Here is a 64,815-nt window from a genome sequence, read left to right on the forward strand (position 1 = left end):
CGGCAAAAATCTGGTGCAAAGGCCTGGCTTTTGCCTGCACTGTTAGCTAACAAAGTCAGGAATTTACCTCTGTCACCACCTGGGAATTGAATAATGTAAAACCCAGCTCCTCCATCCTACTAGTTACTGGGCTGAGTTCCATTAGCTTCTGAGGAGCTTTTTTGGAGCGCAGAGCCCTGACCTGCTCACAGCAAGCTAGTATTAGCTGAGACATGAATAAACAATAAAGGAGATAAAGGAAGGCTGGGTTAAAAGCAACAGCTGTTTCCTATGGACTCCTGAATAAATTCAGGCTGCTCTTGCTGAGGGAGACTGTGCTTTTGTCCTTCTGCAAAGGAATGAACTGCTCTGAGAACCTTGTTCTGATGCAACAGCAGGGTGATACTTGTTTATCATTAAACATGAAGGCTCGGCTTGAAAAGTTTAAAGAAGAAAAAAATGTCTATTTTTAAATGTAATTATTTCAGGTAGGTCCATTATTATTTCTTTTAGCTCTGTTATCTCACTTCGGCTGTGACTCAAGGAGCAGAATTACACGTGTAGAGCAAAGTCCTTGGCCTGAGATAGTCTTTTGCTGACTCCAGATGTGCTTCTGCCATAAACCGCTTCGGAGGTCCGATGATAGGGCATTACATAAGCCACCCAGTGGTTTTAACATCGATTTCAACAGAAGGAGCGGTCCTTTCTCTGTGTAACTAAGCAAAAGGTTTGGCTTGAGCCTGTTGCTATAACGAATTTCTAAAGCTGGGCTTGTGGGACTGTATTCTACCCCCAGGAGGGCACAGCAAGTCTCGGGGCTCCAGGCATCCACTCCTGATTTCCACCAGCCCAGCAGAGAGAAGAGCTTGGCCAGGAGAGGTGGATTTTCCTGGTACTTCTCTTGTGGAAGGTCTCTCCGTTTGTGTGGAAACCAAGTGGTTTTTCTTTTATAGGGAGATAGAGCCTTTGGTTATCTCAATGGTAGAGCAAGAGGAAATTCAAACATCATGAGCCGGGAACACGATAAATGCAATCTGTCTTAATGCAACACTGCTTTTCAGTTACTTCTACCAACTTCTTATATCTGAAAATCCTTTGCAAACTCTACTCACTCTGGTAATTTGCCGAGGGAGAGGGCTGGGTTTTTGTGGGTTTTACTTTCAGGGGGGAGTATTGTTTTGTGTTATGCTTAACAAATCTGCCTTGAGCTGATGAAACAAGGCCCCAGACGGTCCGCATGGCTTGGCTACTTTTTTGTTTACATGTGTGAAACCTGCAACAAATTTAGCTTCCAGATTAGCCGGTCCCTATCCTCCACCTCCCAGCTGCAAACTGCAGCCCTTTGCTCTGGGCAACACGGGCACTATCACTGCAGAGACCTTCGCCGCAAAAAAAAATAAAGAGTTTGGAGATTTTGTAGGGAGATAGTTTCAAATACCCCCACTTTTATTTTTCCTTTTTTTTTTTTTTTAAGCAGGAAATATAATCTATTTTAACACATGAATTAGTAGATCCTGCTGTAACTCCCCTGGTGTATCTACCATTCCAATATGAGGTGCTTGGCTCAAGTTTGTGGCTCTCAGGGGTGGTTATGGGGTACCTGGGCTGTGGGCAAACTGGACATCTTGGGAGAACAGATCACACCAGCCCCATCTCCTCAGTGAATGGCAAATGGGAGCTGTGATTGCATCTGCTACATTCAGATTTCCTCTATCTTCTTGTTTGGGTTATTTTTTTAGGGGGAGAAGGAGTAAAATCCCTGGAAAAGTAAAATCTAAGGGTAATCAAGCCTTAAAAATTTTGTTATTTGGGTATTTGAAATGAGTAATGCCTTGCCTTTGAGCAAACCTAAATGTATAGAAGTACGAACCTGCTGAATTTCTAATGCTGTTGTAGGAGAGGACGTCTTTGTTTTAAAGTTTAATATTAGCTAGAACTCAAATAGACCCCTTCAGCATTTCCTTTTTAGTTTCTCTTTTCTGTTTTTCACCAAGTCTTGCCCATCCCGACTGCTTTCCTGAGGCTCTTTTTTGTTTATCCTACACCATTTCCTTCCTTCCTTCAAGTCCAGACCCCCTTGCTCCCCTGGGGCTTCCTATGATAGCTAGGCACTAATCATGTACTTCTGCCCCAGAAGCACAGATAGAGGCTTCCTCCCCCTGCTTCCAGTCAAAGGAGGATGTAAGGCATAATGGTAATCTTAAACAACACTGCTATTCATTGTTTGGGAGATCTGGGAAATATCCTTGAATTCAGCTTGCTAAATTAGCTGCTTCTTGAGTAACCCACAGCTGCTGCGTATCTGGCCCATTACATTTTACAAAAATGCAGCAGTTCTCATTAGATACGATGTTCTCTCGACATATGGACCTGCCATTAGTTTGTGTAGCTCTGTTGCCATGAATGTATACACAGAAACATTTTCTTTTGTACTTAAAAACAACAACCAAAAAAAAACACCAACCCAACAATTCTTGCAAATAGATTAAAGACAGGCATTCGCAATTATTCAGATGGAGCAAAGATGTTGGAGCGCCTCAGACTCCAGCCTCTGTCAGGAGCCAACAGTTAGATGAAAATGTTGCTTCTGGCAGTAAAAGTGTAACTACTAGTGGTTTTAAGGCTTCATCCTGCCTGTTGTGCACATGAATATCCCCCTTAAAGTTGGCGGGCGCTGTCTGGTGCAGGCAGATATTGGAAGTCAGCTGGGCCATCGGTGTAAGGTGATGCTTAACCATCCCTCTGAGCCTCCTAAGGAGGCAGCGACGTGGGTTTTTTTTGGATTTGGGCTCGTGTGTTCGCTTCTCCATGGCGATTCACGGAGGAATTTTGTTTGAAAGAAGATAGATTCCTGGTATTAGTGGATTTACACTCCCTACCCTTCTAATAACTTCTCCGGTGTGAGTGGGGAACTTGAGCAAACCTTGGGGAGAAAAGGTTTTTATGCCTTTTCCCTCTTGTGTGCTTTTTTTAGGCTTTATCCCTCAAAGTGGAGCTGTCTCTTTGAGGTAAACCCAGACCTCCATCTTTGCTGTGCTCCCTGGTTCCAGTAGGGTGTAATCCTTGATGCAGCAAGTAATTTAAATAAAAATTCAGTGTTAGAGCAAGTAAGGATTTTCCTTAGAGCACAGTCCAACACCTCTCTTATCCCATCCAGACCTTATTTCATTGACTGTGGAAGGAGTCTGGCTGGGGGGGAGCACTGGCTCTGCTCTAAACCACAAAAAAGGGACACGCTTGCACACTGACTGTTGTCACTTTGCACAAACCAAGGGGTGGAGGACGGGGGAGCCAGGGGCAAACCATGTCCTCTAAAGGGCATCCTCAAGCTATGCTTCACTGCATGGTCACCTACAAGGGCCAGCAAATGTGTCTGTGACTGGTCAGTGTGTAACCATGGGTAGTGAGCCACTGGTATCCATCTCATTGCCTTCCTTCTTTCTTCCCACCTACCCTGCTCCTCTCTCTGTCTCTCTCCCATCCTGCTTGTTTTTCTTTTCTTGAGTTGCATTCTCCTTATTCAGTTTTTTGCCCTGCCATGAGCCAAGGACTTGACTCGCTACTGGAAGTTTGGGATGCTTTGGGATGTTGCCGTGCTTAATCCTGCCTTCTTCAGGGCTGCCAGTTTGGAGCTTCCAATTAACCGCACTGAAAATGAAAAATATGTCATTATATCCACTCTGAGTCTGCTTTGCATCTCCTTCCTCCTCTTGTAACTGAACTACAAGTGTGCAACCTCAAAAATACCCACCCAACTAGAGACATAGAGGTGCTGGAGCGGGTCCAGAGAAGGGCAACAAAGCTGGTGAGGGGTCTGGAGCACAAGTCTTATGAGGAGAGGCTGAGGGAGCTGGGGTTATTCAGCCTGGAGAAGAGGAGGCTGAGGGGAGACCTTATTGCTCTCTACAACTCCCTGAAAGGAGGGTGTAGAGAGGTGGGGGTTGGTCTCTTCTCTCAAGTCACAGTCGACAGGACAAGAGGAAATGGCCTCAAGTTACGCCAGGGGAGGTTCAGGCTGGATATTAGGAAAAATTTTTTCACTGAAAGGGTCATCAGCCATTGGAATGGGCTGCCCAGGGAGGTGGTTGAGGCACCATCCCTGGAGGTGTTCAAAAGACGGGTTGATGTAGTGCTGGGAGGTATGGTTTAGTGATGGTGATGCTTCTTGTTTGTTGTGTGGGTGTCTATTTTTGTCAGTTAGGTTGAGGGTTGGACAAGATGATCTTTAAGGTCCCTTCCAACCTAGAAGATTCTGTGATGCTGTGTATTCATGCCCGACACCTTCTTAGTGCTTCTGTGCCAAATGAAGGGAGGATCATTTCTCTGCCGCAGGAGCTACAGAGCCCTTGGAGACCCATATCTCCAGAAGGACGTGTCTCCTGCAGCCTGGGGAGGGGGCTGCAGGTGCTGGGGACTGTCAGGTACCCCGTTTCATGCTGGTGCACGTGTGAGGGTGTGTGAGCTGAACAGGAGCTGGTCAGCTGTGTGCAAGGAGCTGCCAAATCCTGGCAAATACCAGAGGCTGAGGACGCTGCTGCGGCCCCTTGATGCCGTACAGGTGCTCAATCCTGTGCTTCAAGGAGATGCCTCCTCCCTGGCAGGATGCACAAGCAGGAACTCTTTGCAGGAGAGGACCTTCTCATGAAACAGAGGAAGAGGATTTGGGTTTCCTTTCGGTGGCCCTTAAATCATTTGTCCAGAGCACCCAAGTGTCTCTTCCTGGAGGTACTTAGGTTCCTTTAGAAGTCATCTATGATTGTGTTAGTATCTATGCATAAATGAATATTAATGGTGAATGTGGTCTGCCTACTGGGCCCGTTTCCTCCCACAGCTGCTTTTTTAGTGCGAGACCTGATCCAAAAACATCTTGTGCCCACATCTTCCAGCCCGGCTCCACGGGAGAGCTTGATGGAGAACGCTGTTGTGGAGGGCCTGTTGTGGTTTCAACATGGAGGCAGCACATAGCTTCTCAGTGCTGTCAGGCTCTCAGCAGACCTGTGCTTGCCTCGCAGCAGACATGGAGATACCCAGGGAACGTGTGTTTTAACTGGAAAAAAAAAAAAAAAGCTGGTGTGCCAGAGGCCTGGCGTTGTAAGGGAGGTTGCAGCTGAGCAGAGGTTTGGAGAGGCTGTTCCAGCTGGCAAGGGAGGCCCACCCACAGCTTGGGTGGCGTTTAGGGCTCCAGATTTCAACCTGAGCAACCTGAAATCAAGTATTGGGAACACCTGCGTTATAGCACTTTTATTTTATTTGGATAGGGTTCTGCGCGTTTCTGCATTTATCTTGTTGTGGCTTTATCCCAAAAGAGATTGCTGGGACTGAGCCAGGGACTCCTGCAGGAAAAGACGGTCCCGGAGACAACAGGTTCTGAGAACAAATGCTCCCAACACCCTATTTTTTAATCATGAAATCAGCATATCCTTACAGATTTAGAGTTATTTAAGTAGGGAAAGGGATTTGGGGTGTGACTTGCAGATCCACACTAATTGCTATTCATATTTTTTTGGTGCAAAGCCCTCACGATTGCGTGGAAACAATCTGTGAAAGGGATGTGTGCTCTTGGAAACTCCTGAGTGAGTAATTTTGGATGCGGGCACTTGAAAAGGTTGTTTGCAGACGATGCACACGCATCACGCACGGGGCACTTCTGCTGAGAAGGGGCCTAATTCGGAGTCTACAGCAGGCAGCAAAAGGTTCCTGTTGCCCCAGATTTGTCACAAATAATTGTTTTAATCAAGTGGTCCAATTACAACTTAATCAATATAAGATAAATGTTTCCACCTTAGGTGGGCAAAGCTGCTCACAGCCTCACGCCTGGCCGTCGGGCTGCGTTTTGTGTCCCTGTTGCAGAAGGGAAAGGGGGTTGGGAGGAAGGATGGTTGGTGGAACGCTTGAAAACCCTTCTTTTGGCCCAAAGCGGGAGCGGAGCAGCCCACAGAGATACTGTCACAGATCCAAGCAGGCTGGGGTTAAACGGTTTCCTCAGCTTTTCTCCCTAAATCAATTTGAATATTCTTGGCAAGCTCTGTAACTGTGCATGGTGGGCAGCTGTGATTCAAGCAGGGATTTTTTTTTTTTTCCCCCCTCCTTTCTACTGTTCCAGTCTTCCTGTCTTGTGCAGATGTGATCCTTTCCCTCTGTCTGCCTAACAGCTAATTATTTTACCAGACGAGCCAACAGTCTGAAGAAAACAGACCACGCATATTCTTGAAAGCAACAACTGTGTTACAATATCAGGGGGGATGGGGAATTAAAAAAAAAAAAAAAAGAAAAAAGAAAAAAAAAAAGAGTCACTTCCTTCTGACCCACTCTGCTCCTTAAGAAAAACCTCCAAAAATAGCAAGTGTTCTGATTTATAAAGGACCAACCTACCTCCCAAGTTAGTACCCCCCCTCTTTAACAGCAGAAACTTGCACTGTGTGTTTGGGGAAAGAGGGGGAAAAGCCAGCTTGGATGTAAAAGGCATCCAGCCAACAGCTCTGTAATCTACAGCCCCCCCAAAAACCTACACACCCCTCTTACTGCAAGAACGTGGACAAAGGAGCGTCAGCAGCTCCCTGGAGGCTGCCCGGGTGTCACCGAGCTCGCTGCAATTTCATTCCCAGTCTCAATTATGCCTTTCTGATTAAAATCATTAGTGCCTGGGTCTGGAAAGAGCACAAATTCTGCCTTCTGGGTTTGGTGGTTGTGTCTGAGGGGGCTTTTCTGGTAGGGGGAGATATCTGAGGTACCTGGGCTTTGCAGCCAGCGCCAAAACTTAGAGCTGGAAACCACTGTGTGTCGCGTCCCAGGTGTGAGCTGCGAGCTACCAGGGAGCACTACAAGCAGGCGGTTGTGTTTTGTAGCTACAGGCTGCCTTTGTAGCTACAGGCTGTCTTTAGAGAATGCCTACAGCGTTGAGTGTCACGGGCAGGACAGGCGGAGGAACGCACCACTTCCAAATCCCACAGCAGCTCAGCACCTGCTGGAGCACAGCTGTGACACACGGAGAGGTGCATTGTCCTGCTGATCTCAGAATCATAGAATGGTTTGGGTTGGAAAGGACCTTAAAGATTATTAAGTTCCAACCCCCTGCCATAGCAAGGGACACCTCCCACCAGACCAGGTTGCTCCAAGCCCCCTCCAACCTGGCCTTGAACCCCTCCAGGGATGGGGCAGCCACAGCTTCTCTGGGCAACCTGGGCCAAGCTCTCACCACCCTCACAGCAAAGAAGTTCTTCCTGAGATCTCATCTCAATCTCCCCTCTTTCAGTTTAAAACCCTTCCCACTCATCCCATTGCTCCCCTCCCTGATCCAGAGTCCCTCCCCAGCTTTCCTGGAGCTCCTTTAGGGACTGGAAGGGTCTCTAAGTTCTCCCCGGAGCCTTCTCTTCTCCAGGCTGAACCTCCCAACTCTCTCAGCCTGTCCTCACAGCAGAGGGGCTCCAGCCCCACAACAGCAGGCCAGGGGTGTGCTCTCTGTTCTGAAAAGGCTCCACGTCCCTCCTCTTTGGGAAGCCCCAGTTCAAGCAGTGGAGGGTCTGGGTATTTTTGCCAGTGGGGCAATAGCGTACGGATGCTGAGAGGCAGGAATGAGGGCTTTGAAGGAAGGCACGTGCCTCAAGATGAGGTAGAAGCTGTCTGGTACTTTTTGGAAAGTAAAATTAGAGCCTAGGTTGCTAATTGTTGGTGGGTTCAGCACTCCTGGTAAGAGTTTTACAGAGGTCCTACTGCTGCTGGCAGACAAGCTGCAGGGTCTTTAATCATAGAGAAATGCTACCACATTTTTGACAGGCAGCTCTTTTCCTGGGGGATAACAGCGTGTCCTAAGAGGGGGTAAAACCAAGGCCTGTCCCCAGCACATGGCATCCACACCAAGGGTCCAAGCGCTCCAGGTATATTCTCTTTAACGTTCCTCAGCAGCAAATCCTTCCGTGTAAAATGTGACGGGTACTGCTCTAAAGGCCAGCGTGCTCCCTTCCTAAACCTGGGTGAGTGACTCCTCCTTCGGTTCCAAAGTTGAGTTGCTTTTGAGGAAGCCCTCTACTCTCCTGAAGGCAAGTTTCCTGCCTCAGAAACCCTCTGAGCATCGGGACAGGGATGTCCCTGTCCTTCCCCGACACCCTCGCTCACCTTTTGAGGACAGGATCGGAACCAAGAGCCAAAAGAGTGACTATTCCTCATTTCTTTGTTGCCATTTTAAAAGCAGATAACCAGTTAATGAGTTGCTCACCCTCCGGGGCTGTTAAGTTCTGGTGCAATTACCTAACGAGCAATTATCATTACCACGTTTTTGTTCTCACCTGCTGCTACGTGGATTCCGGCACTGACCGCCTTTCTAAGTGGGGACAATCCACCAGCCTGAGGGGTGCTAATAGATACCCCACCTCCTCTTGCTGGAGTTTGCAGTAGGGCTGAAACCTGCTGCAGCGGGATAAACCCTAAAATATTCCAAAGGGATTCCGTGGTTTGGGCGCTTCCCGAAATACTGCCTTTTGTGTCCTGAATGCCAGCCTTGCCCTTTCCTGCTCTGGCAGGGAAAAGCCGACAGCAGGGTTACACGGCGCGGTTTAGAAGGTGAATTTATTGGACAAGGGCAAAGGTTTAGATTTGGAGGAGCTCCCCAAAAGGGCTGCTGCCCTCAGGAAAGCGCCTGATGCCAGTCAGGACTTACGGGATGTACTTGTGTTGAGGTCAGCAACCGGCAATTAATTAATTCGTTAAAATAGCTGGAGAGATTTAAAATGGTGCGTACATGCGTGCAAGGGGAGGATCTTGAAACCACTTAAGCTGTAGGGCAAACAAAAACCAGATGGGAGATGGGCGCGGCGCTGAAAAGGTGTAGGCAGCGGGCCTGTATCTGTCATTATTCCTGCAGCTACAAGTTAATTACCATTCCTAGGCTTTGGGGAACAGAGGTGTTTTGGTTTATTTAAAAAAAAAAAAAAAAAGGTAGGGGAAGGAACACAAGTTCTGCACTTGGAAGATGCCCCTTAGCACCATCCCAAGTCTCTGCTAAGATTCTTAATGTGCTTTAGTCATCACTCAGAATAGAAACCGTTTCCCTCATCTTTAACGATGATTTTAGAGGGGGAAAAAAATTAAATAGAGAAGGAAATCCCCACGTTTCTTTTCCTCTCTGAATTCCTCCTGCTTCTTTCAGCAGCACCAGAGCAGAACTGGGCAATGAGGAAGCCCTTCCCCAGCCGGCTGGGTGAGAAGCAGATGTGCCACCATCCTGGTCGATGCAGTTGTCGGCGGTGACGAACAGGGCACAGAAAGGTAAGCTGTTTACCTGGAAAACATTACTTCAAGCTGATCTGAAGGTCGTAACGGGGTGAAGGCAAGAGGTAAAATTAGCAGCCAACTCTAAACGAAGATTATGGTGGGGTTTTTTTCCCCCTTAAGTCCTACAATGGCAAAGTTACAGTGACTTGTACCACCACCAGGACAACAAACCCACCTGTTAAAAACCTACACCTTTCTCCCAGTTGCTGGAACACAGGAAGAAATATATTTGGAACAAATACCAAAACCAAACAACAACAAAAAACACCCCTGATTTTTCACAGTATTGAAAGAGCTAATGAAGCTCGTTTGTGGAAAATAGATGAAGCGCCCACAGGGAGGAATCCGCTATTGAAAAAGTTGACTTGCAAACGTCGACTGAGCTGGATTTAGTCCTTTCCACACAAAAGCCACGGCAGGGGGAGCAAGCCAAAGGGGAGGAGTGGGGAACATGAATTATTACTGAGCAGAGGTAAAGCCTGAATTGCGTATTTTTTTTCCCAAGAATGCACAGCAATGGGATAAAAATTTGGGGTTTGGGGGCTTTTTCTTTTGCTATTAAAATCCTGTCTACCCATACCTAAGATGGCATCTTCTTGACCCAGCCACCCAGACTGTTGCACCCAGAGCCAAACTGCACATCCTGGTTCACTCCAAAGAAAACCAAAGCTGTTATCCTGCTGGGCCATGATCCTTGAGGAACACACACACACCAGCACCCACAACGTGCTGGGGTGAAGACGCTGGTTGAGCTCGTTTTAAAAGCCAGATAAATGGACTGTGATTAGTGGGTTGGCCAATAAACACCAAATCCACACAGCAAGGTGAGGAGGACAAAAATTCAGGTGGCAAGAGCTGCTTCAAACAAGTGCTTCTCTCTAAATGCCACCCGTTAACCGCTCCTCCAGTTCTTCTAGCAGTTGAAATGCAGGTGGTGCAGCACACAAGGTCACAATGCCAAGATTTTTCCTAAACACAGCATTATTAGGTGGCTTCTGGGCTTAGACAGGAATGTTGAAGTCAACAGAAGGTGAGGGGTCTTCCCACTGTAGAGTACTAAGCATAGAGCATGAACTAGAAAAGATTCCCCTCCAAGGATAAGGATTTGATTTTGAAAAGAAACTAAGATGGAGGGAGGGGAAGTCTTGGCTAGAGACTGGAGTAGGGCTGCTTTTCTCACTCCGTGACAGCGATCGATAGGGAAGGTGTTATTTTGCGGTGTCAGATTTCCTCAACGTAAGCAGCTCATGATACAGTTAGAGAAAAAACCAAAAAAAACCTGACAGAACTGTGATTTCCCAAAGGAAACAAAGCAAACATCATCTACTTCGAAAAAAATCTGATTTTATTTTTGTATTGAAAAGACCTGTCAATTTAAATAGCTGTTTATTTCCATTCATGGTCTCAACCAGTGTTGTGTGTTAACATAATTCATTACTGTATAAAAAGCCGTTTGTGTTACATCGGTTAACATCCTAGAACACTTGGAGGCAGGGGGGAAGGGAGGGGTTTGAAGCAGCTTAACATTAAAAATAGGATGTTCCCAAAAAACTTAACAACTGATGCGGCATCTTCTATTCTAATTTTATAGGAGCTGAAGCATATCGCAAATACAACTCAAGTTATTTGGTCTTTCCCCCCAAAAAAAAAAAAAACAAAACCACCCACCAAAAAAGAAAACCCAACCCACTTGAAAACCAGATTGCTTTCATGGCAATATCGAAGCTGTCAGCTGAGAGAACACACACACACACGCTCTGGTGTGTGCAAACACACGCGCGGTGAGCCACGCTGAGCACAACTGGAACACCCCAGTCAGTATTTGGATTACGCATGCGTTCTTCTGCATCCATGATTGCTGGAATTTAAAATGCTAGTTACCTTTCCTCTTTTATTTTTTTTTTTAAATATATACACGGTTTCCATGGAAACCCAAGCTTCTGCACAATCAACTGACATTTATTACTCATGGTGCTGTGAAGTTCTCTAGTGAAAGGGCCAAATTCCAAAAACCTTTACTCCAACGTGCACATACCTGACCAAGGCCAATGAATAAAGGGAGAAGACGGTTTAGAAAAGAGGTTGCAGGTTCAAGGGCTAGATTTGAAAAGAAAAAAAAACAACCCAAAAAATAATAAATCACATGACAGATTGTCATTTAAAAAAAAAAATATTTAAAAATCATTCTTTGGTTTATTTCCATGAGTCTCAATGCTGTCCGAAAAGCCCAGAGACAGTCCCATGAGAAACCCTAGCCCTAAAAGCAAGCTCACAGCAGTTTTAAAATCTTGTGTATTAAATGCTCCGAAGACTACAGGAATTCAGAGTACCCCTTACATTCACGTCTCCCCAAAAATGTAGTAACTGCTTAAGTGCATGCACTGAGGCACGACCGGCATGCCTGTAAATTCATATTTTTCAAGTTAAGAGTAAATATAGCTGCAAAAAACCCCACCCACCTATAATTAAACGGTCATTACTAGCAATACTATAGTGACTGTCTTGTTATTAAAGAAATGCAGACGTGGATTCTGCCTGTTTTGGCGCTCCCAGCCAAAAGGAAGCTGTCGGCTCCATTTAGAAAAGCAAAGCAAATTTTAAGAGTCCAAGGGAGTTGAATATTTCCGTGTTCCTGGGGTCAATTGTTACTGGAAAGATGCAGACAAATGGCAAGTACACGAAAGCATCTCTCGTACATTCCAGGGTTTGCAAGTCAAAAAACCAGAACTTCACTTCCTTACGCTTAAATGTTACGGTAGGCTCGGAAAACCAGGAAGAAGTGATAGAATATTTCCACGAAAAGCAAAGTAGAACTAAGTCTAACTGCCATTCGTACACAAGGAGGTTTGGTTTGTTTGTTTGTTTTTTTGCTATGCTTTATATAAGGCAGATTTTATTGCAAAGATAGTTACCAAGTCCGCTAGTAGGAAGAAAAATAGAGGCAACTATACTCTGAGAAGATGGCTGATAATTACTAGTGACAACTTCCATTTTTCAGAATAACTCAGCTTTAATGTACTTTCTGGAAACAGCATTTTAATCACTGGTTTTCACTTCCTTCCCCATCACACGTTAAGCATCAAAAAAATCAAGAGTGGACAAAATGAATTGTGGATATTTACCAACCAACAACATCTCAGATTCCAATGTTATTTTTAACTGGAACAAATATAGGTCATTCTTTATAACCTACTGCCAGTGGTTGTTTATAAATATCTGCTTGCTGCAATAAACACTGGTCACCAAAATATTCATTTGCAATAACTACTTGGCACTAGGTTAATATACTTGTAAAGTTTAATGGAAGTGCTTCTGATGTACATATAAGCACTTAAAACATCCAACTTTTAAAACTTGGTTGGGGGGGGGGGTTGAGTATCTATAGTTACAATTTTCACAAGCATTTCTGAAAGTATTCAATCTCTTCAGAAGTTTAGAGGCTCCTGTCTCAGCACATCTAAGTTTCTCCACAATTACAGAACGGCTAATTTAACATTCTCGCTCCCTATGCTGAGACAACACGGTACCAAAAATTGAGCTATAAAAAGAGGCATTTTTTTTTGGTCAGACTGACCCCCCAGCTGTCCCTTAACAAAAAAGCAACACAGCTCCAACCTGTCTCCTCCCTCCAGAAAAAAAAAAAAGACACCTAAGGCCACAATTTTACATTTGCCAGAGTATACCAGGTGTTTCTCCCTTTGTGGCAACTTCCAGAACTACTACCACCACCTTTAAGGATAAACCACCTCAGAAGCCAGTTCAGGCAGCAGCGCGGACGGAACCACGTTACATGGAAACAGCGTGTTAAAGCCATTCCAGCTAGTTCAACTAGTTTCTAAAAAAAAATAAAAATGTTTAATCGACATTTCCTAATTGCAGGAAAGAAAAAACCAAAATAAAATCTTAATGTAGAGAGAGGCAAAAAGATGCAAAGATAACCACCACGATGATCCAATAGCAAAAGCTTCTCTTTAAAAGTTGTTTTTGTTTTTTCTTATGCTAAAAAAAGGCACACAACCCATTGTGAACTAGAGACAAAAGCTAGCAGGACTATAGCAATAAACCCAGAAGAAAAAGCCTACCAGAATTACCCAATTGCCTACTGGGAAGGAACAATGAAGTAGACAGGCTGCTCTTGCTCTGTTTTGTTTGCAGGGAAGTGGTCAAATTTAATAGTCAAATTTAGCCACATTAAGAAACATTTAACAAAAGCTACCCCAAGAAACCAGAACAAAACCTGACCTTTGGGTCAAAAGGCCACAGACAGGCCCTTCCATAGCGTGTAGCTGAGTGAGTTCAGAGATTGGCAATGAAAGAAAAAAAAAAAACCAAAACAAAAACCCAAAACAAAAAGCTTTAGACATGTGATGGGAACAAGCTTTGGGATTTATCGAACAGTCACACCAAGCTTCTCCAGCACACGCACTCCCTTTTCTTGGTATTCTTGTCGGGTCATCCAGAAGTTGTCTTTGTCTTTCATGATGTCTGCTAGAACCGCGCCGCCCAAAAACACCATGTGCTTTCGACGAGGCGGATCTTCAATCCGGATCTTAAATTTCTAAGGAAAAGAAAAGACACCGTTAGCAGGATTCTTGAAATAAAGCCTTTCAAAATAAAACTCTGCTTTCCAGCAGAACAATGAAATGAAAACACTTTAGTGGGAAAAATGCAACCAAAATACCAAAATGCTGGCACAGGGACACTCTGCGTGAGCTTCCGCTTGCACCAACTCGAGTAAAATAACTACTTCGTGCTGTAAATTAGAGACAGCTATTGACGCTTCCCCCAAAATTATACATTCGGTGGATCCACAAAAAGCCCAGGAGCCAGAATGCAAAAATACGGTCTTAAATTTTGTATTTCATGAACATTCCAGGAGTGCAGTACTTCCTATGCTTCAATAGCTAAAATTATAAGACGTTATCGGATCATCAAATCACAAAATATTTTATAATTATACGAAGTTTTAGAAGGGCAGATGGAACAGATTTTAAATTTACACAACCTAACCCAGCTTAACTAATTAATATTCCCTTAAATTCTTCAGTGCTAAAGCCCTAACTTCAAGAGCAAAAATGAGTACAGCCAAAGCTATGCGTGAAATACTGTTTTTAACTTAAAGCATTCTGTACAATTGAGTCATTCAATATAGATGCAAAAGATCTTTAGAGAACGCTGTATTAAAACCCAGGGAAGTTAGTTACAAGGGAAATTTATTCCATTTGAAGGTGTGCTAGAACTCCAACCTCTTACTTTTGAGTATTTCACTTATGTTGTGAACCAAAACTTTCAAAAATAAAAATCAGATTAAAAGAAATCATTTTTGCTCAACGGTGACTTTCTCTAAGGCACAAAAAGCTCACTAGCTTCCTTAAACCTACATTATAAGTTGTGCCCTAGCGTTTAACAGCCCATTTTACGTTCAAACTACCGGGAGACTTCAGGAATCATGTGCTGTTAGCAGGGACTAGAAGGTGGCTTTATTGCAGATCTATTCACAACAAGCCACCCTACTCCAAAGGAACGGAGAAGCAGCGATTTTGCAAGTTGTTTCTGGCATTTCTGGCTACTTGGTTCCCTCTAGTGGGGACTCAGGATAAATCTCGGCCACGGACAAATATAAAGCCACCGCTCGCTACCTACCGAGAGTTTTTCCACGTCTCCTTTCAGAACTCGTTCCAGGTAGAGCTGTTTAAGTTCCCGCTCCAGTCGCGAAGGCAGCCCAGGGTACATGGTGGACCCTCCAGACAGCACGATGTGCTTATAGAATTCAGACCTGACCAAAAAGAAACAATAGACTTTCCAGGTTGGAGGCTGACCTGCTGGAGAGCTGCTCTGAGGAAAAAGACCTGTGGTCCTGGTGGACAACAGAATGCCCATCATCCAGCAATGGGCCCTTATGGCCAAGAAGGCCAATGGCATCCTGGGGGGCATCAGGAAGAGTGTGACTAGCAGGTTGAGGGAGGTCATCCTGCCCCTCTGCTCTGCCCTGGGGAGGCCCCATCTGGAGCACTGGGTCCAGTTCTGGGCTCCCCAGTTCAAGAAGGACAGGGAACTGCTGGAGAGGGGACAGCAGAGGGCTACAGAGATGATGAGGGGCCTGGAGCATCTCCCTTATGAGGAGAGGCTGAGGGACTTGGGTCTTTTTAGTCTGGAGAAGAGAAGGCTGAGGGGGGATCTGATCAATGCTTATAAATACTTCAAGGGAGGGTGTCAAGAGGATGGGGCTGGTGTTTTTTCAGGTGGGCCCAGGGACAGGACAAGAGGAAATGGGCACAAACTTGGAAGATAAGAAGTTCCACCTAAACCTGAGGAGGAACTTCCTTCCTGTGAGGGTGGCAGAGCCCTGGAAGAGGCTGCCCATGGAGGTGGTGGAGTCTCCCTCTCTGGAGACATTCCAAACCCATGTGGACATGTTCCTGTGCAACCTGCTCTGGGTGGACCTGCTTTGGCAGGGGGTTGGACTAGATGATTTCCAGAGGTCCCTCCCAACCCCGTATCATTCTGTGACAGTGTTGTATAGTATACTCTGTAGTACAAATAGGTACAGGAGACTAAATACTACTGCATGGCAGACTTGCTCATGCTTTTCCAGGTGTCTTTGATGGAAGTGCTAAAAAAAAAAATCACCCAAAACCCCAAGAAAACTGGATTTTAAGCATTCTGCTCTTACCTGGTATCAATGTCAGCGGCCTGGATGGTGTTAAACAGCAATTCAGCCACACCAACCCCCTCTACGTTGATTAAGTGAGGCTGGAAGAGAGCCTCCGGTGCCTCAAACCGTTCTCCACCAACTTTGATAATCCTGCCATCTGGGAGCTAGTAAAGAAAAAAAAAAAAAAAGAGCGTTTAGAAGACTACCTTTAGCCAGTTGGATACTAAACAAACCAAGAGGAAATGACCTACATTGTTCCCTAATGTTTTAAAACAGGAAATTGTTGGTCATTGTCACCGCTGCAAGAAGCCATTCAGTACTATTGAAGGAAGATATAAATTCGTTGACCGTTACGCAATTTACTTAGAGACATCAGAGACCAGATACATCAACACTGACGTACTGAGCACGTTTCCTCACAATACAGCTCCTAACATTGATTTAATAGATGATCTTACAGCCAGAATAATGCTTTCCTGCAAGATCTTTTCCTCCGTGTGCCATCAAAGGAAGTTTTCACTAAGAGCAAGTTTACCATTCTTATCACCAGGCATCAGTCACGTGTCAATGCTAGAGGGATGCAGCTGAAACAGCCACACGCTGGAGTAAGTCCACTTTCTCTGTACGTTCTCGTAATTTAATATTCAAATTCTACTATTCAAGGATCTACATTGACAAAAATGACTAATGGTAAATCAGGAGCTGGGGGGAGAACGAGCTACTGCCAAGAGAAATGTAAAAGGAATCAAAGCGAAATCCTACCTGAATTTAAACTTAGGAAGTTTAGAACAAGAAAAGCTCTTTAGCCACCCACCGTGTAGGATTCGACTAGTACTGTGGTCTCTAGTGCCAGTTTCTGCTCCTGCTCGATGTTGTACCCCACGTAACACAGTTTTTCCTTGATCATGCGAACCGTCTCGAAGTCAGCAGAGTGGTTGAAAGCATACCCTCGCAGCAGGAGGAGCTGGAGATGACACATGGTGTTAGCAACACACGAGAGAACACCCAGGACCTCTTTATCAGTAGAGGAGGACGCTCAAACACTTATCTTGGAAAGTTTGTCTCCCTTTTTTAACTGCAAATTTAGTGTTAAGTCAAAGCTGTCCCCAGTGTATCCGTTATTACCAGGGAAGCAGAAGAGCAGCAGCATTGCTCCACCTTGGAAATTTTCTTCTTCTTCACCACAGTTTTCAGTATAATCGTTACAAAGACAAGTGAAAGATAACCAAAAGAATTCTTATATATAGGACTTCGCTTCAGAACACTCTGCCATTCCAGTTTAACCACCAGATTCGTCAATCGAGACTGTTGCTTCTATTGTTTTAAAAAGTGTAAGTTCTCTAATCTTATTTAATAATCATTGAAGAATTACTATTTTCCACACTGTAAGAAAAAGTCTTTCTGAAAATAGATGAGTAGAACTGATAAAATACAATTTTGTTCTCATTTTACATATCAAGAAGGCCAACTACAGAGTTTTTCCTCCCCAAATATGGAATAGAATCCCTTCCTACAAGATTGCCACTAAGAAAATGTGAAGTCTCTAAGTAATATCAATAATATTACATGCGATTTAGATGAGAAAACGTAGTAAGGATGGACTTAAGCAATACAGAGAATACAATACAGAGTTCTTTATGTAATTACCATATAAATAATAAAGGAAAAACATACAGTGGTTTCTTGCTATCGAGGGATTTTAACTTGAACCAACGTACCACAGATTTCAGCTCAACCTTAAAGATTCTTCCCAGCTTACCTTAATGAGGTACCTAGTGATATCCCTCCCAGCGATATCTAACCGTCTGGTGAGATGAGGGAGAGAGAAACCTTCATAAACTGGGCAAATGTGAGTTACACCATCTCCAGAGTCCACAACAACACCAGTCAACAGACCTAAAAGAATGACGGGGTGAGGAAATAAAGTACAACTTTTATTAGCACCATAAAGAGAACAGAATAGTAGAGCGTTTAAGATTTTTTTAAGGTTTTTTTCCATTGTAATCTTAATACCACCTCTGTTCCCCCAGTCATCACTTTGGGAAAAGAAGTCACAATTTAAAATTCAATTGTTTCCATTCAGATGGATTTTAAACTTAAGGTTTTCATAGTAACAGATGCTTTCCTATACTTTTTTAAAAAGTATTACCTCTGCCTTTTCCTAGATGCTTAAAAATCTACTGTTCGCCATTTTACCTGGTGCTTTGACATATTAAATTGCACTCTAATTAATGAGAATATCTAACATCATTAAACACTCGCTGGGGCACAAGTTCCTCCTCACATCGAGCTGCTGATGTGCAACCTTATATTAATTTCTCAAATATGAAGACACCTAGATGTACTCAGGCCACAAGTTCACCTAGTTTCAATTGTTAGGACTTTTTGATTTTGGCTAGTATTCAAAAAACAAAACAATGCTTTCTTAAGGTAGAGAATATTTGGACTATACAGAAGACATCTGATTTTTTTTCCCCCCACAGAAATAGCATTAGATCCACTTTCATAGACTGAAGAAATTAACTCAGGTGAATAAAGCTTACCGCAGAACCATTACATTGTAAGGTATGCAAAACTGACATATCATAAGCATGTGAAAAAAGAAGCTTCTATACTTCACTAACAAAATAACTAAAAAGCAAAATTAATGGTGAAAATTGATTAGAAAACAGTTTTACAGTTTCTCCCAAAGCTACCTAAAGCAAGAAAATATATTTTAAGGGGAGACCTTAAAATGAAGAAGGAACATTTAATGTGGAATGGCAAGGTGCATTGATTTGGCTACTGTAATTTGCTCAAGCTTTGTCAAGAGAAGGGAAACAAACTGGTCATCTGCCTCCAACGCACCGAAGAAGGTTCAGTTGTGGGGCCAGATCTTCAGATTTATTAGTGGGGTAATGGCTCATACAAACACAACTCTTGCAATCGGACACACGCAGCAAGGAAAGAAACAAGGGACTACACCAAAACTCCAGAAGGCTGCTGTGAGGAATTCCTAGAGAACTTCCCAATTAGAACTAGGTTTTGATATAAAACCCCCCTTTGCCTTTAAAAGGCACACAAGCGCGGGGAATTTCACATAAAAGCAACAATTAGGCTTAAGATAGTTTTAACAGCGGGGGGGGGGGGGGGGGGGGGGGGTTAGGAGCCGTGGGGAGACAAGGAAAATATTTGTGTAAGAAAACTACACTTTAAAAGACAGTTTAAAACTGGGATTAATAAGTCTGCTTTTATGGAAGCATTTCTACATGTTGTAAAACATTTTTAAAAACATTGTAAAAACTACAGAGTTTCACGTTAAATATGGCTGATTTTCTTTATAGAGCTGACCTGCTTCCGGGGGGGGGGGGGGGGGGGGGGGGAAGTAATAGCACGGAATGCAGCAAACAAAATTAATATCCAAGTCTGCAAATATAATGTTGATTCAACTCTGTTTAATGCCTTGCATGACGGGACCAGCTCGCCAGCACCCCAGCACTTCTGCTCGAGCCACTGGTAAACAGATGTAAGGAGTCGTGTTATTAGAACTGATGTGCTGGAGTAACTTCTTAAAATCCTAGATGGATTGCAGCTAATGGTAGAATTTCTCTCGAATTCAGTGAATCCAGGATTTTCTCATCAGGCTGAGGATTCTAGTTTAGCTACAGTGAAAGAATCAACTATTTTTTTTTTTTTAAATAGTGCAAAAGTCACCTAGTCGTCTTCTTGAAATTCACTTATAGTAATAAATTTTTGCTTTATCAGAAAAATCAAAAGCATGTCATTAAGACTTGAGGCCAAAGACTAAATGACCACACCCTGAAACAACGACAGTTGTGATAAACCAGGTTTGTGTTTACGAGCGTGTCTCCACAGTTGGTTCCTAAAAATAACACCGACAGTGGTACGTATCAGTCCTTCCTCAAAACAAAAAGCAAGCCCTAAGTCAGAGCTGAGCTCACAACAGCCTTGGATTAAGACCCGTTAATACCATTTTGGACTTTGGTTCAGCAACACATTTCTGAACTAAACAGATGTGATCTTTGCCTACCTTGAGCATACAAAGTAAGAACGGCCTGAATGGCTACATACACCCCAGAAAACTGGTACGTCTCAAACATCACCTGTAAGAGGAAGGCAAGAATTAACATCCGAACCAGGCCAAATACTTCAAAGACATTTCAGAGATGTTTGAAAACTGGATTTCTAGAATTCTGTCTTTTTGCTAATCCAAAACACCTTCCAACAAATTTCATTGCACAGATTCCACACAAACATTAGAAACCTACTTCAGTAGCACATTCAGTTCCATCCCTTACCTGTTAGCACAGGATGTGCCAGAGGAAACATTCCACATCCGTTAAGCAACGATAGCAAATACTTCCAAGAAACCCCCCCCCACCAATTTCTGCAGCTTCACTAAACCCTTTTCCAAAGTGCTTAACGAGTGGGAGGCAGTACTTGTAGACCAGCCAAGTACTTCATTACCGAAGCGTGACTTGGGAATGAAGTGTTTGTTAAAGGTGTATGCTCTAGAACTAAGGAGGTTCAGGGTGGTTTGTTTGTGGGGTGTTTTTTTTTTTATTATTATTATTCATATCAACCCCTACAGGCTTTGTCCAACCGCAGACAAGTCAAGACCAAACAGGCTCCTACGCGTACGGGTCTAGAATCAGGCCAGTGCCACAGGTTGTTCTCTGCCTCTGGGCCACCTTCTTCCCAACACAACCAACGACAAACTTGTAGAACTCATGCAAAAATTGAATTTTTCAATTGAAATAGCTCAGGTAGGGCTTATTGTTACTTTTCTGTTAGTACCTACAGAAACCCACAGGTTTGTACAACTCTAACACAGAAAATAACTGCCTGTCTTGTAGATTAGGTTCCCCTGACCACTGAACTACTTTCAGTGAAGAAACAGTCTCCAAGATTAAAGGATGTGGAGCTTAGAAGATGTTGGCATCTTTATAAACACAAAAGAAGGCCAAGTAAATAAATCCTACTGTACAGCAGTTTTCCCCTCAAAATGCTTTTCCAGGGAAAAACGGATGAACTCTGATTATTCCAGCACAAAGAGAAGTTGTGCTGTTGCTATCCTGCAGCCTCCTGGGCGCTTCTGCAACTTCTAGGATTAGAAACCCATTAAATCTTAAGTGCCACCACAGCTCAAGTTAAAGGTTTCTAAATATTTTTTTTAAAAAAAAAAGCTGACGCCTAAAAATCTTAAAATTTTGAGCTATTTAGAGACCCCCCCCTGTTATAACTGTGATTTTAAACAGCTGGCCCATATCAGAAAACCTGATCCATGAGTGACAGAGACATTACAAGGCTGGCTAGTAACTTCCCTACTGGCCACAATTCCGCACGTACGCAATACGTTCAGAAACAAGAAGCAGAATTGTCTGCCAGAAAAGGAAGAGCTGAAAGGGCAGCAACTCAAACAGATATCCCATTTGGGTAGTCGTTGCCTAAAATCAGTCTTTCAAACAACCTGAGTGCTGACAAAATGAAACACTGATTTAAGAAAAATCTAAGTTATCCTCTTCGTACAACAAAATGAATATTCAAATGGCATTAGTTACTGTCTTCACACGTTGTGCTAAGCCCTAGAAGCTACAACAAAACCCTTTCAGAACCTATTTGCAGGCTTTTGGGGGGCTGTTATTCTTTCTTTCAAGACTTCTGGGTCTGTTCTATTTGACGTGAGAAATGTCTTGACTCAGGACCTACGTGTTAACAAATTTTAAGATGCAAACACTGAGCAGGATTGTGCTCCTGAAAAAGATTCTTCTTCTTGTGACAGCAGCTTTTGGATTACCTACAGAGTGACGGTCCAATTTGGCACAGAAAAGAAGAACTAAAAATCGGGGGGGGGGGGGGGGGGGGGAAAAAAAAAAAAAAAAAAAAAAAAAAAAAGGGGGGGGGGGAGAGGGAAGAGAAAAGTCAAAGCACCATGTATTCACATATTCATATATCAGACTTCAGGAAGAATCAAAACATAGTGTAACGCTGGTTAATCTCTTAATTGCAAGAGGCCTTTATCCATGGCTGTTAAATAATACGATCCAAGTTGCCTCTCTAGATTAAGTGTATAAAGTCACCGTGCAACTAAAATAGCAAGTCAGGTTGGGATTGAGAGAAGTGACTGTGCCAGAGTATCTTCACAGCTACATGATGTGCCATCACAGTCTGGCTGCTCCCGGGGAGTATTACAGAATGAGAAGGCAGCAGGTAACTAGAGACAAACAAACAGCACTCACTCACGCTGAGGAGCAAGCAGCATCTTGTACGTGCTAGGAAAGTAACGGCACTTTTTAAATATATATATATATATTACACTATAGCTGTGGTGTGAACACTTGCTGCTGAGTTTGGTGGAGTGATGGGGTGAGGAGAGAGAATTACTTCCCAAGTAGAATGAAGTACAGCATGTATAATTATCTATCATCTTGATATGGTCCAGATGACTAAGCTTTTCTTTTCAAATGCTGCTGCGCTTTATCACAAAACGCAAAGACATTATTACATTTACTGCAGGCTTTAGGAAAACTCTTAGTTTAGTGCTTCATACTGGGCTAGCCTCCCTGAAAAGGAGTCATCCATGGCAAAAATGGAAAGAATATAAATACATTGTAGCTAAAAACTAAATATTGGTAGTCTTCCTAGCACTGTGCTCCATTCAAAAAGTTAATAGAAACAATGAGCTTCTCTAACTCAAATTTGAATTTAGAAAAATGGATTCTAGGTCTCCCTAATCCTCTGGATTATAATTCAGTATCCACAATCTCTGGAGTGGTTTTAAAAAAAAAACAAACCACACAAATGGAGCAATACAAATATTTTATCAGACTTCAGAAGCCATGCAAGACTTCTCAATTTATGGTATAAAATTACTCAGTCCCAGAATAACTAAAACCCAGCCTTTTGTGTTTAGCAGGAAGACAGAAACAAGAGCGCTATTGTAGGCAGCTGAAAAGCCAAGAAGAAGCCCAAAGAGGAGAAATTCAACCATTCCTGCTCCATGGAGGCCACCCGGAATAATCTGCTGTGTCTGTCACACCGCAGCCCGCTGACACAGGACAGACGGTATCACTAATCTTGCATCACACAATGCTTTGGTAATAGCTCCCTAATGCCCACAATTGCTAAGAAATGCTGAATTTAGATTGTACAGTTTGATTTTTTTTCACCTTTTTTCCAAATTTTGCTATACTTCGCTTGCTCCCAAGTTGCCCAAAGAAAAGATTAGTGCAAATATATTCACTGCCCACGCTGCAGAAAGCACTACTGTGGCTGTGACAACAGAAGGATTTTAAAGGAAAGGGAATTTAAAGGTAAATTCTTGTTAGACTAGGCAACAAATTTGGGAAAAAAAAAAAATATACAAACCTTTCATATTCAAAGTTCTGATAAATGGGTCAGGCTTCAGACTTAGAACCCATTTTTCCTGCCCTATCAGCTCCTCTAGCACCACATTTATTTTAATTACATTTTGGTTACACTGAACACTTACATTAATGGAAAATATCTATGATGGTTGAGAAAAACACAAAACAACAAACGTAATAAAACAGAAAAGTATTCTTGTCAAACATAACTGCTCTTCAAAATCAAGTCTTTGTCACATGGTACTAGAGCTAAACAATATCCATCTGACAACCTGCATCATTGCAAAGTTCAGATGGAGTTTAGGTTGCTGAGGGCAGCACCGGGAGATCGGGGATCCAAGAACCAGGCTTTCCTTCTTAGAAGGCTTTAATTGATAATCCCTAGCATTAATCAAAGATTAGCGAATTGGTTGTCATCACACCTTTGTCTCAGCTCCCTCCAACAACACTGCTCCATCTGGCCTCAATCTCCTCTGAAGCATTACTGGCTTACAGAAGTCCAAGTCATTTAAAGTAATTAACACTCATCCAATAGCTACTCATCAATACATCTTGGATATGTGAAGTATTTCCAATTGTGTGTCTCAGTGGTGATAGGGCTTGAGACAAGAAGCCTGCTCATAGCTTTTGAATAAAGTCTCAGCTTGTTTGAATTTAACCAGACTTGCCGTCACGACTAAGGCTGAGGATGAGTTTTGGTTAGAAAACAGGAGAACTGCTTTGCCTCAGACAGTTACCAAGGTGTTCCAAGAAGTTAAAATCTCTTAGCGATGCTTCAATGACAGTATATATCAGTTTCTACTAGACAGACATACCTCCACGATCTTCTCCCTATTTTTAGTTGGATTCATGGGAGGTTCCGTGAGCAGTATTTTACAATTTTTTGTGTCAATATTAAGTTTTTCTGGTCCAAACGTGTAATCCCAGAGGTGCTTCATATCATCCCAGTTCCGAACTATGCCATTCTCCATGGGATAATTAACTTCCAGCATCGAGCGGAGTTCACTTGCTTCGTCGCCAACCATGAGATCCTGTCAAATTTTAATACAGAAACATGTCAGTGCTTGCAACGTTTTCCAAACACCAAAATCCTCAAGAATGAGAGTGAACGGCTCCAGCCCGTGTCCAACTGTGTTCTTAAACAATGCCCACGTTTTAGAATCATTTTCAGGTACTTCGGAGAAAAGTAGAATATATTTTTGTGCAGTATTTAAATTTCGTTGTTACCCATCCCAAACATTTTCCAAAATAAACTTTGTTAATTCCATTCTCCAATTAACCTTCAACAAACCAATAAACCCTGCTACAGTTAGATACCACAAAAACCTTTATTAAGTACAGATGTTTCTCCACTGACACCTCCAAAAGTCTTTTAATCAGATACTAATTTCAAAAGGCCAAGATACAAAATAGCACGTAAGGGTTGTAGGTGAGATTGGCAGAATATTTTTCCATGCATGTCGCAAATTTCGGTGCACAATACCAAAAAAGGAGTAATGAGTGGTGAATAAGCATATCAAACAGTAGCAAAAGTAAGAGATTAGAAATTCCACACTAGACATTAAAAGAAACAATGGTTTACATGTTGCCTGTGTCAATAGGCTGTGAAGAGACATACCTAAATATAAAATATACTCTCCTCTGTTCCATGCCGAAAGTCCCAAGCCCAGTAATGCATTCTTTACACAAATACAACGAACTAATGCATAGTCATTTCACACTCATTAAGCAATCTGTTTCTTAAAGTTAGTTATGCAAACATTGCACATTCAAATTAGCAGCGTCGTTATGTTCTCCTTTCCCACGTATTTCCCAGAGGAAGCGCGCACCGTAACATCTCCTCTTTGCTCACTGTTATAGCCCGTACTTTTCTAAGGAAACCTTAACTGACTTGCTCATATTTAGCCTGTAAAGAGCATATTCCTAGGTACCAGTAGCACTGTTTCCCTCCTAGTGTTATTTCATTGCAAAAAAACCTCCAGCTCCTTCATACAAAAGCATGCCACTGCCGGCTGCCGTTGCTGTGGCACAGAAAACTTGGAGGTGAGGGTTACTCAACCTTCTGCTTCAACGCCAGGGAGAGAAGATGCACAACAAAAAAAAAAATCCAGCATCGTAACTACCCTTTTTTGAGAAGTAACCTGAACAGTTACCGTTGACCATAAAAAAAAGGAAGTTAAAGGAAAATAATTTCAACCAAACCATTCCTGCTCCTCCCCCTCTCCCTGACAAGGCCTTTTATTTGTTCTCCCTTCCACAGCAGATCACACCTCACTTCTCTGCTGTACAGAAGACAGAAGTCAAGACTTTTAATGTTTTAAATGTACTCTAGTGAAATGGTTCTGTGGAAATTCCACCCTGCAGCCACGTTGCTCCTGAGAACTTAAGGCCACAGGAGCTCCATCAGTCAGCGGAATCGGAAGCCTTTATTCTGCTCCAGTTGCTCTTGGAGGATCTGTGCTGCCCCACAGGACACAGCCCAGGGAAAGCCACTATCTGAACGCGCAACGAAAGTTGCACAAAACTTTCACATCCTTTTAAAACCAAGTTAAAGGGCAGAACCATCCTCCTCAAGAAGGCCCTAACAAACATGTGCGCTTGCCAGGCGAAGAGGAAGGAGAACAGCACAACTGAATTTGCAGAGAGGAACCCGTACCGTGACGTTCAATCTTTCCACCACACTGGAACTCAGTAATATATCTCTAATTGAAAGCTGAAAGTTTGTCAAGCTCTTGGTTTGTAGCGTTAAATTGAGCAATTTCTACTGTTCACGTTGGTCTCTAAGAGTTATTCTTACATCTTGCAAACCTACAGGTTACGGAGCATTGAGAAGTGACACATAAAAATTCTCATGAATTAGTTGCTAGTAAACCAAAGCAACGAACAACGCCCGAAATAAGTATGTATTCAAGTGTAAGATGTAGAGCAAGACAAAACAATGAGCAGCATCAAAAAATAACATAACAGCTACTAGGTCCCATCAAGCAAAAATGGTAAACAAACAGCACGGGGGCACCTCACTTACCATCTTTTTGTTATTCTACTTCAACAGGTGAAGAAAGGTGAAGAAAGAAGGTAGAAGCAAGAAAGTCAGAAAAGGCCTAAATGAAATTCTCAAATTATTTTAAGTACACAGTAGAAATAGGCTGAAAAGAGACGCAGGTACAGCAGGAAATGATCTGAGCTAGATCAGTCAGGGCCAAACTAACATTCTCAGCATCTCAGATCAAAATGCCTCTTTAAAGAAAGCCATTGCTATGTGTCAGCAGCGTGTCATGTTTAAGCATCTTACGTTGCAAACATGATCAGTACATCTGCCTATTGCTCATAAACAGGATTCTGTGCATCAATATTCTCTAACATTGGAGTTTTGGTCTGAGCAAGGAGTTTATCCGACCTAAACAAGACTCTGCACAAGGCATTTGACCCCAACTAACTCTGACAAATGCTAAATCTAATTTTCCTTTAAGAATTCTGCTTTAAATAGGCAAGAACTGAAAACTATAAAAGCACTCACCTATAAGCAGGCTAATCTGTTCATATATCATGGAAAAAATACCCAAAAAAGACTCAAATAAGAGATATTTACTTAAATTATGGCACCTACTCTCAGAAATAAGCAATCAGGAAGTGCAGTAGTAAAAGCAGTGTCTCAAAAGCAAGCTATGGGGGTAGAAAGATATGATACTTTAAGCAGCTGGGAAGCACTATGAGAAATTTGAAGTATATGTATACAAACTCTGACCAAAATTATACTAAAGCCATTTTCATGATTACTGAGATTTTTTCCTCCTTTGATTAAATTTACTTTGAGTCACCTCAACTGTCAAAACCCAGCAGAATAACTATCAGCACCATTAAGGCAAATCTACTTATTCTGCAAATTGCTTCTCCAAACCTGCCTCAAAGTTTGGTAATTTAGTAAAAGATAAGGGCAGCATTTTCCAATTTTAGAGCTTCAAGGTTGCAATTTTAAGCAAAATAATCCCAATAATTACTGAATTTTTGTGTTTATGTCCTGAACTGGGGACTGAGTAGGAGAAAAAGCTACATTCCTGCTGCTGGCTGAAATGAGAATCCAGAAGGAAAACATGGACAAAGCAACTTGGAATTGATAACTCAATAGATGGATGATAACCACCTTTCAACAGCTTCCACATTCTTTTCACAGAGTTTCTGTATTCACAGAAATAACAGCTTTTTTGAATAGTTTTGAAAAAAGTTAAACTGATAATCTTCTTGTCAGCTACCTTCACTCAAGTTTTAAGGTTAACCCGTAAGAACTTGCAGTGAATGGCCAGAATTAAATTTTGGCATAGAACCCAGCTGCTAAAATACAATTTTTCAAGAAATCTGCAAGAATCTCACAAAGAAAAAACGGCCCTCACATGTAGCAAGTCTCCCTACTGTAATATCCTACTGGGATACCCAAAGTATCCGTGTCAGGGATTTTCTCTCTTGATACAGTTTCCGTAAGAAAGTGACAAGCTATTATAGGCAGATGATGTAAAACTTCTAGGGAGAATCTAGATGCAGTTTATCCTCTCTCAAGCAGAAGATGGGCAATGCACACAAAATTATAGTTTACTGGTTCTTTTTGCACTGATCTCATAGCAACTACTCACTTTCACCTCCTATATCTTCCCCATTCAACGCTGCCATCTGCAATATTAACCTGAGATATCAGATAATCAGAGGATACTCCAACTGGCAGGACAGGCTGGATCAGATCAGCTGGAGAGAAAACATGACTTCAACAATGAGATTTCATGCAAGAGAGCTGGTGGGGTTGTTGTTTTGTTGTTTGTTTGTTTTTGTTTTGTTTTTTTTTACTTAAGACTTGTAAATAACTGCATAACTTTCATAAAACTCTACGAGGATGTCTTTAAAGAAATTGTCACATTAAGTTCAAGAAGGTACCTGAAGAAAAACCTCTCCCCCTGTCTTGCAAGGAAGATGTTTTCCCTTTCCTTCCAAAAACTCTTATCTACTGTGAAAGGGAAAGATCTCCATCCTCACAACCAAATTGTCCCAGCTGACACAAGGTAAGCAGTACTGTAATATTAAAAAAAAAACAAACAGCCAAGCAAACCAGAAACAAAGAGCATTTTGGACAGGCCTGATGTCTTTCATCCTCTTGACTTCCTAGTGCGGTCTTCTGCTGATACTACTAACTTTTTACAGGCAGCAGCAGAAAGCAGAGAACTGAAGTTCTCCTTTTCGCCCACAGGGTTCTGAAAACAAGGAACAAGACTGGGCACATTAATTTTTTGGTTTTTTCTTTTTACTAAGCTGCTGCCCAGAAGCGACACAGAAAGCAAAACTGAAAGCCTCTACATATGTGGTTCTAACTTGACCTCCACTGGCCAAAGCGAGGGCTTCTGTAGTTCTGTGTCGCCTCCTGCTTCTCCCTCAAGTTCCTCCTTCTGCCCTGCTCTCAAATTGGAGTTCACAGTTGTCTAGTAAGGCAGTCAAAAACTTGACCAGATAACAAAAAAAAAAAAAAAAAAAAAAAAAAAAAAATCACTCTTTTTCAGCTGGATGGGCTCACTAAAGTGGCTGACCACCTGACTGCACAAGCAGTATGAGCAGCACAAGGTGAGAATGTGTGGCTGGCAGCAAGAAGGTAGAATGGGACCACAGCAGGGCCAAGACATTGACTGAAGCCTGTAGTGCAGAAGCAATTACTAACATTTGAAGTGTTACTCTAATTACAAAATAAGTGAGAAATGATAGCTCCCCAGACTTCAGAAAAAGATGCTCAAACAGTGGTGTTGTGCCCCCCCATCCTTCTAAGCTTGGAACAACATCCCAAGATGAAGTAGCCCGAACACAGCCTCTCCATCTCAAACTGGTGTGGAGTACCTACGCCTATCACCAGCAAAAAGAAAAGAAAACAAAACCAATAGAAACAATGAAATGCAAACACAACTGAGGTTAAACATCTCACACAAGATCACAGATGATCAACCGTTGAGTAGAAAGCAAACAGTTATACAAAGACCTGGAAGCTCCGGCAGTCCTTCAGCATTGTCTCACAATCCCCCGGTACAGCTCGGTGACAAACATCAACCACCTCCATCTGATTTCTGCCGTCGAAGCACCACATTATTTACACATTTACAACCCCTTTTTGCCCAGAACCACTTGAGCCCTACCTGCTGCCTCCTCAGTTGTACTATCTGAAGGCCTCCAGGGCTTCAGATTACCCTCTTAATAACTCTGTGGTTTGTGACAGGCTAAAAAGCAATACAGAAATGAATCAAGAGACACTCAAACAGCATAAAGGGGAATTAAGGAAAAAGTGTTTCCAAACATTACATAAGTCAAAAGCTGTCCTAAATATTTTGATCTGTCAGAAAGGAATAATAATGAAAAAAAATTTACCTTGATTTCAATGTTTCCCACTTTAGCAGTTGATCTTATGATGGGTCTTCCAACCAAAGCTGGAAAAATGTGCTCTGGAAAATTTGAGCCTGCATAACCACATTTCACAAACTGAAAAGAAATAAATAATTTTATTAGAATACACATCACTTTTGATTACTAATAGAAACCTGCTTTGGGGTAAAAAACTAAAATCCCAAATTTAAGATCCCGTGTCCCACTGGAAAGCAATTGGAGTTATACTTTCATATCAATGTTACACATTTCAGATGATGCATACATCTATAAAACTGAATTAAAGTATCTTCCTGAATTTTCTGTGAATCAGACTGCCAGATTTTTTGAGAAACAGTATTAAAATAACTAAGTACTTTGAGAGTCCAGTGCTTGAATTTGGATTCCTGCCACTCTATAAATCTGAAGCCCATCATTCTGAAATGGGCCACCTTATAATGAGTACGCAAGGCAACCAAATTAAATTGCCTCTCCAATTAGAGCACACAGTGGCATAACAAATTGCATATCAGAAAAAAAAAACCTCAAAACCTTGTGAATTCAGGTGTTATGCTGCTATAAAAAGCGTTTAACAGTGAACTAGCAGATAGTCTGTGCAATTCAGATGGATTTCTCAAAGTTTCATAATTTTCAGGGTTTCTTTTAAGGAGAAAGATATGAGTTCACTGCAAGCACTTCTAAAACCAACAGCACAACCAAAACCTCAGCTGGTGCTAGTCCACACTGAACAGGATACTCTGAAAGAGTATTTGTTACCAAAATATGTGTGAAAGGAAGCTTTGTATCACTGGGTGCCAAGACAGTATATACACTAAGAAAACAGTGAAGATTAACTGAGTGTAAAAAAAAAAAAAACAACAACAAAAACAGTCACTGGAGGATGCGGAGTTGTAAAACAAGTAACTTCTTGCTGGCACATTTAAAGTTCAATTTTAGCTCATGGGGATCAGCAAATTATGTTCTTTGACTACCCTACTCATGTAGACTTCCCTACGGTTGGAGGGAACCTCAGGATCTCCCTTGGCCAACGCTGGGCTCAAAGTAGTCAACACTGAATTCAGGTTGCTCTGGGCTTGCACCAGCTGCGTGATGGAAGCCTCCAAGGGCAGACAATTCACAGCCTCCTCGGGACCCTGTTCCAGAGCTTAATTCTCCATTTCAGGGTGTTATTAAAAGCCACCTGCTAACATTTCCAAAACGTTCACTGAGGGTTTTTTTTGGAGCAAGGTCTGAAGACTGCCAGTGAAACAATTATCACAGCAAAGAGTACAGCTAATTGCAGCTGAGGGGAATTCTGCCATTACACTAACGGGAACATGAAAAGTCACCTTCTGTTGCTCTAAATTCTTCGCCTTACTGCAGTGAAAAGGGCACGTTTTAGAAAGAAATTTATAAAGCCACTTATGGAAAGAGCCAAGAGATATTTTAATTAAAATTGGGCTAATATAGGGGGGGATCTGGGAGTTTTTTGGGTTTTTTTTGCTTTTTGTGATCTTAATGTCTTTCTCCCCATTCAGTGTTTGCTGTCTCCAAAGGCAGAGCTTGGAATACCTGAGGAATGACACTGTGTATACAACTCATTTCTCTGAGGAGGCAAGTACTTACCAACTCTTTTGCTTATATAAAGGCCAGAAGTATCTAGGAGTTACATAGACCTCATTTGTGTATTCAAGAATGCAGCGCTGCTATGAGAAAGCAAAGCGTAGCCACAAACATTTTTTTTGGGTCACACCACGTAAATGCACCAGAAGTCTTTACTGGAAGTTTTCTACCAGAGGAAAAATGTATGAGCCATTTTGAAGGACTGAGCTGAGTCCAAACAACGGTGTTCAATTTAAAATAAATAAATAAATAAAAATAAGCTCCCTTTCAGACTCGCCAAATTATCGCACTCAGGGCAAATCACTACAATATTTGGGTTTGCTTGTTATAAATTTCATTGTGCAGGACCTGGGCAAGCTAGAAGGAAATTCTACAAACCAGCCCATACAATCCCATCCTCCAGCTTAAGGTTTTATAAATTGTTTCTGAGTACAACCATAGACACCTCCAGGGAGCCCATACACCTTTACAATCTTCTTTTTGCTTACAGCTTTTCCTCCTTTTCTTTCCCCCTGTCATCACCAACTGTGTTGGTCAACAGAAGTGACAGGACCAGTAACATCTACATGATGCATCTTGACAACTCAAGGTAGTGGAGCACCCCTCAGGAAGCTCTGCTACCCACCCACCAGCTACTGCACAAAATCACTAAGTGCCTCTTAGCAAACCTTAAAAATACCTCTCAAAATCACACAAAACTACGCTGACCTCGAAAATCTCAACCTACAAAAATACTCTTCTAAATTCTCCCTATTTGAACTGCAACAGTACCTTCCAGCCCTTTAAAGCCTTGACACACCTTCCCAGGCAGTTAACGATGTTGGCAATTAATAAATCCTAGATTTTAAAAGCAGACTGTCATTTCTCCAACCAGCCTACAACAAAATCAAAACCAGGTTGTATCCATGTGAACTACAATAGGCAAGATTGATCTTGGACATTCAGGGTCTTTTTCAGAGCACCTGAAAAATGACATCTTAACCAAGTTTGGTAAACTGAACAGGAGGTAGATGGGGCAACATTTTAACTCTCTCTCTTCCCTGTCAAATTTGAAATTTACCCCCCTGCAGGCTACATGAACATTTGGTGAAGATGAGGACAAGTCAGCCTTGCACACCAGCTTTCCCAGCAATGAAAGCAGCCCCACTGAAGTATTCTCTGTGATGCTACTGAATATTCAGCTGGTTCAGTAGGTTCATGATGACGTAGTGTTGAAAATTATGGCTGGAGAACCAGGTTTGGTAGAGCTACCAACAGATAAAGGCACCTAAGAAACACAAATGTATCCAGAGAATAATTCTTGAACAGTTTTTGGTTTTTGAAGGGGTACAAGAAACATAAGATACTTCTCCTTTCCTCACAGAAGATCCTCCAAGATCTTCAGTTAAACGTTACGAACTGCAGCAGCTTGGAATACAATCAGCTTCTCTTTTCCGGTGCCAGACGTTAAATACTCACTGTTCTTCCCACTCTCAACTTGAAACCTTCGAATAAAATTTAAGTATAGCACCCTCGTTTCTGTTCCATCCCTTATGGGGCACATCCCTTGGACCAATTATCAAATAACTTCAATCCAATGCTCAGTACACACTGCATCTTGAACAATAACACCAACCCTCAACGAATTCACATGTCTTTGTAAGGAAGCCAAGAGTTCATCATCACTCATTTCTGCGAGCCCTTGATATACATTCGGAATGTTTTAAGAATAGCTGCTCGGCTTGCCCGTGTGCAAGACCACGCGTGTAAGAAGCTTTACCATATATAGTTTCTTCTCCATTTCACTGTGGTTTATACCGACTCTTTCACTTCCTACTGAGTCATCGAACAGTAAGACCGTGTGTGTTTAAGTGTTCTTTCAAACCAGAAGAATGAGGAAGCTCGCACACAGGTCACGTGACCAGTCTTAAAGCAAATACTTCTTACCAGGTCTCTCTGCCCCATTCCTTCCCTTGATGCAACTCCCAAACAAAAATCCTAAACACTATTAGAGCAATTTTACCAATTAACTTACCTAACGTTTGTCCTAGGCCAATAAGAACATCCACCTCTAACGCTTCAGACCTGTAAGATGCCATTGCCTCTCTCTGCTACACTACAGTGTTGCAAGAACTTCCCTTCTAGTCACCTCTTCCTCACAGATCCGTCGCAGCCACATACATCAGAAGTCCTATTGCAGCATTAACGAGGACCGCAAATGTCAAAGGCAAAGGTGAAATTTCAAAAAGGCTAAAGTTAAAATTGCACCTGATTTTTCTACAGCTATTCTGCATTTTTGTGTAGTATTTCTGGCACCTGGCAAGAGATTTGTCTTCAATCCAGGTTTTAAGTACGACATCCCACAGTGTATCAGACATCATTCTGATATAAAGCAGCTCTTCTTTGTCATATAGAAAAAATATTATAAAAATACTGGTTTGACAATATAGGACTACTCGATAATCTCAACACACAGTTGAGGCTCAACAGCTTTACTAAATGGCGTTTTCTTCAAGGTCTATTATCCCAATTCTACTTCAATGACCCCAATTCAACCTAAATATTTCAAGTTTACAGATTTTAACTGAGAATTCTTGATACTTCAGCTCTCCTGCACAATGAACTCTGTGGCCAGGGCACCTCCACTTGCACGTTGTTCTGCTCAGAGCTCGAACACAACCCAAAGCAGAAGTGACACAGGCCCCTCCTCTCGGCACCACAATGGCACTATAAAGGCACCTTCCACTGTTATAGCTATTTATATCCTGCTGGTACAATTCCCAGAGGAAAAAAAAAATAAATAAAAAAAAGGATCACTCCAAGACATCTCTTGATTAAAAGTACACACAGATACGTTACACTGTACAAAATCTGTGTTGCAAACGCAGCTTGGGAAATTGGGTGAAAATGATGGCTTTTACCCCATGCCTCACACCTTACCGAGCGCAGGCACGGCACAACACTGCTGTCACTGCTGATATGTTAAACCTTTTCCAACCCAATGATTTATAGCTACATAAAGGAGCACACTAAAAGATGAAGTTCTAAAATTTTTTTGGAATATGGGCCTGACAATACGAGCTTTAAACAATGAAAAAACAAAAACCCAACAAAAAAAGCTTCCACGTCGCTTTGTGAGAAGAAAATGGTAAATGCTTTCTTTTTTTCTTTCCTTTTTCTAAATGACAGTGTAAAAAGTGCCCAAAAGCTTCAGGCTCCAGTCCTATTAATGATATTTTTTTTTGCTATAGGAGGAAAAAGGAGAAGACATTAGAGCTGTCAAACCCCAGAACTGTCAAGTAGGATGTCCTTCCTGAACCGTTCTAATCATTTCACATGCTAATTGGAAAACCCTCTAATTCAGGATGCTGAATCTCTAACAATGACCTTTGTCTCAACTATTCCCTCTTGGGGTTTTAAAAAAACAATAACTCTTTTATTGCTAGTGTTTATATATATATATATATAAAAATGACTTCCTTTTTTTTCCTGCCATTCAAGAGATCTTTATATATTGTTAGCTGTGTTAACTCTCCACGTAAGATTTCTTCACTGGGGGAAACCCTAGATTTCTGAACAAAATTCCCGAAGGGAAATACCCACCTATAGCATCTTTTTTTTTTTTTTTTTTTTTTTTAAAAGCCCAGAACTGTCAAGTAGGATGTCCTTCCTGAACCGTTCTAATCATTTCACATGCTAATTGGAAAACCCTCTAATTCAGGATGCTGAATCTCTAACAATGACCTTTGTCTCAACTATTCCCTCTTGGGGTTTTAAAAAAACAATAACTCTTTTATTGCTAGTGTTTATATATATATATATATAAAAATGACTTCCTTTTTTTTCCTGCCATTCAAGAGATCTTTATATATTGTTAGCTGTGTTAACTCTCCACGTAAGATTTCTTCACTGGGGGAAACCCTAGATTTCTGAACAAAATTCCCGAAGGGAAATACCCACCTATAGCATCTTTTTTTTTTTTTTTTTTGCTTTAAAATGGTATCTTTCTGACTTCCTGTCGAGGCGCCTCGAAGCCTGCGCAGGGCTGACAAAAGGGTGAATGTCTAGGGGGTGCCTGTACGCTCCCGGAGAGGAGAAAAGGGGAAAGGATGGGGAGGAAAACCTTTGGGGCTCTCTTAAATTAAAACAAAAAATGCCAATTTTGAGCACGTTGCGGATGGGGAACGTATTCATGAATGGACGGATGACGCTCGGTTTTGACCAAAATAAATAATAATCATCCTAAAAGTAATAAGCGTGCATACAGAGACGCATCCCTGATGGCTCAAAGCGTTAAGGGGTTCATTCAGGATATTTTTAAAAATGGTATTTGTGGTTAAGTGCACAGGTTAGGTAGAGAAATCAGATATTGACGGGAAAACAGGAAAACGCCGGGGAAGGAAGGGGGTGGGCCGCACCACCGCAGACCCCCGAGGGTAGATTTCCCTCGGAAATGAGGGAAGAACCGGCAAAAAAACCCGCTGGGATCGTTTTTTTTGTTTTTTTTTTCCTCTGCCCTCAGCTCCCCCCCCCCGCCTCCCCGGGCTCCATTCATTCCGCAGGCCCGCAAGCCTCGCCACGGCGGGGCCGGGGCCGGCGGAGGGCGGCGAGGCCCCTCGGGAGGCGGCGAAGGAAGGGGTGTTTGGGGAAGGGAACGGGAAAGGCGGAGGGGTCCGGTAGCGGCGGCAGGCCGGGTGCGGCCCGCGGGTGTGCCGGCAGGAAGCCGGGCCTTGTGTGTGTGTGTGTGTGAGGGGGTGGGAAGGGGGGGGGGCGCAGCGGCTCCGCTTCCCCTTCCCTGTCGGTAGGGCGGTTCCCGGTGCCAACTCACCCCGGTGCCGTTGTCGCACACCACCACCTTCCTGCCCAGCGTGTCCATCCTCACACACACCGGTCGTCGCCGCCGTCGCCTCCTCCGCCTCCTCCTCAACCTCCGCCGGACCGACCGACCGTCGCCCCCCCCCTCCTCCTCTTCTCCTCCTCTCCGCCCTACGCTCCGCACGCGCCCGCCGGAAGCCGTCAACCCCCCGCCGCCGCCCAATCAGCGCGGCGACGTCCGCCCCCCCTCCCCGCCCGCCTCTTCCCCCCCCCCCCCCGCCCGCCTCTTCCCGCCCCCCCGTTGCCATGGCGACGGCCCCGCGGCCTGCCCCTGACAGGAGAGCGGCCCGAAAAAAAACCCACCAACACCCAGCTCCGCAACGGGATTTATTGTTTTAGTTAATTTCATTTTATTTTATTTTATTAATTTGTCGCGTTTCGCCCAGGCCCTGACGGTGCCGATGCCTCCGCCGCCGCAGGAGGAGCCTGGGCGGGAGCACCGGTCCCTCCCCTCATGAGGAGAGCAAGGCCGCAGGCCCCGGGGGTTGCCCGCCTTCCTCCAGGGTGAGGGGACGCCGGCCTGCCCGCCCTTCCCCCGGGCTGAGGGGACGCCGGCCTGCCCGCCCTTCCTCCGGGCTGAGGAGACTCCCGCCTTGCTTCTCTCCCACCTTCCCCACCCCAAGCAGCCTGCGCCGCCATGGGTCTGTCAGCCAGCTCCCCTCGCCCAGAGCGAAATTAGGCAGCTGATAAAGAACTATTTATCATATCAGCTGGTTCTCCAGGGGAAGAAGGCTCTCTCTCTTTCCAAAAGGCTCTGGGGAGACCTTAGAGCCCCTTCCAGTCCCTCAAGGGGATCCAGGAAAGATGGGGAGGGACTCTGGATCAGGGAGGGGAGCCATGGGATGAGGTGGAAAGGTTTTAAACTGGGAGAGGGGAGATTCAGATTAGATATTAAGAAGAAATTATTTGCTGTAAGGGGGGAGAGACCCTGGCCCAGGTTGCCCAGAGAAGCTGTGGCTGCCCCATCCCTGGAGGGGTTCAAGGCCAGGTTGGAGGGGGCTTGGAGCAACCTGGTCTGGTGGGAGGTGTCCCTTGCTATGGCAGGGGGGTTGGAAAGGACCTTAAAGATCAGCTCATTTCAACCCAAACCATTCTGTGATTCATATTGTGTTATTTTATAGCTCAGCATCCCAGAAGGGCTTTTACTTTCCCCAAGAGTTTTTGCCCAGGCCTTCTTGGCAAACGGTTTGCATTTGTCTGGTGGACTGAATAAAGGAAAGAATAAGCATGAACTCCCGGCTTACCTCTGACAGCCCAAAATTTTTGCCCAAAATTCCACTGACTTCAGTGATACTCAGGAAGTAGGAACAATTCTTGCCCCTGCCATTTACTTCTGTGCCATGAGGTGTCAACCCACTACGAATAATTAGGCATGGCAGAAATTACATAAGTGCAAGGGATTTGTGTAGTTACGTTTATCTGAGTTACGTATAAATAACGGTGGTTGTAATGTTGTTTTCTGCCTTGAATTTTACAGATTCGTGAGAACAATCAGAAATTTTAAAAATACCACAATAGAGGCCATAGTATTTGACTTTTTTTTTTTTTTTTTTAAACTTTAATCAGATATAGATATTGAGAATGAGGAGAAGACAGGGCATTACCTACTAGGATGAAGAGGCTATGCAAACAAACATGGACTAATCCAGTGCCATGCAGCTATAATGGAAGGAAGGACATCCTGGTTGCTCTGGAGCAGTAGCAGCTGTACCTGGGTATGAATTGCTTTCTAATTAAGATATGTTTAACAATCGTATTTTAATCTATTTTTCAGGCTATGAGGTTTTGATATTTATACAATAAAGGGTTTACGTTGCTGGTTAAAGCCAGGTGCATAAAGCAATTGCCTTGAAAGCGTACTCTTTGTTGAGAAAAATTAGTTAATTTATATATCTGAAATCGCTTGGCTTGTTGAACCCAGCATGAAGGACTCAGACAGGAAACTACATCCTGCTCTTAAACTTGCTGGGTAATTCTGGACACATCACTTCACCTGCCTATGTCTTAGTTTCAATAAACTGGACATGGTGCCATGCTAATGCTCATGAATAAAGCATCTGCAATCTCTGAATGAGAAATGTTTCATTTTGGGTCCAAATCATCTATTGTTGGTTTGTCAGACAGAATGCTTCATGTCTCCTCGTGTACAGTGATGGCAAAATTTAATCTGCTGTAAGGCAAACTGTGTTTTAAATTGGCAGAGCTGAAGAAAAAAAAAGGAAAATAAGGAGCAAACTGCCTTTACTAACTTTCCTAAGATTATATATTTGCTAGATCCTTTTATATGTTTAAGATTTTTATTTTATTACATTAATATACATCCTGTGTAACTTTTATCACATGAGCCTTTTCCTACCAGGGGTTAAGACTATTTGTTAAAGAAAGCACTGTATGACGAAGGGTTAGTTTGAAAAACTGCAGTCAGAAATTACAGTGTAAATAAAGTCACCTGAGAAATAGCGATATTGAAGTCTCCCAATCACTGCAAAATAAATAAATTTGCTGCTTCTAGCACAGCACGTAAGATTATGTATCAAAGGGATGCAATTTCTGTACCGGAAATAGGCCTGTTAAGGAGGAACTTGCGTACTCTGTGGTATAGTCAGTAAATACATTGCTGTTGTAGCTACCAACTCCTGCTGTCAGTTGTTAGATAGCCTTAAAAGATTTTGGTGTTTTCTTAAAAGGTCATGTACAACGCAAGACAGGAAGTAACAATGTGCTTTGAACAGAAATCTATATTAAAACTACTAGTTTAGTTGAACGGAGACATTGCTTCTTGTTCTAAAGGGAAAAAAAAAAAACCAACTGTTTTTTTCATCCTCAAAACAGCCTTTTTTTTTCACTTTCCCCAGGGCTGGGCTCAAAAATAGCAAATGTCCAGAGATTGGTCCCATTCCTAAGGTGCCAGCAGGAAAAACTGTTGCTTGTTCTCAAGCTCTTTGGGAACCATTTGTGATGCCCCAGAGATGTTGGGGCTCCAGGCTTTCCTGGCGATTTCATCCTCAAAACCACCTTGTAAAGGAATGTTATTGGTATATTCCAGAAAGGGACCTGGGGGTGTTGGTCGACTGTTGGCTGAACGTGAGCCAGCAGTGTGCCCAGGTGGCCAAGAAGGTCAACAGCATCCTGGCCTGTGTCAGGAACAGTGTGGCCAGTAGGACTCGGGAGGTGATCATCCCCCTGTACTGGGCACTGGTGAGGCCTCACCTCGAGTGCTGTGTCCAGTTTTGGGCCCCTTCCCACAAAAAAAGACATTGAGGGGCTGGAGCGGGTCCAGAGAAGGGCAACGGAGCTGGTGAGGGGTCTGGGGAACAAGTCTTATGAGGAGAGGCTGAGGGAGCTGGGGGTGTTCAGCCTGGAGAAGAGGAGGCTGAGGGGAGACCTTCTCGCTCTCTCCAACTCCCTGAAAGGAGGGTGTAGCCGGGGGGGGTCGGTCTCTTCTCCCAAGGAACAGGCAACAGGGCCAGAGGAAATGGCCTCAAGTTGCACCAGGGGAGGTTCAGGCTGGATATTAGGAAAAATTTTTTCACTGAAAGGGTTATCAGCCATTGGAATGGGCTGCCCAGGGAGGTGGTTGAGGCACCATCCCTGGAGGTGTTCAAAAGACGGGTTGATGTAGTGCTGGGAGGTATGGTTTAGTGATGATGCTCCTTGTTTGTTGTGTGGGTGTCTATTTTTGTCAGTTAGGTTGACGGTTGGACAAGATGATCTTTAAGGTCCCTTCCAACCTAGAAGATTCTGTGATTCTGATTCTGTGACATAGTGCTTAGAGACATGTTTTAGCGATGGTTTTTATCAGTTAGGTTGATGGTTGGACCAGATGGTCTTAAAGGTCCCTTCCAACCTAGACAATTCTATGATCATATGTTGATGAAACAGCCCAATATCTCACTCAAGACCCTTAGTGTAACCTACACTGGATCATGCCATCTGTGCGAAGATGTTTTGTGATTATGCCAGTACTTCCAGCTCAGATGACTCAGAAGTGGGTGGTGCTTATAGGGAGGAGAATCCTGACCCTTTTGTCCTTCACAGAAATGCTGTGGGCGCTGCTGAGCGCTCTTGTCTGATGCAGTTAGACCCTGGAGGTGTCTTAGCAGGAAAATCACCCTTCATGGGCTGCCCTGACCACACTGCTGCTGGCACCCGACCGAGGCTGGTTTTGATAATCGGAAAAGTTAGATACTCAAGATTTGGAGAAGGTCAGAGTCCCTTAATGATAACGAGGTAGTCATACAATGTTGGAGGTGTGTCTGTTGAGGGCTTATCTGCCCCATAAACCATGATCTATTTAGAAGTATTCAAGACTTCCTGAATGTTTTTAACTTCCTATATCCACTGGTTCATAAATCCAGCAAATGTTACCCAGTGTTTAGTATTTCTAATCTATTTTTGGTAAGCAATGAAATTATTCTGAGACAAAGGCAAAACGCCTCGATGAGAAATGAAACAGATAAAGGAAAAGATTAGTACTAATACTTAGGTAGAATGTCTTTCCCCTGCTCTGACCAAACAACATTGAAACTGCCCTGTCAATGTAGGGACTGGGCTGTTTCCCCAGCCAGCAGAGAATCCACATGTGCAAATCCCACTCGTGTGAGGATTTGAGAGAGAGGGCTCCTCAGGAAGGGGAAGTGGGACTCAGAAACACCCTGTGCTGCGTGAGGTGTCATCAGTTCCTCCCAGACCCTCCTTCCTCCGCTACGCTGAGCAGAGCTGTGGGACAGCTGTCCCAATAACCCATTTTCCCTTTCTGTTCTGAGTGTTTCCTGACTCTCTTCATGTGGTTTCTCTCTGCTTGCACATTAGGATAAGCACAGAGCATTTAATCGGCCGGTTCATAAAAATCTGTTGAAATCCGTATAAAACAGTTGTAGTACTTTATCTGATAAGCTTCAGCACTCTGCTTGGTCATCATACTTTTATTATCTTCTGTCACGAGGACTTTCTCTCTTGCAAAAGTCGCAGCAAGTCACCACACCTTCTCCTACTAGGAAACTGTAGGTAGTTCTCTCCATGGCTCTGCAAGCAGCAGCGAGCAGGCACTACCTTTTTGGAAGAAAGACCTCCTACTTACACAAAATTATACAAAGATTACTTTTCAACTTACTGCAAGTTTGCTATTTTTGAACCCGGCCCTGGGGAAATTTAAAAGAAGATAGTTTTGGGGATGAAGTCGCCAGGAAAGCCCAGAGCCCCAAGGTGGACAAAATGTTTTTCCTCTTTGGTGTCACAGGATTACAGAGTATGAGCTTTTATTTTTGTTGACTCATTTCCAGATAAACATAAGAACACACTGTTCTTATGCTTTGTTTTTTAAATTCAACCCAAATTCAGTTCCATGTAGCATCCATAGTGTGTGTCACTTCAGCCATTCAAAATTTTTAAAACACAACTTCAAAGTTATTTTATAGAGTTCATTGCAATCATAATGAATTTTGATCACTGTGTATGTGATGATGCTTTGTCACAAAGGTCACACATATCCCCTCAAGGCATAAGCTTATGTTGATTTCACTGGAAGTTAGGGGCCACAAAAAGTTTGGTGGTAAAGAAAATCGGCCTTTTCAGCTCTGCCCTAAATTGTTTGTAGTTTTTTACGTGTGTGCAGCAGATGCAAAGTATTAATTAATCTGAATTCTCTACTTATGTCACTGGTAACATTTTAGGGACACTTTGCAGAGATATAAATGATGGCCAATGGAAATTCAGAGTTTGAGGAATCTGATTTGCAGAGATTTTGAGTTCTTTTTATATTAACTGAAGTCAATGAAATGATTTTCCGAAAATTAGGTTCCAGATATTAAAATCTGGCAGGCAAAGCTGATTATCCAAAATTAGATGCCACCTCTGAAAAGATAATTGTAAGTGATTATCTCACAGTCCAAGACAGAGCCAAGACTGGAATTTAAATCATTTAATACCCGGCTCTGTGTATTAACTACAACACTGATTTTTTAATACTGTGAGCTTGAATAGAGACTTGTTAAAAAATAAAAGCAAGTTTTCAAAACTCATTCACAGCATATGCATAACAGTGTTTTGATGTAATTTGCTGATGTTATGATTCTGATAAGTCTATTCTTACCTCAAATTTTCAAAGAACGTGGTTTCAAATCAATTCATTCTTCGTTGCTGCGAAGTTACACCCCATACGAATGAATGTTATTTTTAACAAATTGATTAATGGCTTTTTTTTTCCCATTCTTTATCTGTTTTCTGCATTTTGAAATTCGGTTTTTACAAAGTACTTTTACATGGGTACATGCTTTGTTGCTGTAAAAACACAATGATGCAATACTGTTGTTTAGAAAAATAGTTACACGCTATTGGATTTTAAGAATAGCCCTTATTATATTCTTTTTAATAGGAATACTTAGAAAAGAAAAAAAAGCTCCAGAGAACATGACACCTGAGGTAACAGTAATTTATGTGTATTATTTAACTAGTCTGTATTTACGTAAAGTAATGACTTTGTGATAAAAGTATGACCTGAACAAAATGAAGTCACTGGTAATCGAGCGAGTTTGCATTTGTGTACAGATATATGGGACAATAAGGATATTGAATTTGTGATCAAAAGCACATTATTGTCAGTACCCCATTGTGATAGATTGATCTGTAACAATTATGTACTTAATAGCTCATGGATAGTTTTCATGGAGATGACATCCTGCATTGTTTACAGATTTATGTGATTCAAGATCCAGTGTATATTTTAGGACGTGTGTAGGACTCTATGGAGTCTAATTCCACATAAGGATGAGTTATAGGGAGAGTAAATGAAAGGTAACATTGAAGTGTGTTATAAGGATGTGTTATTTTAATTCGAGGGGAAAAAAAATATGTTCTGTGCATATTAGAAACTAGAAAGTAGTGAGTTTTTCCATTTCTCCTATGAAGGAAGGCTGAGAGAGTTGGGGTTCTTCAGCCTGAAGAGAAGAAATCACCAGGGAGACCTCATTGTGGCCTTTGAATATATAAAAGAGGCTTATAAGAAAGGTGGAGAAAGACTTTTTACCAAGGCCTGTAGTGATAGTGTAGAGATTCCATCCTGATAGATTCAATCCTGCAAGCATACAGCATGCCAGAGTTTAGGAGATGGAAATATCTGCACCTTGGTTGCCTGGTCTCTGGGATGAAGGGTTTTCCAAGCTCTCTTGTCTGACAATGCTGGTCCTGCAATGCTTGGAGAGGTCTCTGTAATTCTTTGAAGACCTTGGGGTTTGAGTAAATGAGAGACATTTGAGAACGAAGTGCAATGTCTTTTATTAAGTAGCTTTCCCAGAAGGCATAAGAATTGTCAATATATGATGCTGCTGCGTGGTGTGAATTGCACCTCTCACTTTTTTTCCAAAGACTTGGGTTTTTTTAAGCCTTTTGTTTTTAACAAAGACCAAACGGATTTCTCAGAAATGCTGGACATCTGCAAAGTCAAATGATTTGTGTGCAGTGCAGACGCTCAGCACGATTGTTTTCTCCCCATACTCCATTTAGCAGTAAGAACTTTATCATATCAAAGCAACCCAAGACCCGCTTCAAAAATGATGCTCTTTCTTTTTTTGCCTCTTCCCACTGCCATGGTGCAAGAGAAATAATATGTTCAGTGCTGAAGTGAGAATTAGTGAGTACCGCCCTTGAAATTCCTAACTGGAGGCCTCTGGGAGAAACACTGGTTTAACAAAAGCCAAAAACTTACTAAAGTTGAGAATGAGAATGAGGAAATAGCTCCAATAAGTAGATGCATCACTAGTTTAAAATAAGAAAAACCTCTTTTCTCTTGTTATGCTGAAAAATACCTGAAACTTTCAATTTGCAATTTTGTAGAGATTATTTCAAGTGAAATAAGGCAAACCAGAAGGAAAATGAAAGGAAATAAAGGCATTTTAATTTGTGAATTGCAGGCAAAGATTGGGTGTAGTCAAAACTTTTGTATTGGAATTTTTATGCTTCCTTACAAGGAGGATATTGAGGTCTCAAACTAGATAATAACACAGGAATGTGCATTCGTTTACTTGGATGTCTCAGATGTGAAGAAAAAGACTGTGAGGTTGTCGCCTAATTGATTAGAAGCAAAGAGCTGTCAGACATCTGAAGTGTGCAAAGCATAAGACTGTCCTCTAATTTCTAAATTTTGGCAGTTTTGATGCCACTTTTACTTAAATTTAGTATTAATCGTTGGGAAAAAAAACCTCTGCAGCCTTTCTCCCTTCAATCTTTCTCCCTTAAATCAACAGTTTATAAATGCAGTAGCACATTTCAGATGTCAGTAATGTATTTTTATCTGGCGATTGGTTACCGTGCATAATAAAATGGATAGGTATTGAAAGACAGAACGCTGAGATGCAGCATAGTGCTGCCTAAGAAGGAAATCTCCTCTTTTTTTGGATTTTCATTAGGTCTAATAGCTTTGGATATCCATGGAAATATAACTGTTTGTAAGACTAATACAACGTGTTGTGTAGTTGCTCTACTTGCTGTAATTTATGTAAATATTTTTGTCTGGGTTTGTTTTTTTTTTGTTTTTTTTGTTTTTTTTTTGAGGAATCATCCTTTCTACACAGAATTAGCTTTACCAGCAAAGGGAGGACTGGGAGAAGCACCTTGAACCAGTAGGTGACCAGGGATTTAAGACAGGAGGTGGCACTCTTGAGTAGCAGCTCTCTGCTGGCTCTGCTCAGTTGAGCTCAGATCCCAACTGGAGTCGGAGCTGGGCACCAAAAACTCAGGATCTGAGCCCTTTTTAATATTTGCATCAGTAGTTGTAGAGGGAGAGACTATGCACAGTGGAAAGGCAGAATTTAAGCTGTCTTGTTCTCATCTAGGTTTTTTTATTCTAACTAGGAAAATCATGTTGCAAACAAGAATAACTCCAAATAAAATACTGTACTGTTTTATTTAAATAAGAGGTGTGTCTAATTCTGGTCCTCCTTTTAAATATCCGTGAAGGCTGGGTGATCCTTTATTCCCTGCCTGTGGTCTGCAAGCAGGTCATGAGGTACTTCTATCTCCCTCATGAACTACCACAAAGTAATGGCAAGAGAACCTACTTTTATTAATAATATCACTGATTGAAATTTTTTAATCAACAAATCGGCACAAAACAATTACAATTGCCCAGTCTCAGCAGAGAGGGGAACTTGATGACGTCATTGCTGTTCCCCTGTGAAAATGCTTAGCTGGAAAAAGACAAAAAAAAGATAAAAATGAATCACAGCAGCTACATCGACATCCCACTTCTCATCTTTTTGGAGAATGTGAACAGTGCCTTTCACTGGGACGAGCAAGATGTAACCAAGACAATTCTGCAGTGTTGCTTATTTCCACTGGGTATTCAGTGTAGGAATTTTACTTGTAATTTTTTTTGTAAATTTTCTATATCTATTGGTTGGTTGGTTTTCCCTACAGCCCCACATTTTAAAAATACGTAGTTTGGACCAAATCTCAATTTACATTTTTTTTTTTTGCTCAGACGCACATGAAAAGTCTTCTGTTAAAAGTTTTCAGAGCAACAAAAGCCTTCAAATAAGTTGCAACTCTGCTCGATCTAGAAAGTATACATGCATGTAAGCCTTTACCCAGAACAGAACTGATTTTTCTCAGCTTGTGAACAAAAAATACAGTTCTTTTCTTTTTTTCCCTGTGGCTTGAACCCTTCGGTTAGCCTGTGCATGCCCAGATCTGTCTGCTCTGCACAGACACAATAGTCTACCTGGATGGATCTGAATGCAAGATCAGGTTTTCTGTAACAGTCCAGTCCTGTTAGAAAGAGCAGACGTTGTCATGAAACCTTTAGTTTAATCTTTTTATTAAACAAACATTTTCCTAGGTTTGCATAAGAAGTCGCCCAGCCGTGGCCTCCGCACAGTCCTTTAATAACCAGCAGGGTGTGGTGATTAAATTTCCTCAGAGGCTTTTCTTCCATCTGACTTCCAAAGAGTAATTTATTCCTCAGTTAACATCATCGCTCGCTTGCTTTGTTTCTTCACCTCCTTCGTCTGTCGGAGATAGATCAGTGAGTTAATGGCTGTCTTTTTAGTGCAAGAAGGGGGTGGGGAATGATTCTTTGAGCCTGATTCCCTAAAGAAATAAGAGGTATGTGATCATACTCCATCTGTCCCAACATTCAGCACTAATAACATGGAACCCCGTTGGCCATTTCACTTCAGATGGAAGAAAGAGGACTCCGGTCTTCCAGCTTCCTAGCAATTTTATGGAAATGGGTGGCTGGGAAGGGGAAAGAGATGCTACTACCACTTGCTACTATGGGAAAGCTTGCAGTGCGAGCGCTTTTTGTATTACACAACTGAAAATTGTTGTCTAATAGCTCTCACAGAGTTGGAATGACCCACAACCACCTAGGGAGACACCAACCTTCACTAGGTGGTTGCACGGCTGAGAATTTCTTCAGGTGGGGACGGCTCTCGCTGCAGTGGAGGAGGCACAGGTGGTATCTTTACTTTGGGTACGTAGAAGTTCTGCCATGAGATGAGCTATCACAACGGGAACGCTCACCTCACCTTCGTACTGAACGTGGGGCTGTGCCTCTTGTGTGCAGGTGGGGCACCTGCATATGGTTGTCGTGGTGCTCTTTCAGATAACGCTGTCTTTAAACATTCCTGTATCCTTCTGAAGGTGGGATGAACTGTAATTGCCTCTGAAGAAGGGTGGAACGCACACAGTTTTCGAGTGTCTGCAGCAGAACAAGGTATTTGTTCATTTAGAAGACACATGCTAAGTTTCAAATAAAAAAATGCGATTTTAGATTTATTTGGGGTCAAGATGAGCACTTGTCTACTTGTGTGCATTTGTTTTTTAAATAATGCTACTGAAACTGTAAAAGAAAGTGCAAAACTTGCTTCGTACAGCTGATCAGTACTGATCAGTACTCTTAGGTTGAAGGCTGAGTCTTAACAGTGGTTCTGTGTATTAGTTTAATTTTCACCTCTTCACGGTCGTGTTTCTGGGATCAGAGAATGGGCCAAAAGGTATTTTGCTGTATGAAAAAATGCGATAAACTTGGGCTTTACAATGACTGTGTTGCTGGAGAAAATATGGTTTCCTTTTTTTCCATAGCTGTTTTTGGAGTCCTAAGGACTCCGTTTCTGTTTCTTGGTTTTCTTAGGACAAAAATAGCTGCAGCCTGGGCTAGTTTAGAACGTGGACAGATGTTTTGTTCCAGATCCAGATGTGCAGAGGAAAGAGATTTTCCATCCACAGCCACACGGGTCCTTCTTGCTGCTACAGACTGACCTGGGGGAGAGCGGGTTTTGTGAGTTCTCCCCAATTCATATTAGGCCCAATTAGATAAATTATTTTAAGAAATTTAAAATCCTGGCCAGAGATGCAGCAGCTGGCTTGGCCTCACCTGCCTTAGCAGTACTCCCATAAACTCTTGGTAGCACATCTGAAAAGTGGTGAGGAACTTCTGCAGTTACTAATCCTATCCACAGGCATTGCTAGATACAGAAGAAATCATTTGTAGCCCTGAAAATAGCCTGAAGTTATACAGCCCTGTAGATAATGATAATGATAATTGTAGGCAAGGCTTCTGCCTGTACAAAAGAGAAATGAATACCATTTTGGCACTCGAATATCCAAGTGCAACAACCAGAATGAAAAAGACTGACCTTGTATACTTTTACAAACTAATGCCAGCGAGCAGACTTGCATTTTGAACAAGGCCACCTATGGAAATGGTTTCTTACACTGAGAAAAAATGTCAGTAGGTGGAAGTAGGGTATTTGAAGAACTGTTTAGTGGTTTGGGGCGTTAAGGAGATCTGTTCTGATCTCTGTGGAAAAAAAAAAAAGTCCTCATTAAATATACATTGGAGTTTTTAAGAAGAAGAGGTAGTTGGAGTTTAAGGGATAATATTGGATGAATGGCACGAATAGATATTTCGGGAACCCCTAGCTCTCTGTGTGGTAGGAAAGTCTACAAGACATGAGCAAATGAGTCCATGAGCAATGGAAGTTTTGAAGCCTGGTTTCCAGTGGATTTGTGTCTCATACAAATTTTTCCCCTGGCCTGGATGGCCTTTGTGTCCGTCCTAGATGGATTGTCCGATGTCTGTTAAGAATGGGGCTTTTGCTACCTCCTTTTCCATGGCTGGAGGCACCGTTTGGATCTGCTTTTCCTAGCTGGCTGCCTGCTTCCATTAAACTTGGGACAAATTTGTGTCTTGAAACCTGTGATTCACTTTGAAACGTAGTTGAAAAGCAGACACCGGATTCAAAAATTAATCAAAGAGGAAGTGAAGACAGCAGAACAGGCACTCATACACGAAATATGATGACAAAGGCCTTTTTTCCTCAGGAAATCGGAACAGCTGGAGAATGCACTTCCTCCAGATTTGGTGGTTTCCAGCACTGGCAAAGTCATCTCAAATTGAGGCACAGAAAGGGTAAATGGAACCAGTACTAAAACCTAATTTCACGTTACAGCCCTTGAAACTCTTTCATAGAGAGCTGGGGTACAGGTTTATAACATCGTACTCTTGTGGTGGGTTTCTTGGCCTTCATTTGGAACTTGGTTATTTATTAGGTGAAAACATGTATAATTAGAATTCCAGGTTTTGGTCTAAATCTATATGTAGATCACTTTTTTTTTTTACTCTTTGTTAGGCAGGTGTTACTGCTATGATTAATTTTGCTTAACCCGCTAGTCATTCCAAAGTAATATATTTTTTTTTCCTAGGTAGGAGCTGCAGTGTGTATGGATGAGAAAACAAAATCCAATAACAGGTGCATAAAACAATCTACCTGAACTTGTCTCTAGATCAATTTTAATAGGCACATTTTGTGAACCAGAACAATTTTCTGTAGTTCTTATCAACATTTTTATCAAATCTTCATCCCAGTAGGTCAGAACTCCATTGTTTTGCTAATGCTTTGGTTGACTTGAAAAACAGCCCTCCTTTGACTATTTGAGAACCTGCAGCTGAAATATGTGGCTGGGGCAGGCTGTGCTTTTGTCCTAGGGAAATAAAATGCTTAAATGGAAAATGAAAGAGGAAACTATCAGAAGAACTGTTCGGAATAAAAAACCCTGTGTTTTCCCCCTCTGTCTCTGAAAACTTCATTTAGCTCCAGGCATGGGTTTGAATAAGCTACCTCAGGTTTGCTAACACCAGCTAAAAATGTATTCTATACAGAGTAATATATACCTTGTATCAGACTTAGTAAGAAAAAAAAAGTAAGTTTCATGTAGATTATGTCATTGCACGTTAAAAAAAAACCAAACATGTCTTGCCTGCACAAAACAAAATGCTTTATCTAAGTGCTTATCCAAGGGCAAAAGTTTTTCCACCAAATAAAAAATAGCTAGTTTGAGAGAACTAGGACTGTAGATAGGTGTGATAAAAATACTTCTGTGCCTCAATGGAATTCTCAGGGTGAATGCACCGGCCACTAGGGCTTGTAACAGAATAATATTTCAGTTAAACAGACCGTAACTTATGCATCTAGAAAGTAGTAATGCTTCTACAAGAATTATATGGAGACTAGACCCTAGGACATGTTGTCCAACAACACAGCTCTTATCCAGGGAAAAATTCTTCTTAAATCTGAGGAAGTTAATTTCTATTCCCTGCTTTCTCCATGAGATAGTAGACTTCACTATTCGGTTCCTGCCTTCCAAGCCTTGCTTTTTTCAATTCTAATAGGCAGTCAGCTTGCAGGGCATGAGCCCTACTCTCAACAGTTGCGGTTTATACTGTTGACCAATACTGAAGTAGTTCCAATTAGGATTCCCCTCTTCAAGGAATTCAGTCAGACCAGCCAAATGGCTCTTTCGCAACACTCTGATACTCTGAGGTGGTGTGACTGGTGCCTTCAAATGCCTGGGCAGTGCTGGGGTTGTTTGTAAACTAGCACAGGTATCTTAACTGTTCAGATCTGTGCCTCCATGAGGTTAGCCAACACCTGAATCAACTCCAGGGCCGAGAAAGGTAGTAGTGGTGTGGGTTTGGGCTCCTTAGACCATTTTCCTGCACTGAGCATAATGTTTGCCAGCCTTGGGTATCATCTATGGGTATGGATGGTAAACAAGAGTTGTCTTCCCATCTGAGGCCTCCTTCAGATATCAGGAAGCTCAAGAGCCCTCTTTCTGTTTATATCAACACTTTATGTACTATGTGAATCTTAAATGAGTAGTTTGGGGTGTTCTTTGTACTTGGGGCAGTATGCAAACAAAATGGTTCTCACAATTCTGTGAGCAGAAGTGGTGTTTTTGTGTGACCTTGGCAGCAGATGATTATGGAAGCTGGAGATTGGGAGAGTACTTATGAGAAGTATCACTACATGTTTACCTTAGCCTGAGTAGTCTTCCTTTGGCTTCCTTTGGCAGTGTCTGGGTCGTGGAAAACAAGTTTTAATCACAGAGCCTACGTAGAGTGTGACCCTGGTGCCCAAAAGCAGAGGCCATACCCACAGCAGCCACCATCTTCTTCTTACCATGCCCAGTGTAAGTGGCAGCATCTCAGATCACCTTCTCCAGTACCACTTTCAGTGTTCCTTGGGTACTGTGTTGCATATTGTCAGCTTAAAAATTAACTGTTGCTCAAGAATATTTCACTGACTTCATTGGTGGATATCTAAAAAAACCTGAAAGCTGCAGCTCATGAACAGGACAGTTTTTAATTTAATTTCTTTTTCTTTCCTCTCCCTCTTTTTTTTTTCTCCTTGAAGCTGACAAACCTTGTGTATAGGGATTTTTACTGTCTGGTCTCGTGCCCTGAAATAGGACCTCATCATTCCAGACCAATTTGTGGTAGTCATTTAGCAGTACCTGTGCTAAATATGGGGATATTAAAGTTAACAAAAAGCATGAAGTTTAACTTCTAGAACTCAGGCTAAAAATTTAGTCCAAAGCATGGGAAGTCTGTCTTTTTCCCAATGAAAACGAATAGACTGAATTATTGAGACAATAAGATGGAGTCCCATGATGGTATTGTACACAGCTTTGCTTTTCTTATTGAAGAGAGCTCAGAAGTAATTGACAAAGTAAAAATGAATCATCCCCTAAATTTCAGCCAGCTTGTCTCAGCAAATGGTCAATAGTCAATAAAGAAAAAGAGGCAATTCAGAAAATGATTCGTTCCATCTATCTTCAATACCTCTTTCAGGACAGAGGAACTCGATCTTCAGGAGGAGGAAGGGATGCTGTATTTTATGTGCAACTATCATTGCTTAGCTTTCAAATTAATGCCACTCTAACTAGCCTACCCAGCCGGTTTCTGTTACTGGAAACAAATGAAAAAGCAGTCAGTATTTGCAAATGCAAAATTCTGCTGAAACACAAGTCATTCATTCTGCTATATTTCACCCTGCCCCACAGAGCAGCAGAGAAGACTTTTTAATTTACCCACTCAGAACAAAGTGCTGATTTGGCTCTGTGGTTCTTGGAAACCGTCTTTGCTCTGCTATTTCCTGTTATTTTCTCAAGCTGTGTAGTTCAGATGTGAACGGGGACGCACCTACCTAAAACTAAAATCCCTTTGTGCTTGCAGGGCTACGGCGTGATTCCGTGGACAGAGGCAGATGGGTGTTACTTGCCAGCAAAAAAAAAAAGGAATGGAAAGCAAAAGCGTGGCAGAAAAGTCCTCTCCTTTTAGTTTTGAGGATTTGACCTTTACTGTGGTTAACAGCCTTCCCCAACACCGACCTGGCTTGAGACGTCGAGGGGAGCCTGCCTGCTTAAATCACCTTTCCTAAGACTTTGAGGAGGGTGGGAATGTGTCACCGCAGTGATCTGACACCTCACCTACGTGGGGTGGCCTTATTTCAAAGCCTTTGGGATGGCGGAGTGAGTTAAAGGGCTTTCAGAATCTGTGGATGACCTGGTGGGAACCCAATGCTCGTCCTCAAAACCCGCTTGTACTTTCTGTTTTGCGACCTTGGCGGGTGAGTGGTTGGGAAAGTTGTTGACATGCCATCTGCACCTGCTTCACTCTGCCACCCAGCAATGGGTCCTTTCCCTTCCCAAGCGCCGCCGGCTTCTGATACCAGTGGGAAATTGGCAGCTCTTACATGAAAGCAGTAGATTCCAGTTTCCTCTTTTGGCTTATTTGCCGAGATAGGAAAGGAGCTGTTATTGTTATGGTCCCGGTGCTCTGTGTCAGAGCTCTCTTCCCCACATAACTGCTTTTGCAGTCATTCAAAAACACTTTGTCAATAGCATACGGCATCGTATCTTGTATTGTGTATTGGATTGCCCCGAGATAATTTTTTTTCCCCAGTATCACGGGCTTAATTCCAAACAAAACTGCACAACCTACGGTGAAAATATTTCCCTCTTGGTCTTTCTTCCTCATTTCTGTTAAAGACTAAGAGAGTGCAGAATAAAAGTGGCTATCTGGTGGCGGGGCCTAAAAAACAGCATAGTAGAATCAAAGTATGCTTTTTATCCTGTTTCTTTGTCATATCAAAAAGAGGAGGTGAAGTGGCATCCATTGTTCTTTCAGTTCTCTTCTCCAGAAACGATGGAAGGCTGTTGTGTCTTCTTCTTCCTAAGGGGTGTTTAAATCAGTGGGGTTGGGCAGGACACAGGACAATTGCCTCATCTCCCAAGCCCAAGGTATCACCTTTGCAGAGGACTGCAAAGGAGCTGTGTTGCTGACAGCCAGGTGGTGAATTTTGTTTCCACTCTTAATAGCATAAAGCAGCTGCTCTGGCTTTACAAGTGAGTCAAAGATTTGCTCTTCCTGAATGTGGGGTAAATTGTTTGCTGCATCCAAAGCATGTCTTTATAAATGTGCACTGTCTTTATTTCTCCCTCTCAGTTCCTGGAAATGGAGATATAGAATCATGTGTTTTCGTCCATGCTTTCATGTAGCGTTATTAATGAAACAGGTAATCCTATTTGTCTTAAAATCAAGGCAAATATCTTTTGTGTTCTGTCCATCTGTTCCAGACACCAACAGCACGCTCATCACCATGGTATTGGAACAGTCTGGTACACAAATAGCAATCAGCAGTTATTAACATAATATTATTACTTGGTCCATAAAGCTAATATTGGCAGAGATACTAGACATCACACAGTGTGATGAACATACTTTGTTCTGCCAGAATATGACAGTACTCTGTATAAAAATCAGTAAAAGGATGCATTTTTTTTATTTCATGCAAGCAGCATAAATTGCCAGTATAATATATGTCAAAATTTTCTCTTTACATCCAGTAATTTACAATCCACTGCTATCTTGTTGCAGAACAGCATTCTTTAGAAAACAAAGGAGGGGGTTTTTTTGCATGCATTAGATGAAATCAAACTAGTAAAAGTTCCATTTTCCCCTCCTTTCTCCCCTAGCTGTTGATATAGACTGATAAAGGGGTGGTTTTTTACATGCAGAAGGCCACTCATCTCGACCTAGATGAGTTATGGTTTATTCAAGCACGTGATCTCCTTCTGTAGTGTTGGAGGGGTGGCCCGTCATCGTAGCCTGCCAGAAAACCCTGGGTCACTCTGTTCCTGCACACACTAAACTCACTCTCTGCTTTTCTAGCCTGTGGAAGGACCTTTCAGACCAACTTTTTTCAGGACTTCTACCTTACAAGGGAAGCAAACCGCAGTCCCCACAAGAGATCCTGAACGCCCTACAAAATTTGGAGGTTCCCCACCAGTCCTTACTTCACACATCTCATTTACAAGCATTCAAAAGTCCAACTTCAGATGTCCCCTTCTTTGTCTGATCACCTTTCCTAGGATATAATGCATAGATTTGTTTCGGAGTTGGACAGCCAAACTTTCTAAAATCTCTGGTATTTAAATTGCTAGTTAAAATGAGTAGATTCCTCTGGGGTGGCATATTTGGGCCAGTCTGGTTAAATGAATAACCCATCTATAAATCATTTTTCTTCCCTTCTTAATCAGAATATCTTCCTGGGAGACCCACTTTGCGAGGCGTCCGTGCAGAAGCAAGTTGGAGCCCTCTCCAATCGCAGCTCCGCTGTGGCAGCTGTAAAGCTGTGAAACAAAAGTGAAAGCAAGCCATTACCAGTTCCTCGTTTTCAGGTGCAACAACGTTTTCTTGCTTCAGATGGTAAATTGCTGCTAAATTAACATTTCTGTAAGCGTTACAGCATCCATACAAGTGCTGCTTTAATCAAAGGGGACGTCTTTACCTGGGCTGGTTGTGATTGCGTCAGCCAGTATTACACTTTTGGTGAAGGTGAAACTTACTGGTCGTGATATTGGTTAAGCCTCCATTTTTGTTATGTCTTGTTATAAAAGTGGAGGCTCATTCCCTACGGCTCAGCTCTGCCTTGAACACTTGGCTGTTGGCTCAGCTGTGGGAAAAGAGTCTCAAGTGCTGGGTGACTTTCATGCACGTCTAGGTACAACAAAGGGCAAAGTGCAGCGTTTTTATCCTGTCGTTCCCTTTTATCAATCTCAGTTATGAAGCAAGTGGTGGATATTAAGATCAACCTTGACTTCAACCTTGACCCTCAACCAAGCCAAGTGCAGGGTCCTGCACCTGGGACGTGGCAACCCCAGGCACAAATACAGGTTGGGCGGAGAATGGCTGGAGAGCAGCCCTGAGGAGAAGGACTTGGGAGTGCTTATGGACGAGAAGCTCAATATGAGCCAGGAGTGCGTGCATGCAGGCAGCCCAGAGACCCAACCGTGTCCTGGGCTGCATCAGGAGAAGTGTGTCCAGCAGGTCTCGGGAGGGGATTCTGCCCCTCTACTCTGCTCTCGTGAGACCCCACCTGGAGCTCTGTGTCCAGCTTTGGAGTCCTCAGCACAGGAAGGACATGGACCAGCTGGAACAGGTGCAGCGGAGGCCACGAAGATGATCAGAGGGATGGAGCACCTCTCCTATGAAGCCAGCCCGAGAGAGCTGGGATTGTTCAGCCTGGAGAAGAGAAGGCTCCAGGGAGACCTTATAGCGGCCTTTCAATACCTGAAGGGTGCCTGTAGAGGAGCTGGAGAAGGACTCTTTGCCAGGAGGTGTAATGACAGGACAAGGGGAAACGGTTTTAAATTGGAAGAAAAAAGATTCAGATTAGATCTCAGGAAGAAATTTTTTACTCTGAGGGTGGTGAGACACTGGAACAGGTTGCCCAGGGAAGTTGTGGATGCCCCATCCCTGGAAGTGTTCAAGGCCAGGCTGGATGGGGCCTTGAGCAACCTGCTCTAGTGGGAGGTGTCCCTGCCCATGGCAGGGGGGTTGGAACTCGATGATCTTTGAGGTCCCTTCCAACCCAAACCATTCTATGATTCCATGATTCATAGACGTAGCTCGTTAGCCAAACTACATGCGTCCCATTATATTTCTTTCAGGGCCTGCCTCTCGCTGGGTGAGTGCCAGACTGTCCTCCAGGATATAGTCCAGCGAGTAGGAGAAGAAATGTCTTTGAAGTTGGCATAATTGCAACGAACAGAAAGGTATAGATGGAACTTTCTTGGAACACTCTCTTCTGTCTTGCTATCGTAGGCCAGTATCTTGGTTCTCTGCAGTCAATTGCTTTGGAGCAATGCTTTTGAGAAGAATGAGTCACTTCTGGCTCAGTTTAATGGCTTTATCAGGACTGAAAAAGCCGTAGCTGGACTAAACGCCGTTATTTGCAGTTCATTTTATGTAGCTCTTTTTATCAGGTACAGTGACTGCCCACCAAAAGGAAATGAAGATGCATCGCTTTCAGCTTGTATAAGAAAGATCTGTAATGGTTTTTGTCATCTTCATGAATAGAAAGTAATCGTGGAAGTCTTTAGCTTTCTCTTCTCCCCTGGTTGCAATGTACATCACAACATTACACGTTACTGTTGCACAGTTTTCCCTTGTCCCCTTAATTTTAGATAGGCTGCATCCTCCTCAGTAATCCTTCGGGTTTATGACATGGAGCAGAAAATGTCACCACGAAAATAGGAAGGATGATTATTTTGCACAGTTTTGAATGACTACCCGAAGGAGGAGTTGGGGGGGACTACTACGGCCTTGCAGTTTTGTAGAACTGGATGCCTCCCAAAATAGCTGCCCTGAGTGAGGTGGTCATTCAGTTTAGCAAGTGTTAAACTGATACACGGGCATACCCTAGAAAAGATCAGGCAGACTGCTTTGAATTAATGAGGGAGGCTGGGGTTCTCTGATAATGCTAATTAGGGGTTGATGGAAAGCACAGTAGTCCATCGCCCCTTCTGAACCATAGTTTTGGGATGAAAAGCGATGAAAAATCATCAGAGGGGAAGCTGTCACCCTTGTTCCCTTGAGTGTCGTATCTCTTCTATGAGCATCTCCTGTGGGTAACAGATAGGAAAGCAAATACAGTTGTCCTGATTTTTTCCTTCAAGTGCTGTCTCACATAATAAGCTTCCTGCCCCACCCCACTTTTTGATTTCAATATGATATTATTATGTCTTCTAAACCATGTATTTTAGCAGATTTTGTATTTGGATACAATACAAACATGGAATGAATATCCCATGGGGAATATTGTGTTAGATAACAGTCGAATTTGAATACTTAAACTCATGTATTCAAAATGTGACCTTTTTTTTTTTCCCACAGTACAAAAAGAATCTCATTAGTTAATGAACATAGGCAATGCATGCAGTATATAGGGAGTGACTGCATTTAAGTATTAATTACTTAAATAGCTTTTTTTTTTCTTAAGGTAAAAGGAGCAAATAATTTCAGTACCCTATCTTGTATAAGATTCTTTCTAATTATTTTTCACCACCATAGCCACTGGAATGTAAATAGTTGGTGGGGGTTTTTTTGTTTTTTTTTTTTTTTTTTTTTTTTTTTTTTTTAATTTCTTTCTGGTGAAGGTATAGCTCCTGAAATTACATATCTGTTCTCTCTCCTTTTGTTTGCTTTTAGGGAGAAACTGGAGCTGCTTCATCAGTGCCATTTCCACACTGTGGCTGGTCTCAGGAAAAGGATTGCATTTGATGAATTAGGGCTGCAACCCTCCCAGCCATGGAAGAATACATCTTACAAGAAAATCCATAGGTGACCAACAGGCCACATTGGTCATCCCTCACCCACAGCGGTAAGCAGTTTTTTGAGAGCTAGGAGAAACTTTCTGGTATACCTGGAAATCGGTCTAGATCTAAATGAAATTAAATTAAGCCTCTGAATACAGAATTTGGAATTTAACATGGTGTGCCTTGACAACAAAAGCAAAAAAGCACAATGAGTTTCCACTGTGGGTATTTTAGTCTTGGATCACACTTTTCCACTACATTTCAGCAATGTCTCTTGTATCCCAGTACCTTTGCTTTCATGTTTGTTTGTTTTTTAAGTTTGTCGGTTATTACGCAATGTCATTTAGAATCAACCCTTGTGTTGTGTTGAGTGGCTTCAGTGAATAATGATTGCAGGATTAGCCTGCCAGTAATTAAATGTTGCTGCCTCTTAGGTTGAAAGTGAAACACCTCTGTGGAATTTCAGAGTTTCTAGCTCCATTTAGGTTGTGCGTCTAAATAGTACGGATAAGTGTATCAGGTCAATGCAGACAGAGTGCATTCTTAAAAAAAATAGTTAAAAAAAAAGGCAAAAGAAAGATAGAGGGAGAAAGAAGAGAGCAATAAATGTGAGAAAATGAAAACAAATTCACCCAGTCATTAAAACTTTGAATTGCATGGGAAATTTTCCACACTTAGCTGAATCCTGAGTGTAATTTCCTAATTTTGCCTTTGTACAATCCGATAAAAGGGCTCATATCTGTGCTTATCTTCACTCACAGATGGGTCTTCAAAATTTGCAAGCGATAACTTGTGTAAAAAAGAATGTATTGCCTAATTCTGAAGCCTATAGATGTACATATGTCAGTAGGTTCTTTACTGCTTGTGGACTAAGGAATCCATTGCGCACTTGCTTCTCGTATTTGGTTTACTGCTATGCAGAGTTTTACCACTTGAATTCACTGATTAATGTCTTACGCAAAATGAAGCCTTTATTAATTTTATTTTTTCCAAATCTGCTACCAAAAATCACAGTATTTCACCATTCAAAGACATTTCTTTGCTTCTTGAAAGACTTTATTAAATGTTTCTGTGCCATCCTCCTCTCAGGACTGTAGTGGTGTCCCCTCCTGTGACACAAATGATGAGTTTCTGTGAGAAATATTAGGTGTGACACCTAATCCTCAACTGACACCTGAAAGATTTTAAATAAAGGTTATCAAGGAAAGGTCTGTCAGCTACCCTCAGTTAGTTCTGTCTGTCCTGTGTTTCATGAAAATGAAAGCATTTATTTGACTCTCTCAACAGATCCCAAGCCTAAACTTTTTTTCCTTGAGCTTTTGTAAACATTGAAGGGTTCATACTGAATAACAACAATAATAGATGGATCCCATCTGTTTTTCTGTTGATTGTTAGTTTAATTTAGTGTATGACTACTCAAAGTTTAGTCTGCCAGCCAAGGAAGGTATGCAGTTATCAACATTACTGATAGGATAAACCAATTATGTAAGCTTATTTTCAAGTCTCCCCAAATCCCATAATACTTAACGAAGTAGAACTTTTGAGCTGAAATGCACCTGTTTACAGAAAGATACAGCATCAAATAGAGGTCTCAAAGAGACGTTTGGGTAGACAAAGTGGCCTTTTTGACTGATCCTTTGCCCGTTGCCATTTTTAGGCATGAAATAGAACAGCAAACTGAAAAGAAAGTGTGGAGAAGAAAAACTCAGAGTTGTAAGGAAGGCTTTTGTGCTTAGATGGCTGGGGGGGCCCAAGCACTGAAAAGGTCAGCACGTGCTGTGTTTCGGGGGTCTAGTTAGTGCTGCATCTTTGAGCTGTAACAGGATTTCTCAAACCAGCCTTGGCAGGACTCCAGATCCATCCTGCGTGGAGAGCGGAAGGCGCCCGTGGGGCTTGGCAAAAAGTTGCTTGTCCTTTCCTCGTGAAGATAGGTATTTTGTTCCTGGGTGGTGTGGGAGGAGGCTACTGCTTTCTCTCTGTGTTGGTAGCCACCGTGGAAACAGATAATTCCAGGAGAGAGCTTAATGTGCAACTGCAGACCCAAATGTCACTGTAGAGGTCTGAGACTCTCTCCCCTGACACACAGCTGAACTGTACATGCACGCGCAAAGGGTTTCACAAATCTGCTAATAAATGACCCAAACCAAGTTAGATGGAGCCTACAAGGGATGAGCAATGCCAAAGGGCAAGAAAAATGAAAAAGCACAGAGAACAGTGAGAGAGAAATTCAAAAGGTAGATCATGGAAAGCGTAAAATGGTATCATCAGTGTCAGGACGTGAAACAAGGGAGGGTGTTTGGATTCTGTTGTTGAATCACATGTTGTGGGCCCCCGTGAGCGTGGAACACACCCAGGATGGAAGATGCTGCGCTGCTGTGGATGAAGGATGCAGAGAGGAGGATCGTGAACAAAGAAAAACAGAGAAGGTTTTGAAAAAGTAAGATGTCGGAAGAGAGAATAATGGCACAAAAGCTGGTATTGAAGGAAAGGGGTGAGACAGCAGAAGGAAAAATGAAAGAAAGTACAGCCACTGATTTGATTTGCTGTTTTTCATTAGAAACGTATCTTTTTGCCACTTCTGGATGCCATACATGTATATAAGAAAACACAAACTTTTCAACTTAAGGCACTAAGTCTCCCTTCCAGAACCCTGGCATCAAAGCCCAACAAAACAACCTTCGGTACTAAATCGATGTCGGTGTTAAATTCCACCCTGTGGCGAGCAGGGAGATGCCAGCCCAGCTGGATGAACACATGCCAGAGCACTTCGATGATAACCGGTACGCTGAATCGAAGCCTTAAGCAAACAGATACCCAGGCAAAGAGCAGAGCGACCAAATTCCACGGTGCGCTACCCTGCTATCTCTGCTGGGTTGCAAAACGTGTGAGTCAGAGGTAGCAGATAGCCCTTGGCAGGACCTGTGGTGAGCACTCGGATCCCCACTTCAGCAAACCTGAGTCTTCTTACTTCCTGATGCTCCTGGGCCCTTTTCAAGCAAGCAGTACTCGGCCCCAACGTCCACGTGGCAGCCAACCAAAGTCTGCGTCAAGAAGAAAGGGTTTGTTTTTACTAGAAGGAAACGGGTGGTGCAGGCAGGACCCAGAAAGCCCAGGAAGCCAACCCCATCCTGGGCTGCATCAAAAGAAGCGTGGCCAGCAGGATGAGTGGGGGATTCTCCCACTCTACTCTGCTGTCATGAGACCCCACCTGGAGTGCTGCGTCCAGCTTTGGAGTCCTCAGCACAAGAAGGACATGGATCTGTTGGAATGAGTCCAGCGGAGGGCCACGAAGATGATCAGAGGGCTGGAGCCCCTCTGTTGTGAGGACAGGCTGAGAGAGTTGGGGGAGTTCAGCCTGGAGAAGAGAAGGCTCCAGGGAGACCTTTGAGCCCCTTCCAGTCCCTCAAGGGGCTCCAGGAAAGCTGGGGAGGGACTCTGGATCAGGGAGGGGAGTGATAAGGATGAAGGGGAATGGCTTGAAACTGAAAGAGGAGAGATTGAGATGAGATGTGGGGAAGAACTTCTTTGCTGTGAGGATGGTGAGAGCCTGACCCAGGTTGCCCCGAGAAGCTGTGGCTGCCCCATCCCTGGAGGTGTCCAAGACCAAGTTGTATGGGGCTTTGAGCAACCTGGTGTGGTGGGAGGTGCCCAGGGCAGGGGGGTTGGAACTGGATGATCTTTAAGGTGTCTTCCAACCTGAACCATTTTGTGATTTTATGATCAGGAGATGGCAACCACAGTTGTGGTCCAGAGACTAAGCTGCCATTACAAAACCAACAAACAGGCTGGTTCCTCAGCTGGCACAGAGCCACGGAAGCTCAGCATATCAGCTCCAGCTCTGTCTTCTGTACCTCTTGTGGCACCAAAGATGATGATTAAAAAGATGCCCAGGATAGAACAGATGAAGTAAAGTGTACTGAATTCACCAGCAACCTTAAGTAAAAGCCGAAGCTGCTTAATTTATCCTTGCAATCATTTTACCACTGAGCTTTTTTTACCTTTCTTGTGGGTGCTGTCATAAATGGCCTGTGGGAACAGTGGAATTGTCATTTCTGGAGGTTTTCAAGAATGTTGCTATTGGGATTGAAATAGATGGAACCGAAGCAGAGGAACTGAGTAGATCATCTCTTGGTGTCCCGTCCAACCTCTTTTTTTTTTTTTTTTTTTTTTTTTTTTTTGAAAATCCTTTCAGTTCTAAAAAAAAAAAAAAAAAAAAAAAAAAAGTTCTAGGAAAAATATTAAACCCATTTCTGGAGGTTTTCAAGAATGTTGCTATTGGGATTGAAATAGATGGAACCGAAGCAGAGGAACTGAGTAGATCATCTCTTGGTGTCCCGTCCAACCTCTTTTTTTTTTTTTTTTTTCTATTATTTTAGCAAATGCATTCAGTTACTGCCCTAAACTTGCAGGGTGACGTGGCTTCCATTAGGCTTGTGTAACAAAAGCCCCAACTACCAAACCCCTCTGCTTCCTCCGTGGCTACTCAGGCCAGACAAAAACGTGGTGGTGTCGGTTCTGCAGAAGGTTGGGAAATCAAGATCTGAACCGTGGCGACAGCGCGGGGTAAAAAGTAAAGAAAGATATCCAAGTTAATATGTAGCCAGCTCATTACAGCGTCCCGTGTCCTGCTCAAAATAATTTTCTGCTTCAAATTTGGGTGACAGTTGCCACAAAACCTCCCCCGTGCTCACGACAGCGCTGAAGTAAATTGGGCCTGGATTCTGATGAAAGGAGCCAGAACAAGGTGCTAGTTCTCCTTCTTGGAGTTTCTCAAAAGAGATGCAGCTCACTGGAGTTGGACATCTGCCTTCTTCTCCTCCGCCCTTTACTTCCTAAATCCAGAATTATGAAGAAGAAGAGTTTGCTAACAGCGTTTTAGGTGTGTGGCCAGCACATCGCAAATGGGCTGGTGATGTTGCCAGAAAACCACCTGATGGGTCCTGCAGAGGGATTAAAATACACGGGAGGGCTGTGCTGAGTCCGAGGGAGACATCCTGCTATCGAGAAGCTAAAATCTGTGTTTGTTCCCCCAGCGCTCCCCGTATCCAAAAGAGGTGGTTGCAACATCTCGAGCCCTCTGGTGTTGCATTCCTGGGACCTGACCTTCTCGGCGGGGCTGCTCTGCATCTCTTGGCCTGCCAGCTTCCCAGGCAGTGGATCGGACACTTGGAGGGAAGGGCAGAGGAAGGCAAGAGGGGAAATAAACCCCTAAATTGTTTCATTCTGATTTTTATACGTAGTCCAGGGAAAAGGACACTGGCAGGAGCCGGGTGGTGGTTGAACACTGCTGTGCTAACACGACAGCTTTATGAGGAGGCAGTAACTGGGGCAGGAGCCTGATTCCCCCCCCTCCATTTGCTTCAAGACACAGGGGAGAGAGAGATTTACAAGGTAAAAACTGTGGTAGAATGGTAAAGAGCAGACCAGAACCTTTCTTTTGCCCTGTGACCGTGTGGCATGGGTATAGAGCTGCAAAATAGTGAGCGTTTCATACGAAGTTAGGGCAGAAGAGGAGGGTGGAACCAATCCTGTGCAGCTCGCTGCTTTCTGCAGGCTTCAATCCCTCATTTCCCGCAAGGAAATGTCCCTGTCCCCTGGCACACACCTTTTGTGGCCCCGGGAGGAGAGAGATGGGAGCAGGGGATGGCAGGTCAGCATGATGGTTCAAGGTAAATCTGTGCTCACGGCTTTTCCCGGGCTGCTCGGGTAGAACACCGTAGCCCAAGCCAAAGGCAATTCTGCAGCTGATTTCACTAACAGGATAAAATCAGCCTCTTTTGGTTGGCACAGGCAGAATTCAGCCCCGGAGGTATATGAATAATGTTTCCTTAACTGGCATCTGATATTGCTCCTTGCCCTACGCTCCCATTTAGCCAGAGACGAGCGAGGCCTCTCTGACCATCCGGTGGTTCGTGGTGTTCAGACTAGGAATCCCTGCTGAAGGCAGGACGGGGGACAGGACAGAAGGCCATACGCAGGTCATAAACCATCGCTCCCACCCCAGCAAGACCTCCTGGGGACCTGGGGGTGTTGGTAGACAGCTGGCTGAACATGAGCCAGCAGTGTGCCCAGGTGGCCAAGAAGACCAACACCATCCTGGCTTGTATCAGGACCAGCGTGGCCAGCAGGAGTAGTGATGGTGCCTCTGGACTGGGCACTGATGAGGCCTCATCTCGAGGGCTGTGTCCAGTTCTGGGCCCCTCACTCCAAGAAGGACATTGAGGGGCTGGAGCATGTCCAGAGGAGAGCCACCAAGCTGGGGAGGGGCCTGGAGAACAAGTCCTACGAGGAGAGGCTGAGGGAACTGGGCATGTTGAGTTTGGAGAAGAGGAGGCTGAGGGGAGACCTCCTTGCCCTCTCCAACTCCCTGACAGGAGGGTGTAGAGAGGTGAGTGTTGGCCTCTTCTCCCAAGGGAATAATGCCAGGACCAGAGGAAATGGTCTGAAGTTGGGGCAGGGGAGGTTTAGATTAGATATTGGGAAGAATGACTTTCCTGAGAGGGTGGTCAGGCACTGGCACAGCCTGCCCAGGGAGGTGGTGGAGTCACCATCCCTGGAGGTGTCTAAGAAACGTGTAGACATGGCTCTTCAGGGCATGCTCTAGTGCCTGAGATTGTGGGGGTCTTTTGTGTGTGTGTGGTTGGACTCGGTGATCTCAGATGTCCTTTCCAACTGTGAAGGTTCTGTGATTCTGTGCAGGGGCTGTGCGGATGATCTCACAATCCATCAGCAGGCTGTTCCTCCTGCCCTTGGAGCCGGCTGGAAGATAAACCCTGGTCAATGTGTTGTACTGTGGCCTTTGTCATGAAATAACGTCAGATAATATGTATTTAGTGGGGATTTAAATTCCCGAGCTGATTACAAGCAGCTGTAAAGACTCCTAAGGTTCAGCAACGCTCCGTGTACGAGGCCAAAATGATGGATACCGTGGTGGCCGTTCCGGTGGCGTTGAAAAGCAGAGGACTTCCGACAGGAGTAAATCTGAAAGCATAAAAAAATAAAAACCACAGTGATACAACTCAATATTAAGTAAGAAGTTGTTTTAACTGGTTGACCAGAAAATCAGGCTCCTTATATTCTGAATTCTTCAAGCTGTCATTTGCTCTGATGTCCCAGGCGTGTGACATGGAGCCACAGGAGGAGGGGGAAGGGTTTTAAACTGGAAGAGGGAAGATTTAGGTGGGATGTCAGGAAGAACTTGTTTGGTGTGAGGGTAGTGAGAGCCTGGCCCAGGTTGCCCAGAGAAGCTGTGGTTGCCCCATCCCTGGAGGGGTTCAAGGGCAGGTTGGAGGGGGCTTGGAGCGACCTGGTGTCCCTGCCCAGGGCAGGGGGTGGCACTGGGTGGGCTTCAAGGTCCCTTCCCACCCGAACCATTCCGTGATGATCCCATGAACCTCTCCCTGCCCCTCTCCCGGCAGCCAAATGAGTGGAGTAACCTTCACTGCGCCCAAGGAACCTCACAAAACGTGACCAGAGCACGCTTCTGATGAAAGAATGTCCTGCTTTGACAAAGATGCCAAAAAAAATTTAAAAAAAAAAAGGGATTGTTACTTATTATGGCGGGTTGGGGAGAGCTCCCAACCCCCAGGGGTGCCCATCCCCACCCCTGCCGGCCCTATTCTGATGACGCCGCCTCCACCTTTCCCCCTCACCCCACACCGAGGCGGGTGGTACAAGGAGCAGCCGAGCCGGCCGCCCTCCTCCATTCCCTCCCTTTCCCCTTTTCCTGCCATTTTCTCTTCCCCTTCC

At 43.1% G+C, this 64,815-nt stretch overlaps 2 protein-coding genes and 1 long non-coding RNA gene across 4 annotated transcripts in view; 2 read left to right on the top strand and 1 right to left on the bottom strand.

Annotated features, from left to right (window-relative positions):
* Positions 1-10,570: 10,570 nt before the first annotated feature.
* Positions 10,571-36,237, bottom strand: ACTR2 (ARP2 actin-related protein 2 homolog (yeast)). 2 transcript variants are annotated; one of them, XM_014964604.1, is made up of 10 exons: positions 36,080-36,237; positions 29,656-29,766; positions 26,294-26,308; positions 24,084-24,299; positions 19,932-20,004; positions 17,661-17,797; positions 16,716-16,865; positions 15,920-16,065; positions 14,890-15,022; positions 10,571-13,804 (listed from the first exon to the last, which is right to left on the bottom strand). In XM_014964604.1, exons 1-10 carry the CDS (start codon positions 36,125-36,127, stop codon positions 13,634-13,636), a joined length of 1,200 nt encoding a protein of 399 aa, XP_014820090.1. In that variant the 5' UTR covers positions 36,128-36,237; the 3' UTR covers positions 10,571-13,633. The 2 variants fall into 2 exon arrangements, with proteins under 2 accessions (XP_014820090.1, XP_014820092.1); XM_014964606.1 differs by lacking the exon at positions 26,294-26,308.
* Positions 36,238-36,517: 280 nt separating this feature from the next.
* On the top strand, positions 36,518-42,582 carry LOC106901685. Its single transcript, XR_001414356.1, has 3 exons — positions 36,518-36,630; positions 37,693-37,841; positions 42,500-42,582. It is a non-coding gene; the product is annotated as an uncharacterized LOC106901685 (long non-coding RNA).
* Positions 42,583-50,586: 8,004 nt separating this feature from the next.
* The window catches only part of RAB1A (RAB1A, member RAS oncogene family), a 28,551-nt gene continuing 14,322 nt past the window's right edge, over positions 50,587-64,815 (top strand). The window contains exons 1-3 of the mRNA XM_014964415.1: positions 50,587-50,595; positions 57,745-57,755; positions 59,969-59,971. Coding sequence (XP_014819901.1) covers positions 50,587-50,595; positions 57,745-57,755; positions 59,969-59,971 — 23 coding nt within the window. The remainder of the gene's footprint in view (positions 50,596-57,744; positions 57,756-59,968; positions 59,972-64,815) is intronic.

Source organism: Calidris pugnax, unplaced genomic scaffold (assembly GCF_001431845.1).
Source record: "Calidris pugnax isolate Ruff unplaced genomic scaffold, ASM143184v1 scaffold219, whole genome shotgun sequence".
Taxonomy (NCBI): Eukaryota; Metazoa; Chordata; class Aves; order Charadriiformes; family Scolopacidae; genus Calidris; species Calidris pugnax.

Excerpts from the sequence above, each read along its gene's own strand:
- ACTR2 (XM_014964604.1), bottom strand. The coding sequence starts at position 36,127 with ATGGACACGCTGGGCAGGAAGGTGGTGGTGTGCGACAACGGCACCGGG. Across the intron at positions 16,866-17,660 it reads TCACTAGGTACCTCATTAAG|CTCCTCCTGCTGCGAGGGTA; the intron begins GTAAGCTGGGAA and ends TGTCATCTCCAG. Across the intron at positions 13,805-14,889 it reads GAGACGTGGAAAAACTCTCG|AAATTTAAGATCCGGATTGA; the intron begins GTAGGTAGCGAG and ends TCTTTTCCTTAG.